Source organism: Astatotilapia calliptera, chromosome 17 (assembly GCF_964374335.1).
Source record: "Astatotilapia calliptera chromosome 17, fAstCal68.1, whole genome shotgun sequence".
Classification (NCBI taxonomy): Eukaryota; Metazoa; Chordata; class Actinopteri; order Cichliformes; family Cichlidae; genus Astatotilapia; species Astatotilapia calliptera.
This window is the reverse complement of record NC_137438.1, coordinates 33,833,826-33,905,914: the sequence shown is the minus strand read 5'-3', so window position 1 is coordinate 33,905,914 and position 72,089 is coordinate 33,833,826. Positions and strand designations below refer to the sequence as shown.

General features: G+C 40.8%; 2 protein-coding genes and 1 long non-coding RNA gene across 8 annotated transcripts; 2 read left to right on the top strand and 1 right to left on the bottom strand.

Annotated features, from left to right (window-relative positions):
* Window positions 1-13,580: 13,580 nt before the first annotated feature.
* On the bottom strand, window positions 13,581-52,314 carry gpr85 (G protein-coupled receptor 85). 6 transcript variants are annotated; one of them, XR_013902898.1, is made up of 3 exons: window positions 51,767-52,313; window positions 48,721-50,752; window positions 13,581-13,743 (listed from the first exon to the last, which is right to left on the bottom strand). XR_013902898.1 is itself a non-coding variant. In XM_080291931.1 (3 exons), the coding sequence occupies exon 3, from the start codon at window positions 50,582-50,584 to the stop codon at window positions 49,451-49,453; it is 1,134 nt and encodes a 377-aa protein (XP_080148057.1). In that variant the 5' UTR covers window positions 50,585-50,752; window positions 51,767-51,965; window positions 52,063-52,313; the 3' UTR covers window positions 47,676-49,450. The 6 variants fall into 6 exon arrangements, 4 of the variants coding, with proteins under 4 accessions (XP_080148057.1, XP_026003910.1, XP_026003912.1 ...); XR_013902899.1 differs by lacking the exon at window positions 13,581-13,743 and adding an exon at window positions 47,676-48,252; XM_080291931.1 differs by lacking the exon at window positions 13,581-13,743 and having other exon boundaries at window positions 47,676-50,752; window positions 51,767-51,965; window positions 52,063-52,313.
* Window positions 52,315-62,653: 10,339 nt separating this feature from the next.
* LOC145421519 (uncharacterized) lies at window positions 62,654-65,524 on the top strand. The gene is made up of 2 exons (XR_013902900.1): window positions 62,654-65,055; window positions 65,156-65,524. It is a non-coding gene; the product is annotated as an uncharacterized LOC145421519 (long non-coding RNA).
* Window positions 65,525-67,265: 1,741 nt separating this feature from the next.
* On the top strand, window positions 67,266-70,304 carry LOC113028099 (zinc finger MYM-type protein 1-like). Its single transcript, XM_026178089.2, has 3 exons — window positions 67,266-68,780; window positions 69,194-69,308; window positions 69,516-70,304. The coding sequence occupies exons 1-3, from the start codon at window positions 67,564-67,566 to the stop codon at window positions 70,041-70,043; spliced, it is 1,860 nt and encodes a 619-aa protein (XP_026033874.2). The 5' UTR covers window positions 67,266-67,563; the 3' UTR covers window positions 70,044-70,304.
* Window positions 70,305-72,089: the final 1,785 nt, after the last annotated feature.

The window sequence follows — 72,089 nt, the reverse complement described above, 5'->3', positions numbered from 1 at the left end:
GTTGGTGAAAATGGTCAAAAAAAGCAGCCAATGTCCTGAGATGACTCTTTCAAAGACCTCAAAACAACCTAAAAAAAAATCACAAAACATACAGCTCCTTGGAGTCAAGAAGTGTAAGTGTTAAACTGGCCTGTAGTCTAGAGCTGTAACTCGGTCACAACAAATGGCAAGTTATGAAAGAAAAAATAGGACAAAAAGTATTTTAAAATTGTATTTATTCAACTACAGTAGTTGATCTCCTGCCTTCCTAAATGTTCATAGAGTGTTGTTAAAAAAGGTAGCAATGAAACAGATGCGGAAACTATCCTTAGTGCATCTTTTTTGAAATGTGTTTGTGGCATCACAATAAGTAAGCATATATTTTTCACAAAACGAACTTATTGTTACTGTTTTACTTACACTTTGCACATCATCCAGAAGTCTTTGGAAATAGTATTAGCACGATCTATTTTTATTTCCCTTTTGTGTTGTTTCTTTCCCTCTGTCCTGATCTGCTCTATCATCCTTCATTGTTTGTACTTCCCCTCCCAGGAAAACCCATCTGTCCATACTCTTCTTTTTCACAGTCAGAAGTCCGGTGTTTGCTAATAACATATCAATCCGTCATACACTCCGGTCATGACTCACCCACAGACAGCTCGGAAAAATACACTTTTTCTCCCCCGCGGTGCTCCAGTTACCCGTAAGAAACTATCCAAGGCTGTCAAACTGTGTGCTTTCTTGTGCCGTGATAGCAAGATTCTAACTCTGTGGAGCCTGGTGCCTAGTTCCTGGCAACTATCGCTCATCATTTCAAATTTGGAGCTTCTGATAGGATTAAATGTTGTGCAAAGAAATCATGCTGCTCTGAATTGGCATTAATTATAACAGAAAGCCTTCCATATGTTGTGGGAATATGATCATTTATGTCTTTTTTCCTTTGTATGGTCTCTGTGTTTGACTTTCTAAATTGCAATAACCATTCAATATTGATATTTTACTATTAGCATGGGTCTATTTTTAAGAACATGGATACACATTTAACTTTACCAGTGAACATTATTAATGTACCCGATAGCAAGACGAAGATGAGGACAGGAAGCCACATGACATGTCTTCTGCATATGCCGAGCAGACAAATGCTAATGGTCGTCTGCTCTCCGCCACTTGTGGTGTAGCTGCTGCATAGATTCACACCAGACTCTTATGGTACTAATAGTATTATAATTACCTCGAAATGCCTCACAATGTTTACTTGCCTGTGGTTGGGCTCACACTACGGGAGTTTAGCAAAATATAGCAAAAAATTTATGCTATCCCCTGGACCCCCCCAAGCCATCAAGCTATCACAGTGCCAGGCTGCTGCTGTTGCCACCGCATTCAAGATTTATATATAGCATGTTTTTCTTTAATAAGTATGCAGACTTAGCTTATATAGTCTCGTTTGTTATGATTAACCACGTCCTATATGTTCTGTGTGTATGCAAACTGTGATAAATAGTTACCCCGAAGCAGAGAGACCAGCTGGCGGTAACAAACAACCCACAGCGCTATACTGCTGTATGTAAGATAGTAAAGTCCCAGCATGTGTAAATTAAATGACCACCTTACACTTGTTTTAGAAATCAGTAATGCCAAATTAACCTATAGTACTGTGCAAAAGTCTTGAGTCACCATTCATTTCTATATATTTTTCTTCCAAGGATCCAGACTTCCTTGTAATTATCTTAAAGTGGCCTCAATCAATAGTTCATTCTGAAGGTTTTTCTATTTTTATGCTTCTTTACCCATTTTCTGTCCAGTCCTTGTACTTGACCATTTTCAGAGGATTTCTTTTATGAAGCTTCTTTACACTGACCTATGACCATATAACGTTCAAGAATAGGAACTATAGGCACTTTGTTACCAGCAGGTTGTCACAAAGAACACATAGAAACAGGGGCGGATCTAGAGAAATTTTCTTGGGGTGGCATGAGGGTGGCAAAGAAATCAAATGCTGTGGCAAAATCAAAGCCTTTTTTTTCCCAAACACATATGCAGGTGGTTACATATGGTTATAATGATTCAAATGCAGTAAGTATACACGTTTTTCATATAAATATAGTCGATAACTTAATTATTGTCTGTAGCCCACATAATTAAACACTTTAGTTACATAAAACACGTGAGTTTTGATTTTATGTACTGTATAGCCTGTATAATAAATAAATATGTAGCCCAACAAGTATAGAATCCAGAAAATTACACAACAACGGGCGGTTCATTTACAAACACAAGTCAAACTTAAGTTTCACACTGTTTTTTGTTAGAAAACAATCACATTGTTACATGCTTAAATTACACAAAATGTCAGAAATCTGCACTGTCATGAACAAAAATTTAAACCTAATTTTTCATGATTTGTTGGATTTACCCTCTGAGGTCCAAAATACAACTGGCCATTTTTCACTCCTTTTGAGTTTACGTTTGTATTTCACCCTCAAATTGTTTCATTTTATTTTTTTCCCCTTTCCTTGTTTGGTATCATTCTTTTCAGCACAACTGAATTTAGTTGTTTGTTTTTTTTTGCTGACATACTACATTAGTATTACTGATCTGAAATCACAAAAAGAACTTAAAATCCTAGTAATATTTTTTTTACTGTAAAAAAGCCACAGACATGTTGAGTAAATTTTTATAACTTGAAATGCAAATATAAATTGCACATTTTGTAAACATATACAACTAGTTATCTAAAAATGCAGCCAATACACCTGCCGTTTTTATTTTCATTTTATACAATCATTAAAAAATATTACTAAGACTAAAATGAGAGAACAATCAGGTGTTGCAATAAGATGCCCCACAAATTATGTGTGCCAGTTTAAGTTTTAAGTTTTTCCACCAAAAGACAGAGGAGAACAGCACAGGGATAAACCTGCAGGCCTGACAACAGGAGGTGTATCTCTCCGCTGGTTTTCTACTTAGTGACAGTGTTTACATTACAAATGTGCCTTTGTGACATTCATTAGTGCTCTCACTGACACACAAAACAAAACAACGACTACACAACAGAACAACTACACAAGACAATACAACACACTAACTATACACGCCACACTAAACGTCACAAATCTCCTATATCTATTTTTTTTTCTTTTTTTTTTTCGCCTGTCCCATTTGGTTCTTTAGCCATCAGAATTGTTGTCTGAAGACCAACAAGGATACCCAATGGATTTACTTTGCCAAATGGATCATCGTGGCATTGCCGTATTGGTCCATTTGGTCGATCTTTGTTTTTATTATTTATTATATTTTATTTTCAGATGTTACAGACGGGACAGACATGAGTGAGGGATAGGAAAGGGAGAAAGAAAGAGGAAGGAAAGGAAAAACAGAAGGGGAGAGGGACAGTGAGAAAGGGGGGGAGAAAAAAAATAAAAATCTCCTGGATCACCTGTTGAGAGAAGAATAGAAAACAAGCAGAAAAAAAAAACAAAGCAACATACTAAACACAACACCATCGCATTAATCTAGCTAAGTGTAAACAGCAGTAAATACTAAATATTCAATGTTGTTGTGCAGCACGCAGGACAGATGTGCTTCGAAGTAGCAGCCAAGAAAGGTGTAATTTGGGTCTACGAGCAGTGAACACCCGTGTGCATACCAGAGGTGGGACCAAGTCATTGTTTTGAAAGTCTCAAGTAAGTCTCAAGTCTTTATCCTCAAGTCTCAAGTCAAGTCTCAAGTAATGTCAGGCAAGTCAGAGTCGAGTCTCAAGTCACTGGTGTAAAAGTCCGAGTCAAGTCACAAGTCTGAAACTTTGAATTTCAAGTCCTTTCGAGTCATTCAAAAAAACGAAAAAAAAGCATGTTGCAGTTATATGCTAAATGTAAATATTAGACCATGTAATTTTTAAATCTGTTTTTCTCAACACATGACAAAATAGTGAACTTAGAAAATATACACAAATTGTGAAATTGCACCTCTTTAAAATGCAGCTCAATTAAACCTAGCTCCAAGAATAATTTTCACGGACAGTTCTGAGATAAGCTGCATGTTATTCTTGGATGCGCTTGTAGGACCAGCTTTAAAATCGCATGACAAAAATATCATACACATTAAAAAAAAACTGCATCACCAACGTAGCCTGGACAACATTTGCTAGTTAGATGAAGTCAGCTATCTCATCGTAGCATATTTATATGCATATTTATAATTATACGGTTCTTGGAGTGAGTGCATACACTCATGAAGTTTAGTAACTTCAGGTCACTGCAACAAGCCCAGGTACAGTTTACCGACAGATGGGTGCAGGACCTTGAAATGCACCGTGTAGAACGAAAGACCATCGTACGTATCATAAGTTTACCAGTCTCACAAATCGTCGTCATAAATTTACATTCCTTAACCGTTTATTAATAGGACCTTTGAGCTCAACGGTAATTAATTAGTAGTGGAAATAATTTCTGGTACCCATCACAGAAATGTAGCAGTGACAATAATATTGTATGCTGTAATTGTACTGGGCAATTAGTGATACAAAAAACCTGTTTTATCCTGTGAATAAAAGTATATGTTTTTGTCAATGTACCATAATAACAGAAGCGAAACGCAATATTGTGTCAGGACAATTCACTATTTATGCACAATAAACAAAGGAGCATAGCGCGACAATTTCTGTTCAGCGCCAGACTTGCTTGTAACCTACATCACCAATTATGTTAAGAAAAATGACGCATTAACTACAACAGCAGACTGACCTTCGTGTAAATGCTTGGAGCAGACTAACCTGTGAGCTGGAGTGTTCTGGGACGTTATATTTGGTCTTTGAATGGCTGCAATCCAGGCCATCCGTCGCGTCTTTGTTACTTCGGAAACATGGCTCGAACAATTTCTCTTCAACGACGTAATCCGATAACAACCGATCTCTTTACCCGTCGGCTTCCCGTGGCTGTCATGCGACCGGCTATTGCAGTTAATAATACAACAGCTTCTTGACATTTTTGTGTTTCTTTTTATCGCTGTATAACTGATTTCAATTGAAAGTCTGTGTGCGCTAGTACCTCTTGCCACGAGTTCCCAGAATCCTTTGCGGTTCTACCCGTGAATGACGTCACATTTTCAATCTCTATATAATATGCATGTTAAATTTTATATTTGGGGTAAAATATCAAGTCTTTTCAAGTAAACCGGTTAAAGTCCAATTCAAGTCCCAAGTCATTGGTGTAAAAGTCCAAGTCAAGTCACAAGTCTTAGAACATTTTTTCAAGTCAAGTCTAAAGTCATAAAATTAATGACTCGAGTCTGACTCGAGTCCAAGTCATGTGACTCGAGTCCACACCTCTGGTGCATACCTGTGTGGATCCGCGCGCTTGCATTCCAAAGGTTTCTCCATGTAATGATCTGCTAGGGAGTGTGTGGGGGGGCCACAGCCCCGTCCTCCGGGGTGTGAAGCGGGTATGGAGGAGATCAAAACTCCAGACATCCAGAGGCCCCCAGAACACAAGAGACCATGGAAGACCAACAGAGGGGCAGCCGCGCCACTGTTCCAGTAAGAGCTGAGGAGAGTCCCAGATGAGGGCTCACTCAGCAGCCGCGGAGCAGAAGCCAGGGGGAGTTGCAGTGACGCGCCCATGAGCTCCGCCGGCCCCCAGCTGTGCCTGAGTGACCGAGCCCCAGGCCGAGAGGCCGGGGGCACCCCACCTCCGAAGGGGCCCAAGCGAGCCCTAGGCTCCAGGCCCCGATAAGCGGCCGCCAAGGAGTGAGCCGGTGTGTACCTGGAGGCCCACCCCCAGACACAAAGAACCACCAACGCACCGACACCTGAGGGAGTCCGCCACTGGCAGGGGAAGTGGTGGTGGGCGGAGATAGGCCTCCAAACCTTGGAGGGCCTGAGGTGTCCCCAGAGAGGTGGCGTCTGATACCCAACCTGACATATAGACACAGACATACAGGCACACACAGACACAAACATCCATCCCCCCCCCCCCCCCCCCATGCTCTCATATGCACTCACTCCACACTCAACCAACGTGGAGACAGACATAAAGAGACGCTGTACACACGATCACACTCCCCAAGCGTACTCTACAAACCGGGTCTAGGTACCCTTGCCCCTGGAGGGGGGAACTGCACCCAGACCCAGGTGGTGTTACCCTTTTCCCTGCGGTGGGGAGAGGCAGACCACCCTGACTCCGTAGCAGCAGGGAGGCCCCACACCCCAGACCGCAGTCGGACGGCCAACTCCTCCTAGCCCTCCCGCTCCAGCAGGCCGCAGAGAACGGGGGTGGGAGAAGACTCCAAACCTCACTCCACCCGCTCATTGTAGTGTTGATGCATGTGTGTTCTAAGGTGCAATTAAAACCCAGGAGGGCATGGAGCTACCTGCCAAGGAGCAGCAGGTAAGCGCATAGTCCCTCCTGCTAGCCCTCAATGTCTAAGTGTATTTAAAATTGAGAGGTGGGCAACGACGCCAGGGGTGAGGTGTACACCCTGATGGTAATTTGGACTCCGTGATTGTGCCCACCCCCAAGATCCTATATGTATGTGTAATGAGAGTGTGAATAATGTGAATGTCTAAGTTGTGGGATAAAATTGAGGCAGAGGCAGCTAGAAGGGGACAGAGGGGGGGGAGGGTAGCCTCCTCTGCACCCTGGTGACATACCCCTACTCCAAGGCCCTGCATGTGTGGGTGGTTGTGGTGGAGCGGGAAGAGGGAGGCAGCTGGAGATGGGGAGGGAAGGAAGGGAGGGGCAGGTAACCCCTCCCTGGGGCCAGCTCCCCCGCTGACCCCAGTAGGCACTCCCATACTCCGCGACCCGCCAGGGAAAGGGGGCCCAGACCCATCCAGACCGGGGCCCAGTGCAGCAGCGCCCCCCGGCCCCACAGAGCCCGGGACAGTCCACCCAACCCCACCACAGAGAAAACTGCACCCACCCCACCATCCACTCATCTTCCAGACTACATAAGACAGTAAACGCCCAGGCTGAGATCTTCCTCCACCTCTCCTGTATCTCCCCCTCCTGCAGAGAGAGTTCCTGAAGAGAGGAAAGCTCCTGCAAGATGTGACCATCTCCCCCACCAGTTGAAGAGCCCCCCAGGCGGCTCGACGCACCGGCGGCACCCTGCTCCAGGGCTGGGCCCCCATGCACCCACCCGCCCACAACCCCGGCAACACACCAACCAAGACCCAAGCCCCCAAGGCCCGGCCAGGGCCCCAGCCCAGAGACGGAGCACCCCCAGAACCCCACGCCCATCCCGGACCCACCCAGGGCCAGCCAGGCTACCAGGTCAGTAACCCACGTCCGTCAGCACAGACCCTCCCCTAGCCCCGCTGCACGCAGCCGCGAGGAAACAGTCACCTGAGAGCCAACAGAGCCCCCAACCGGACATGACCGCTACCCCGGGTTGAGCCCCCCAAGGAAGATGCCTCCGGTGAACCCCCCGACGCCCTAAGCCTGTCCCTACCCCCACACCAATCACAACAGTGAAGGCGGGACCAAACTATGACCCCCCACCCCCACTAGGTGATGGAGCTGATCAAAGGAGCCCAGAGCAATTGATCTGATGTGGTGGCAGAGGCTGTGTCAAGACTAATGTAATCTAATAGATAATTTCTATATTGGTTAGAATTAAGATTATTTTTATTTTTCCAGTTCATGAGGACTGTTTTCTTGGCTATGCATAGGGCAGTGAAAATCATATGGGCTATATTCTTTTCTGAAGTGACATTATCTAAGCTGCCCAGTAAACACACTAAGGGGGAAGTTGGAGTGTTACATTTCAGACACTTTGATAAGTCTTCACATATCTCGCGCCAAAACTTTTGCACTGGTGGACAGAACCAAAGAGCGTGGATGTAATTGTCTGGTGTATTGCCTTGAGAGTCTGAGCAGTTGTTGGAAGATGTAAAGCCCATCTTGAACATCCGATGACCTGTATAGTGCACTCTATGTAGTATTTTGTATTGTATTAATTGCAGACTGGGTTTTTTAATTAATTTAAAGGTTTTTAAGCAAATCTGAGACCAGAAGTTTTGGTCTAAGCTGACTGATAAATCTGCTTCCCACTTTGCAATAGGAAGGGATATTGATTCATCTAATTTAGAAAGTGTTCTGTATATTTTAGATAATAATTTGGGGGATTTAAGAGTAAGAAAATGTGCCGCGCTTGGTGGTGTTTGTAATTCAACTTGACTGAGGTTAAATTTTTTTTTTACTATGGATTTAATTTGTTGATATTCTAAAAATCTTGTCTTGTTGATCCCATATTGTGCAACTAGTCTGTCAAATGGAATAAATTCTGTTCCCTCTAATATATGTTCTAAGTATTTAATTCCTTTACAACTCCATTCTGGGAAATTAATCATATTATTGTTTTGTAATATGTCAGGGTTATTCCAGATAGGTGTACGTTTGCATGGGATTAATGAAGACTCCGTTATTTTTAGAAACTCCCACCATGCTGTCAGAGAAAAGCTGATGTTGATACTTTTAAAGCATTCATGTCTTTTGATGTTTGAGCTAATAAATGGTAGGTCTGAAATCTCTAGATCCTTGCATAGTGCCTGTTCAACATCTAGCCAGGGCTCAACTAAGAAGGTATGTTTTAACCATTCTGAGATGAACTGAAGCCTGTTGGCTAAGAAGTATTGGTGAAAATTAGGCAGATCTAATCCTCCTCCAATTGCGCTGAGTTCCTGTTGTGTTGAGCCTATCCATGTCTTCATTTAGTCCAAGGTTGAGGTCACCGCCAAGAATGAGTGTGCAATCAAGGTGTTCAGAGAGTGCACTAAAAAATCCGTGGAAGAATGAGGGTTCATCAACATTTGGACCGTATATACTTACAATACATAGTTTTTTGTTCAATATTGATAGTTTAATAATTAGAAATCTACCCTCTGGATCTATAACTGTATCGAGTACTGTAAAATTAACATTTTTATGTATTAAAATTGCTACTCCCCGTTGTCTAGAATTATAACAGGCTGCAAACACGTTATGAAACTCAGGTGTTTTAAGTTCGTTTAAACCTGTGACAGGTTTATGAGTTTCTTGTAATAAAACAACATCTGCCTGTAGTTTTTTAAGCTGGTTAAATATCTTTAACCTCTTTCTTCTGGTGCCAGCTCCATTTACATTCCATGTGACAAACCTCAGCATGCCCATAATTGTGTGTGTATGTCTAATGATGTACGCTGGGTGTTTCGTTTAGACAGGTGGAGAGAATGTGGAAACATCCCTTGTTTGTAAATAGAAAGAGAAAAAGAAGTGTGGTGAGAGGCTCCATAAGTCTGACTATGTGTGTGAATATTCACTAATATGAACAAGCGTGGCTTGCTTATGTGTCCTGCAAGTCTGTGCGTGCTGTTAGGCTGTTGTAAATGTGCTGCCCTTGAGCTGATGTGTTTGCGTGATCGTGGTGTGAAAATATGGAGAAATAGAGGGTGTTGTTTGTAGGTGAGTGGGGAAGTAGGTGACCACAGCAGTGAAAGACAAGAGAAAGAAAGAAACCACCTGAACTGTGAGCAACAACAACAAAAAAGAAACGAAACGGAAACATTCCAATTAAAGCAATGACGGAGGGTGACGGTGTTATATCTGCTATGACATCATATTGATATTACTAGGTTAAACCCATGTTAAAGGGGAAAGTGTGAATGAATAAGAAAAGAGTGTAGCGGGTTCTTATCTGGAGTGCAGTCAATATAACCACGGTGTGGTGCCGAGGTCGCGGTAAAGCTGTCCGTCCACGTAGAGCCGGTCCACGGCGATGACAGCACGGGAGCCTTTCTGGATGAAGCTACGTCGAACTGGGAACAGGACCTTGCGTCGTTCCAGGATCTCTTTAGGGAACTGGTCGTTCACGCTGAAGTCCGTTCCTTTCAGCTCTCTGCCGCGACTCTTCACCTGTTCCTTCTGTTTGAATTGACCGAATTTGGCCACAATTGGCCGTGGTCTCGCGGTCCGCGACCGCGCGCACCCCAAGCGATGTACTCTATCGAAGTTGATGTTCTTTACGGTGTCCTCCGGCAGCTTCAGGTGGATTTTGATGAAGCTTTTCACCGTTGCCTCTGCGTCCTCTCCGGCAGTTTCTGGAATACCAGAAAACACAAGATTATCTCTCATGCTACGGGCTTGTAGATCGATAACGGACTCTTTTATTTTTTTATTTTCAATGTTTAGCTGGGTCACGTTATCGGTGAGAGATTTGACCGACTCCCGTAGCGTGGCATTTTCAGCGGCAAGCGATTCCACCTGCTGCTGGCTGAATTCCAGGGATTCTCTCAGAGATTTAAATTCCCGGTGTAAAATCTCCACCAGGGACAGCCTCGCATCGAAACTGGACAATCGCTTGTCGATTGACTCCAGGATGTCTGCGATGTCTTTGCCGGCAGGCGATGTTGTACCGGGGGAGTCTGCCGGGCGACATCTCTTCGATGACGGCGTCTCAATTTTGGCCGGGGAAGATGCACTCTGGGCCTTCTTCATTACTAAATCTTGAAAACAGCGGTCGATGTAATCTTGGAGAGCGTCTAAACTCTCCCCGTTGTCCTCCAGGGTGTTAGAGATGATAAAACAGATGTTGTTAGTTATGACAATTGATTAGTATATTTGGTAATACTGAAGCTTGAAAAACCTTTGTTAAACTCTATGCTACCATTTGCTTTTTTTCCGCCAAAATCTCCGGCGTCTGACGTCACCTACAACATGGGTCGCTTACCTTGTCCGTCACTTCCGTCACTTACCTTTCCAAAGGAGGATCCTGGAGAGACAAATCTCCTATATCTAAAAACTCTCTCTGCCTCTTTCACACTCGCTCGCTCTGTCTAGCTGGCATTACCATCACTCTCAAAACTTTCCCCTCTTCCCAAAAAACCAAATCCCACATGTTGACTTTTTTTTAAATTGGTCGACATGGTACATTTTTCCATCGATAGGAAAGCGGTGACTTTTTTTTCTTTCTTTACTGTTTTCACGCTTTCCTTAGAAAATGCTTAAAAAACACACACACACACACACACACACACACACACACACACACAAAACATGACACAGTATTTAGAAAAAAAGCATGGCTTATATATATTATCATAACTCTGGATCTACTGGCCTGTAATTCAAATTTAAAAACTTTGCAATATTTTCAGTTTTAGCATTTATATTCACTGTTGACTGTAACTACGCTCAAAGTGTTAATGCTATCTTATTTTAATAAACAACACTGTCATATGCAAAACTAGGGTGGCAAGGGATCATTTTAGGGTGGCACTTGCCACCCCATGCCACCCTTCTAGATCCGCCCCTGCATAGAAATTAATCTATTCTGACAATAACACAGTTTGACAGACCTAAAACTCTGTCATTGTTTGGGGCTGCATTTCAGCCTGTAGGGTTGGGGATCTTGTCAAAATTGACAGAATTATGAACTCATCAGCATCTTATTTTGAGCCACAACACAATGCAATGTCATCTGGGAAATCTGATTGACAACAGCTTCATTTTTCAGCATGGCAGTGATCCCAAGCACACTGCCAATGCAGAAAGCACATACCTGGGGCCCGTTCTTCGTACCTCGCTAAGTAGGTTAGCCGGATTAGATTGTTGACGATTTCGCGTGATCCTGGATCAGTCGGTTCCCCGAAGCTCATCCGGGACTTGCTGTCATAGCAACAGAGCCGTAAGCGTAAACCTGCTCGGGAGCAGGTTTACTTTATGTAAACAGGATTAGATCGCGGCCACGCAGGTATGCCCGCGTCATTCATACGAAAGCAACAGCGATATTCCACCACTGTTTCACCATAAATAAATAACATCAATGTAACTAAAGACAATGCAGCACCTGATCCATTTATTGATTTCATACAGGTCATTTCCTAAAAAAGGGAAATGTACTATTAACATTCTATTACATGTATGTGATTATTACAGATTTAATTCATATTTCAGAGTAGCAATTGTAAATTACTTCGTGTAATCAAGATGAGAGACCACGGCTATAAAAGCGAAGGTGGATTTGGGAAGTCTGTCGCAGCCATGTCCTGTCCGTATACGCGAGCCACCCATTGCGGAAGGTGCAAGATTGATAAGGAGAGTCCTCAGAATTCAGCGTATATTGCGGGACAGACAAGATCCTTTAGCTCAGCGCGACAGTGTGCTCATAGAGAGATATCGATTTTCCCGTGAGGGTATTATTTACTTAACCAACTTGTTGACGAGGGGGTGCAGGACCACCACCTGTCTTTTTTTCCTCTGCCCTTTTCTTGGTTGCTGTTATAAACAAACAGATTATTCCAGGGTCTCTTTCCAAGAGACTAAAAGCAATATAAGTGATAAATATTACCATTCTGTAGGATATTCTTATATTTCACTTTTACCTGTTCCCATGTTCTAGTGGGTCCTGTCGTGGCTCTAATGTGAAAGAGGATAAAATATAACATATTATAATATAATGTAATATAATATTGGATAATATAGTGTAATATAATAAATCTACCCTACCGCCTACTGGTGTTGGCCAGAGGGGCCGATGGCGCGATATGGCAGCCTGGCTTCTGTCAGTCTGCCCCAGGGCAGCTGTGGCTACAACTGTAGCTGCCTCCACCAGTGTGTGAATGTGAGAGTGACTGAATAGTGGCATTGTAAAGCGCTTTGGGTGCCTTGAAAAGCGCTATATCAATCCACTCCATTATTATTGTTATTATTAAATTACTTACGAGTTTAATTTGTCAGCAACTTCCTGCCAGCCCTCGCTTCTTGCTTTTGCAGCCTTTGCAGTGTTCCCTTGCGTTCTGATTAAACTCTGAAACTCCTGAAATCCCTCACTCAAGAGTTCTTGCTCTGCTGCCGAAAAATACCGAGCCGAGCGCGCTCCGTCGACATTTTCGCCGACCAATCAGAGGGTTGCCGATCAATGTTTCTACTATCGATGCGTAGCCCCTTTTACGACACCCAGTGATGTCACATTACTGCGTCCAGCTGTACTAATCGTCAACAGCAGGTGTGTTCGGGGAACCGGATTAGCGAGCTCACGGTTAGCGCGATGATTTGATCTTGGATGTGTCATTTGATCTTGGATGTAGTAAGCGACGTACGAAGAACGGGCCCCTGGATAGAGAAACAGAATGAAACACTTTCAGTCATAGATTGGCCTCCCCAAAACCAGGACCTCAACGTTATTGAAGCCGTGTGGGATCATCTTTGACAGAATGGAATAAAAGGCAGCCAAAATCCATAGAAGAATTTTTAATGTTTTTTAAGAAGCCTGGACAACTATTCAGAAATGAGAAGGAAGCTTGTCTAAGAGGGTTCTGGCTGTGTTGAAAAAAAAAAAGGTGGTCCTACCAAATATTGATCTTCAAGCTCTTTTTTTTTTGTCTTATATACAGTATTTCCAAGTATGTTCACACATTTTTCAAAAAAAATCCCTGCACTTACTGTCCAAAACACAAATAACAGTGGCTTGAGATTTTTACACAGTACTGTAAATTATTGATTACTCGGAAGAGGAGCACTTTGGTTTACTAAAGTCTCGATGTAAGGCACAAAAAAGTCAGATTGTCACGGTTTGGCATGGCAGACCGTGGGGATGTGGGGAAGGAGGACCCAGGCGCGGTGCTCTGTGTATAAACAGTGCGTTTATTTACATTGAATAAAACAATAACAGTAAATCCCCGTGCTCTCCCGTGTCGTGTCTTCCCAAAAAGTCCGTGCTCCGTGTTCTCCACTCTCATGTGTCCACACACACCCAGTGCCTGCAGCCCTCCGATGTTCCATGCTTCTCCTGAGGGGAAAATAACAGAGGCAGCCGTCAAGACACTTAATTCCAGTAGGCATACACTCACAGACTTAACTAAGCAGAAGACTAACGTGGAGTCTCATGGAATGATCCAGCGTTGGTGGGAGCTCCAAGACTCTCCTAAGTAGCTCCCCCAACGAGCCCTGATCAGCGGCAGGTGTGTAGCTTCGGGTGTGGCCAGTCCCCTAGCAGGGCCACACCCGCCAGGCCTGAATGCGCCTGTAAACCAGTGTACATACACACCTGCACCCATACACACACACACTCACATCTACAAGCATGGAAAAGAGCAGCAGCAACACCAAAAATACATATAATATCACCAGTCCATGACTGCCCAGGCCTGACACAGATAGTGTTTTATACATTTCCTGCTTAAAGAGCAGTTTTCCTTATACTGAATCACTAGAAGCACCAAAGTGGCTCAGCTGATTAGTATGTCACAGGAAAAACAGAGAAGAGGGTTTTCAACATGTGTTCATTCACATAGGTTATGAACAGTTTGACTTCTTCATTTGCATAGCTCACCAGCCTTTGTTAATAATGACAGTAGATGGAGAGCTTTAAGTTTGACTGTAGGCTCCCGCTGCTCTGCATTACTGTTTCTTTATGTATACTCAGCAAAAGTTGGAAAAATCCTTGTCACATTTTACATCCCCTAATTCTTAGATTTACACAACTCACTTTGTGGCTGATTTACATTAAGTTGCCTTTATTACCCTAAACGCTGCATGTGTGCAATGAGCTGAAAAAGGCAAGAGGGAGGAAATGATGCCTGTGAGGTTCTGCTACGTGCCACACACTGCAGAAGGCTGCATTAAGTTGAACTTGGGGCAAGTACTTTGCTAAACCAGACTGTAGTAGGCAAGCTAACAAATTCTCTCTGAATGTGCAAACCACAACTTAACTCTGAAAGCCCAAAATACTACCATCATAACTAGGGTGTTTAGCTCTGGGAGCAACACGGGTATCGCTGGAAGTTTTCCCAGGCTACAGTATCATGCCGACATTCTGAGCATTTGTAGTGAGCAGAGCTCCAGTATTCCTGGCCTTTCTTGTCACATTGTTGAAGCTCATATATTTTCTAGCAAACAGAAAAGTTCACAGAGGGCACAGGCTGACAGCACTAATTGGTGGATACCAGTTTGTTTGTTCTGGAAACGTCCCTGACAATAGCAGTGTGCTCAAAAGTAGAGGGGGGGGGGGGGGGGAATGGAAAGTAGTAGAGAGTAGTAGGAGTGGTGGACGTGGGCTGAGACAAAAGCATGTGTCACAGTCTTTTCTGTCTGTTGAATGCGATAAGCATGTTTAGGTGGAAGACCTCAGAGGCAGTGGAATTGAGCCTTGATATAAAGAACACAGCTGTTTTCCTTCGCCGTTACATGTTGTGTTGTTTTACATTTGAATAAAAGATGCTGAAGATTAGTCTAGACATGTGATGGACTGATGCTTATATAGCTTTTTTACTCAAGCTGAGCACGTAAAGTGCTTTTGACAATAAGTCTCATTCACGCAATCACACACACATTTATACAATTCTTTTATCTGTGTCTAAGTGCTTTCTAACATTCACACACTCACACTCCAATGGATACATTGGGGCAACTCAGGGTTCAGTATCTTGCCCAAAGATCCTTTGGCAAGCACACTTGAGAACTCAGGGATCGAGCCAGTGACCTTCTGATTGGTACATGATACTGCTCCACCACCTAAACCACAGCCACCTCTTTTTTTGAAATGCAATGAAGCTTGTGCGTCATTCTGCCTTTCAGACTCTCATTCGTGCACCCTGCCTCCTCCCCATCTCTGTCTCACTCTGGTCACTCGAAGCATCATCCAAGCCTCCATCTTCTTCGCCAAACAGCTTAAATTAATTCTGTGTCTCAATAAATCATATTCAGTTCTTCAAATTGATCTCTCCTTATTGAAGTGCATATATGTGCTTAATCATTGGGAGGTATTTAACATTCTTCATTTAGCAAATTGAATAGTTTTGTTTCTGACTTCATGGTAATCTTGGCTAACCTGCTGCCTTCTCTAGGCTTATATAATATATTTAAGAGTAATGGCAGGGTTTTCATTTTTAGCAAGAAAACTGATCTCACCAAGTGTTGAAGTTCTCCTTTGAATCTGTGTGTGTAGTATTCTTTGTCCGTGCCTGCAGTGCTATGCCATCTCACTCACTTCTGGTTTTAGATTTTCTATTTGCTTTAGTGCCGGCCGCTGCCCTGGGGTTGAGGGAGAGGAAATAACTCAGTGCACTCAGGCAGAGTTCAGCAGAACAAAAACCATTTGGGTTAAAGTGACACGGTGAAATTCTGTTGGCTCTGCAGCATTACACCACCACCTAACTACAAAGCTTGCAGCTCGCAGGTTGAAGCCAGCCCCTTTTTTTCTGAAAAGAAACCAAATGAGGAAGAGAGGAAAGAGAGGGAGGGAAGAATTTCCTTAAAAGCTTTGAATCCATTTTTTTCCCTATCCCTTGGCAATGCAGTTCATAGATGGTTCATTGCTAGAAGATCTGAATAATGGGTTTGGACAGCATCTTTTGAGAAAGCACTGGAAGCCATGAGCCCACCAAACTCAATTACCAAATGTTCTGAGGATGTTTTGCATCAGTAATAATAGCATACAGCATGTTTTTCTTTTGTTTTTTAAGCATTCTTCTCTTTCATTCTATGTCTAATATGTGGGTGTGCCCATTTCTAAAAATCTACTTTGATAATATAAACAAGCTCATTGTGCACGTGCAAAGTAAATTGCTTGATCTGATGGTAGCAATAAAATATGTTCATTTCATTTACAGTCGCCTGCCACCTGTTTGATTTGTTCCCTAAGCAGAGGCCAACTCACAAAATAATTCTTGCACCATAGAGAATTCGTCTGATGTTATTCTTTTGTATTTGTATGTGTAGACATGTGCAGGTCCTTTAATGTCATGTCATTTTTGTCTGCAAGCGATATATCTTGCTGTTGTGAACTTCATTCCCCATTGTGAATCATTCTCATTAGGGAACAGCGGTGGTAGATTGATCAGATGAGCCTGAGGACAGTCTGTTTTCTATTCATGAGTAGCATTGAATACAAATGAAATTGTACTGCAAAAATGTACTGTGCTATGGAAAGTTTGATCCACCCTTTGTTTCTTTATATTTTGTCAGGAAACATAAGTGCAGCGATTAATTGAAAGACGTGCAAACATACGTACATATAAGGCACAGAGTTTGTAGAATTCTAAAATATTTGAAAGTCAATATTTGATTGAACTCTCTTAGGTAAGCTTTTTGAAGGACATTCAAAGCTCTCCTTTAGATGCTGGTAGAGCAGGCCGATATGACCAAAAATATTTATCACGATATACATTTGAAAATTTGCGATAACGATATAACTGACGATATAGATGACAAAATACTTTACAACTCTGCAACTTTATTAGTGCAAAAAAAAAAACATCAATGTATTTTCACTTAAACAAGCAGCTTTTTTTATGTGCATCAAAGTTATATAAAAATGTAACAGTGCAAATGCAAATCCTTGCTGACAGTTTAACCAAAAGGCATTTCCAGTGGAAATTGGCCGACATATTCTCAGTATAACCAAGTATAACATCCACAAAACTTAAAAAGAGGTTATACACACACAATACGGTAATATTATGTTGTAGCACAGTACGTATCACTCCGCAAGGCTCCTGCCTACGATAGCCGTAATGCTCCGACAATCCATCAAGCTGTGCGGGTTCGTGGCTTAACAAAGTCGTACTAAAACATTTGACAGATTTTCGAGTGCCATGTACCACATAAAACTGTTTCGAGGTCAGTAAACACAACCAGAATTCATACATAAGGCACACGGGATTATAGGCACACTGTCGATTTTCAGAAAAATCAAAGGATTGATTTTAAGTGTGCAATGTTTTCCAAAAAACACGGTAATAACGACAGACCGCTAACATGCTCTACCAAAAATAGCGCTTTGTTGTGTATCTGACGGACGAGAGCTAAACCAGTTCCACATCACTGAAGTTGCAGCATTTTTACAAACCAATTCTGGTTTATCTGTTTCATTCGACGATCTGCTTTCGCCGCCATGCTTTTTCCGCCATGTGCGTATGAAAACAAAGGCACTGCGTATGCGCATTTTACCCATATTCTATCGCGATATTTCATTTTTCTATCGTTGCCAAACATTATACCGGTATTACCGTGAACGGTATGATATGGCCCAGCCCTAGATGCTGGCTTCCTTTTGTTCTGTTCTCTGTCAAGGTGATCCCACACTGCTTCAGTAATGTTGAGGTTGAGCTATGTGGAATCCAGTCCATGACTGATAGTACTCCAATGTATGTTTTTTCTAAAAAGGTATAATTTTACTTCATTATCCGTTTTTAGGATGTTTTTTGGTAATTTGTTTTTTTTTTTTTTAGTTTTCTTTAGTTTTTTTGTTTATTCTATATTCATCAGTTTTTACATGATCCCAAACACCATTTGCTGTAATGCAGCACCAAACCATGACCACTGTGTTTTACCAGTGGTTGTAGACACTCACTGTTGTACCTCTTTCCTGTTCATTACTGTGCACACTGACATTTGAACTAAAAATATGGATTAATCACTTGATATGAACTGTTGCTATTTAGTCCAATTCTTATGTAATTTCACACACCTCAGCCTTTTCTCCTCGTTGTCCTTCCTTAGGAATGCCGTCTTAACAGCCACCCTTCCAATGAGGCCATTTCAAGAATTAACTAAAGAGCCCGATGTATCTCTACTGTGTCAGGTCTTTTTACTTTTTCCATGACTTTTAAATACTTTTCATCTGCTGTAGACTTGCACTTTTTTTAAGAGGACACACCGCACACCATGCTGCGATATGCCAAAGTTTAGGTTAATTGGTCTCACTTTGTTGGTGCGAAAATATGTAAAGTTACAAGGAAAGTATTGAAAATTAGTAAAAAGAAAAAGAAAATAAAAAAACTTTAAAAAGACATTAAGAAAACCTGGAGAACTATTGCTCAGGACTTTTAGATAGTATTATGGAGGTTTTGTGAATCTGAATTAAACAGTGTATATCTACAAGTTCCATCAATTTGAAATTTAGGCTTTGGTTTTGTCAGCGCTTTAACATTGGATCCATTGCCTGCATAAGTCTGTTTTTTGGCATTCATAGTCCTGGTGATGATATTAGCAAAGAAGACTGTCAATAGGGATGTCACTGTTGCACAAATCTAGCTGGCAAGCTATGTAAATATATTACAAAAAGAAACAATAAATGGCAACAAGTGTGGGCAACATTGGCACAGTTGTTAAGAACATTGCTATAGCCATATAGTCTGGTGTTCCAGAGCTACTAATGCAGCTTATGTGTCAAATGAAAATGGATGTGGCAGGACAAATGCATCACTCACTGCTGAATGCTTTGGGCAAAACATATTAGCCCCCTTCCAAACAGTAAATTAGCTAGCGTGAACATAATATAAGGCTGAATGAATTAAGTAAAATGAACACAAATCATCACAATTTGTTTCCACGGAGACATTAAAAATCGATCTTATGGACACATTGTTTTGTATTTTATCCATTTTATGTTACAAACTGAAACTGATGATCAAGTCTTGGATGCATCCCCTAAAATGTTCAAAGGTGCTTAAAATGAATTATATTAAGGCCCCCAGGACCTAGACTTGCATTTGAACCCCTCAGTTGGAGTTCAAATGGCACAGCTGGTTCAGTTATTCTCATAGTTCGCACTTCAGTACTTCTTCGTGTTTGCCTCTGCTGGTTTGTAGGATCCTACTTCAAGAAAGAGTGATATTTTTTTGGGGAAAACAAACCACTGCCTTAAGGTCTTGTAAAGAATCTTTGAGGTTATGCAGCTGAAAATTTAAAGTTACTCCTGACCTACTTTGAAGTTTTCTTACCTGTTTGCAGTGTGCTTTTTAACTGGATCTTATGGTGAATCACAGCAGTTATGGTAAATGGGACTGACAATGTTCGGAAGCATTGTTCTGGATATAATTATGTTGATGATTTATGTGTCAGACACACGAGACTCACAAAGACTCACGCAGCGGCACAAACAAACACATATATACGATACCTGAGGGAGATGTGGGCGGGGACAAAGAATTACTTTGTGACAATTTATCCGTGAATAACATTACAATCTGGCTCCACCTGTCACAGCGCAGGAACAGCGAAGCATTACCTCCCACCGGGCTCTGGGGAGAAGGACCTACAGCAGATGGATGGGCTGATACAGGAGAGATCTGGTTCATAGGATGGGTTTCTATATGCGGGCTGTGAATATAGGTCAGTAACAAATTTACAGTCTTTGATAATGTTGAGCTTTTTAACCAAGTGCTCCAAATTATGACTCCCACTCTCCAATCATGATCACTTTGTTGCCAAGGTGATGAATCTGAAAAAAAGATTGATTTTTTTTTAAAGGAGGGGGGAAAACCACTAGTGAATCATTTTCATCTCAATAGATAAAAAAGGAAAGAAATGACTTTTGATCGCATTTGTGGTGGAAAGTGCAAGAAAGACATAATGTTGTAAAATGAAATCAAATAAACAACCTTCTAGTTTCACCTTTCTTCTTCTCCATCTCTAAGTGCTTTGGGGAATGAGATATGACATGAATTGTAGTTTTTGGCAACATTTCGAAGTAGTGACACTATAAATCTCAGCCCTCAACCCTGCTGCGTGCTGCAGGAGGAGGTTGTTTTGCAGGCTACTCTGGCTGTGGCGCTGGACTTGTTTGTGCCGTGCTGTGTGATGTGCTCAACAACAGAAAAAGCAGACAGAGATGATGATGAGGAGGGGGCTGGGGTGACAGAGTGGAGGGATGAAGAGTAAGGGGGGCATGGAGGGACAGCAAAAGAGAGAGAGGGAGGCAGAGGGGACTGTGCTGCAGTGTTCTTCTGGCTGCTTTCCAAGGGCAGTGTTGCTTCCAGTGAACAAACAAAATACCGGCCTCAGCTAAAAAGAACGTTTCCCCTTCAGAGTGAGCGAGCCTTCAGAGAGGCCATGGGAGAGAAGGAGAATGAAAAAAAAAAGAGTACATGCTTGGGGAGTGTTCTCTCACTGTGCAATGACCCTCGACCTGCAAGAATCCACCAGAAGCCGAGTGTGGCATTAATAACACGTAGGTCAGGTTCTGCTCTCCTGTTTTTGAGCTCCTCTTGGGTTTCCATCCATCGCACCTTTGCACCTTTCATCCTTGCTTTGTCACACCGTCCCCCGTCCTGCTTGCACCCTTGTATCAGGCCAAGATGACCAGAAGCATGTTAGTTTATCTTGCATGACAAACAGCACAACACCTCTTTTTCATTTTATTACTTCACATTTCATTCCTCTTCCACTCTCTCGGTCTCTTTTTATATTATTCTTATCTCAGTTTGTTTCTTTATTTTATTCCCCATCCGACACAAATACAGCGCTTCGAAAATGAACTACCGCCGCCGCTGATGGACATTAATAATTTACATGGCAGCCAATGCGGCAGGAGAATGGAAATTAAACATAGGTTTGAGCTTGGAAGCTGGCAGGAAGCCAGCTGTGCACAGCCTGACTAGTGTGGTCCAGTGGAAAAATTAGCACAATAGCAACACTCATGCATAAACACACAGCTTTGCTTTGAAAAAAAAATCATCACTAACAGTAGAATATATTGCAATTTAAGCCCCACGGGTATGTGTGAGAGATGCTCACAGTGTCTGCTTTCTCCATTGGTGATTATCTTCAATGAGGTTGCTACAGTCTGGAGACAACTGTGCATAACATATTTCCAAGCTTGCGTGGAAAGCAAACAATGGCCAGCTGCATCTCTGTGCATGCATTTTGCAGGCTTATATGAGCCCATCAAAGCCACGCCCACACGTGTTTCCATCTCTCCTCATTACACATTTTTCATTCCAACCTCACATGTGCGGTGTCGGAAATCCTGCGATGAAGTCAGCTGTAGTTTTGGCACCATCAGCAAAACAAAGCCAAAACCCAAATCCCTCCAGAAGGTGAAGGAGAACTTATTTGCCACCCTTGTCTAGTTTCACTTTACCATCAGCCCGGGCTGAGAGTCAAGTCAATATTTTCGCCCCACCGCCAAAGGAAAATAAACACGCCAGTTTCAAGGTATTATCAAACACAACACGGAGGTAATTTGTCAGAATCGAATCACCAGATGGCGTTCACTGCGAACGTGTTGATCAGAGTTAAATTGAGCCCGGTAAATGTTTGTAGCAGGCTGCCACCGCAGGAAGGGCTAAATTAATCACAAGTAGGGAATTCACACCTCCCGAGTATGTCAACCACTTCCTGTCTTTAGACAAATACGCAGAAAGACAGACAGACAGCCCTGCCACCCTCCGGCTGGGTATGACACGTTATGCAAATTGACATTTCTGTGTATATAATAGACCTGATGATGAAATACTAATGGTATTTTTGAGCTGCCGTCGCTCCTTTTGACATGCTTGGAGTAGACAGTGCAGAACCTGTGACCTCCATGTGTGAAGAATGATATTTAGAAGGACAGTCTCCCCTCAGAGAATAATATGTTTATAACCTGGATAGAGAAGAATTTGCTGGAAGCTTTTCTTGAACTTGTGGCACTCCAGCACTATTAGACTTCCTTGGCATAAACTGACCAAGGGAATTCATTTTTAAGATGATATAATTCTGATCACAGATAAATTTCACCTTCACTTGGGTCGCTGGAGTAGTTCATTACTCTTGACAAGTGTCTCTCTTCTTAAAAACATTCAGCACAGGCGATTTAAGTCAGGGATATAGATCTCATACTGTTACCACAGCCACTCCTGATCTGAATATATATAACCGACGGGTATTCTCCTGACAATGCAGCTTAACAAACTCGCTAACCCTTTCCATACATCAAAGCCCGAACGTAATTACACCCTCACATCCTCTGGGATTCATGATAAGATGCTCATCATAATGTTTGGAAACCTCTTTCTATGACACACTACATTGCAATAACAACATAAAGGTGAAAAAGCACTTCAACTTTAGTTTTTCTCTCATTTTCTTCATTTCATATTCCATACTGCAGAACATTGACTCCAGACTATGGATAGAGATGCTTTCAGTATATTTTAGAAGTAGAGGTTTTTATTTCTATAGTAAGCATTCAAAGGGTGTTGTGTTTAAATGTACAACTTTTATTTTCTTTTTGTCAAACAACACTGTACTGTAATAATAATTAGATATAGTATACAAATGAGCAAAACTGCCCTTTGTCATGTTTCCTGAGTTTGGTTAACTTATTGGCCTTTTTTGGTCACTTTCTCCCCCTTTTTTGAGCAAATGGTATTTCTTGGACCGCACACAGTACATGCAAAAAATAATGCTCTGAATTTATGCTAAATGTTCAAGTTTACTTACTTATATTGAGTTGTCTGTACTTTTTTATAAGCATTCTGATTGTGATTCGGTCGTGCATGCTCGGTTTTTTTCAAGTGCAAAGTGCTTCTACAGTGCCAGAACCGAAGGCTGCTGAGACTGTTAATGTGGACATGACATGATATGACATGACAGCTGTGTTTAGATTTTGAGTTTTGGAGAAACATTATTCACATATAGACCTTAAGAAAGAGAAACGTGACAAAGTAGAGCTCTTTTACTTTATATTACTAAAAACTTATCAAATAATACAATGCACATTAAATTGTAATATAGCTTTTGTTTCAACTAGATGACCTTATGATTACATATATTTTATTACACAACTTTATATTCCAGCCAATTGATTTTTTTTACTGACTAAATAAAAGACTAAAAAGGTTATCTTTTTCTTAAAATGACTTCAAAAGTAAACTTTTGTATATACTATATTCATTAAGCATAAAGTGAAAAAGCTTTGGTTAAATTTGGATGATTGTGGCTTATAGCTCATGAAAATCAGGAATCCGGTGACTTAATAGACTTTTCATGAAATAAATGTCCAACTTCTGAAATCTATGTACATTTGTACACTCGATACTTGATTTGGGCTTCTTTACAACAAAATTACTGCATCATTGCTGTGTGGCATCAGTTTGTGGCACTATTGAGGTATTTTTGAAGCCCAAGTTTCTTTGATAGCCGCCTTCAGCCTGTCTGGATTTTTTGGATGGTTGTTTCTCAGCTTCCTCTTGGCAATACCCCACAGATTCTTTGTGGGGTTTAGGTCAGGCGAGTTGGCTGGAAAATTAATCACTGTAATAAATATACTGCATACAGCAAATGCTTTGGTAGTGGTTTTGGCACTGAGGGATGGTGCCAAGTTCTGCTGGACAAGGAACCTGGCATCTCCACCAAGGCTGTCAGTGGATACAAGTATGAAATTATCTGAAGGATAGATAGCTGCATTCATTTTTGATGATAAAAAAATACTAGAAACGGCACACCATATCATCCATAAACAAGTTTTTACTCAAATTTTACCACCATCAAGCCTTGGTTTATAGATTATGCAGAGTCCTGACACTGGACAACAAATTTAAATAGCATTTTCAGAGCTACTTTGTAGCTAACATCCTGGAGTCTGAGACAATGTTTGGGTGGCATGTGTGACATGAGTGGGCACAGGCTAGTGCAAAGGTGCAGTCGACGTCTCCCCACACAAATGTGTGTGTAAAAGCCAAATGGTCTTTCTCTCACACTCTCTTTCTTCCCTGCTTGTTTTAAGAGCGGTGATACATTTTTACATAAGGAGCTGCAACCTGACAAGTTGAAACGGCCTCAGGCTACATGTTAAAGAAGGCAGTAATTCATATATTAGATCTGAACAGGGGCATAAATAGAAAAGGGTGCAGGTGTGAATAAATAAAGCCAAATAAATGTATTTGCCTCTCATGTAAAAGTGAGAAAATAGCGGCAGGCAGTCAGTTGAAGATTATTTACAGACATTCATGTTTTTAGAATGAATTTGCTTTTTTAAACAAAAGAAACATCACAAACGACGCTCATTAATTTGTTTTGCTTGCAGTACGTGTATTCATGTTGAAGGTTGCTAAAGCAGCTAAAGTAGTGCAACGCCTATATGACTCATTCTATATGGAAAATATAGCGCCACCTGCAAGTGTTGTGTTGAGTGCGCATAAAGAGTGAATATTTCATAAGATTTAAATGGCTCTCTCGCCTCCGTTTTAATTGAGTTGCATCAGACTCAAAGCAAAGCATGCAATAGGAAAATCTATTAGAATTCAATTCCACGTTATGAGAGAGTCTATTAAAGTTAACAAGGACTCATAACCTTCATGCTTTCTTAGGCTGGATGGCTTATTGTTTAGCACTCTCAGTGATGCCAGCCCCATTCTGTCTCTCCTCAGGTCTTTGGCCTCCGTTGTCAGTTGTGTAGAAAATAACACGAGCTTGGCTTCAATTCATAATTCATTTTGGGCAAAACAGGTGTCTGGCCTCATGTGCACCCCCTCCTCGCACAATGTGGCGGCCGCTGCCTGCAGGCAGAGTCACAGCACTTCCATCATCTCTCTCACACGAGCACAAACACATGTTCCAGCACATGCATTTGCACCCAAATTGAGATGACTGCCAGCGTGCACGCTCACGGTGCGCACATATGCAGTGCACGCATGCATGACATATCTACAAAACAATATATTTATCCATTTGGCACTGGGCCAGATTTTTCTGGCAACAAAGGTCATTCCAACAGATAAACACATTTTAATTACCTGAGCTCCTGTTGCATGGGAAATAAGTGTACGCAGTTATAGTCAAAGAAAGTTATATATTCAGCTAGAATTATGCTAAGATTTGACTGGGAATAATCCCCCAGAGCATGCAGTCTGAATTTATGTCTCTTTTGGCTTCAGACTAATATATAAAAGTGTGTCATAGCATACAATACCACATGTCATGTAGCAAGTTCAACCAGACATGCTGTCAAGCATATTTTTATGAGACTGTAAATAAGAGACAGGCCGAGTACATCTCCATCTCCATCCATTATTCATTACCAGATGTTGTTTTATATTAGTTTCCAGGTATCTGCAAGGATTCTGTGGAGACCGCAACATCCTTGTGTTTTTTTGTTTTTTGAGCCATTTACTCTGTTTCTCAGTGATGGCGCACAACTGGCTTGGAGCATATTATATATAAGCTGCCAGACTCACCATCAAGAACTGACTTGTTTGAGCAATTTATGATTTTCAGCATCAGTAGCGTGACATCGGGGGCGTTTCTACAATCCTCTTGATCTGTTTGTCCTTTTGTGGAAAACAGAGATCAAAGTGAAATGTGGAGCTGTGCGCTTTTGCCACATTGCCGGGATTATGGAGTTCTGAGGAGAAGCATCCTGACAATATGAAAATGGCATGCTACCATAATGTTTTACACATTTTCTTACACTTTGAATTTAATTCAATTCAATTTTTTGCATAGTGACAATTCAAAAAATAAGTCATCTAAGGGCACTTAAAATTATATGTCAGAAATTTTTCAGTAGTTTGAGTAATGAGGATGGCTGGTGGTATGTGTATATTTGTGTGTGTGTGTGTGTGTGTGTGTGTGTGTGTGTGTGTGTGTGTGTGTGTGTGTGTGTGTGTGTGTGTGTGTGTGTGTGTGTGTGTGTGCGTGCGTGATGGGGGGCGTATGATGCCAATTGTGAACACAGAAGACCTAGAAAAACAAATCTGCTAGTGACAAAGAGTGTTATTCCAGGCAAGCTCCTCCAAATCCATTTGAACGCCCACTCAGACACCTACGGACTGGCTCATCCATAGCCAGATCAGGTCCCAGCTCAATCCATTACCTGCTGCGTGGAATGGATGGTGGCAGATTCCCTTGCTGAGGCCGCCATTATCAAAGAGAAATGGCAGAGAGAGGGAGGGAGAGATGGAGGGATAAACAAAAGCGCGGCTTGGGTATAAGTGATAACAGCAGGAGAAACCGTGGGATGGAGGGCAGAAAGCTTTATCCTCTCAGAAAATAAAAAAATATCTTATTGTTCCTTTCATGGTAAAGCTGAAGATACCATCATACCGTTAAAGTGTTGGTGACACAAAAGCTTTCTATAGCATTTATAAACCTACCGGGCACAGGGAGTACTAAGGTTGCTGAAGGCTATCCAGGCTGTCATCTGCACCAGCACAGGCCAGTTATAGTTTGCTATTAATAAGCCAGACTGTAATTTTTTATAAGGAGCCTTGGGCAATATTTCTCCAGGCTTTCTTGAGGTCTTTCAAAGTTTTTCTTTGGACATTTGCTGCTTTTTCACTCAATGTTAGTTCAGTTCTTGTACCTGACCATTTTCAGAGAATAAAAATGTTGTTTGTTACACTACTTATCGCTGACCTATGAATTTTTCCAGGATGAAAAGGGGACCCAACTCAAAGCTAAAGCAGTGTGGGATCATCTTGTCAGAGTATAGAACAGAATGCAGCAAATATCCAAAGAAGAGCTTTGAATGTCCCTCAAGAAGTCTGGAGAACTCTTCCTGAGGACTACTTAAAGAAATTATAAGAAGAGAATCCAATTTAAAGAGAGTTCAGACTGTGTTGAAGAGTAAAGGTGGTCAAATCCCAAATACTGGCTTTCAGCCCTGTTAAAATTGTACAAACTCTGTCTTTGCCTTTATACTGTATTTCCATGTATTTCTGCATGTTTTAGCATATCATTGCATCGTTTATCGTGGGAGTTACGTTCTAAAAATAGCCAGCGATAGGTGAAATCTTCAAAGTAGCCAGCTTTATTTTTTTTTACAATTATTATAGGTGTTTTAAGGCTGTAAAACCCCTCACTACACACTTTATACACTTTTGTCAGACAGGCATGAACGTTTTCACACTTTTCTCTCTTGTTTGAACAATCTCAAAGTTCAAACCCTCATAGAGATTATCCCAAAGGGGTGCATTTTGGTAGACTGTTCCTGTAAGAGATGGAAATTGACTTTTTATTGTTCTTGGAGGTGCTATGAATAATGCAAGGAGGACAATCTATGGAATGAGAGTGATGTAATCATAAATTAATAGATGCTGGAAATAAGGGGAAAATTGGAATTATAGTGGAGAATGGAAAAGAAATACAACAAGCTCAAAATCCCTTTTTGTTTAAGATAAGACGTTATGTTTTTCTTTCTTTTTGTCAAAAGTGTACACATTTATATTTTTACTGACAAGAAATACAAAGAATCATGAATTATAAATAACACACTGAACAGTTTAACCACATTGTCACTGTACATCTTGTGCACCATATTACAGTACTGAAAATCATTAGAAACAATTCTTTGTATGCTTATCCTGACCACAAGCTGCTGTGGTTTCATCATTGCTCTTTGCTCATTGAACACAGTGAACCACTTTCCCAGACATGATAAAGCAAACTCCCACACAGCTGCACTGACAGGGAGAAGCTCTCGTATTATCTGTTCCCTTGCGATGCTCCATTTTACTCTGTTTGGCCAACTGTCTCTAAAACTTCTGCTGAGCAAAGTGGATCAAGCAAAGGGAATAAGTTACCTGGATTTTGAAAAGTAGCTACCAGACCTAGGAGCGTCATATCCCCACTTGACTTGGTCGCACAGGGTCACCTGCCCATTTTTTCAGGGACTTTTTAAAGTATGATATAAATGGGCACGCTGGCTTGAATCCAACACTTTCTTTCTGCACGGCAGGAGCAGGGGAAGTCTTCTCTCTCCCTTTCTCTCTCTCTCTGCCTCTCTTATAGTCGTTCATCCTCTGTCTTTTTCTCCGAGCCCTCCAATCCCTTCCTCTTGACTGCTCACGTCGCATGGGATTATGGACACATTCACCACTGGATGTTTTTGGCGCAGAAAGACACTTGGAGTGGCTGAAGAAAAATACTCGTACTTTAACAGATTTGAATGTTTCGTCTGCATTTTTTTTTTTTGTCATAGAGCTTGATTATGGATTACCCATGAACAATTACATTGCGAGACATGATTATAACAGCAAGAAATAGAGCACAAAATCCATGTGTTGTGGGTTCAACAGACTCTAGTACTGCAATAAATAATGCAAAGGAGTGCTTGAGTAAGTAAAACAGCTAAATACTGTAACTGCTAGAATTAATGTACCGCTGGTGTTCTTCCATAGAAAGAATTAGCTTTAGACCTAGACATAGAAAGATAAAGTTGCAATGACTGTAAACGTTTTTTGTTGTTGTCTTTAAAAAAAAAAAAAAAGCTTAAATACTGCACTGTATGAAAAATTCTCTTATTTTCGATTTGAAATAACACTACAACCACATCAAGCTACCTTAATTGGCAGGTTGGCACTTTGTAGAATCTGTGGAAGGTTGGAGAAAGTTGGTAAAAAGAATAAAAAGAATAGTTTTGAGTCTGAGCTGAGGCCCCTTGCTCTCTGTTTTTTTCTCAAAGAAATGTGTTTTATAGAAAAAATCTGTCTTCAAACACTTCTTCCCAAAACTCCCAAGATAAATTTCTTTAACGGGGCTCCTCATAATACAGCGAAGGCGTTGTCAGTTTTAAATCTATTTGACAGTGTAATAAAGACATAATCTAGCATTCCCATGCAAATATACTACAACACAAAACAACACTAGTAGCATTTGATTTTGGGACAAGCTTGTGGTTTTCAAGCTTGTGCTGGTAATGTATATCTGTAATTATGTAAATGTAAGTACTTCAATAGAGTAACCACAGTAATGGATTAAAAAAAAGAAGAAGAAGATAAATGGCATTTTTGGCCTGCCAGCAAAAGAAACTGAAATTAATAGAATAATGAGGCTGGAAGGGGGTAGCAGACAGGGGTATATTAATAGTGTCCTAATTAGCCTTATGCGTTGAATGTTTCATATTAGTGTATAACTATATGAACCGAGAATACCCAAAACTCTTCATCAGCAGTCCTTAAAAAAAATTCTTGATGTGCACTTTTTTTTTTATAGGAGAGAGAGAGTTTCCTTCCCTTTCTTACCCTTTTTTTTACTCCATCTAAAAAGCTCTCCCCATAATGACGCTCGGCTTTGTCATTGATTGGCTTGGAGCACATAATTAGCTTACATCTCATCATTGCCACAATGACTTATTTACCCTGAAATAACAAGACGAAACAGAAATGTCTTATTAAGTTCAACAGCCCGGAGAGATTGAGGGCTTTTATTTATGTCTTTAATAATTTAACACAATAGTGGTACATATATGAATAAAGGGCTTACACTAGATTACATGAAGTACTAAAGATGTCTCTAGTAACTGTCTCTGGTAATTGTTTGTGTGCAGACCAACGTGGATGTGATGCAGTTCCACATGTAAGGATATTAAATACTGCAAACTCCAGACACATAAAAAATACTTCTAAATTGGTTTTTGGCTGGCGAATAAAGTTATCAGACCTGAATATGTGCTGTCAAAGGCGAAAAAGCCAAGGCCAAGCCCTGAGCTTGTACAGGCCAATTCAATTACTCCAGGCCATTGTCTAATGGAGAATGAACTAACCAGGCGAGGGGTTACTTTGGGATGACTCTGCTGACTACTGCCTCTTGTCTACATGATCTAATTTACTAAGACACACCGGTATTGATTGGCTTCTGCATGCCAAGAGAGAAAAACCTTCTTAGATGCACTTTTGCAGTTTGCCATCAGGCAGAGGGTGCATAACATTGCTAAAGGAGGCCGTGCGTAAACCTTCATAGACATGCACACGTATGAGTAGAAGCTGTTGGAGTCCAAGGTAATTTTCTTATCGCTGTAAGCCATGACAACCAAATTGGCTGGGGTTGCAGCTGCATGGGTCAACAGGCACAATCAATGGGCTCAGCAATGAGAAAAGTGAGGGGCGTGGGGATATGTGTGCATCTCTATAACTATGACTTCTCTTACCTGTGGCTGAATAAGAGGGCCAAAGGGCTATCACTGGGCACAATCGGTATTAACACCTTGCTTTCACCATATCTGTATTTTCCTTACGGTCTCTCTCTCTTGCTCCTCCTCGCCACCAGCTCAAAGCTGTGGATACAACAGTCTTATCTAGTGCTGCCTTGCTGTCAGTGAGTGCGGTCTATTTCGGGTTTTATCTCGAGCAGGGGCTGGGCCTGAGCCGTAGGTCTGAAGCCGAGCCAGTGCTCCTGGAGATAAGGCAGACAGGGACGCTGTAACCTGTGTGTCTGCGGTCAGGGTGGGAATGGATGGAGCCAGCTCCACAGTCTAACAGCTTCCTCTTTGCACTCAATGGATTGGATTAGGATCACACAGCTCTGAAGGCAAACTTACAAGTCTCTCTTAAAGGCAGAGCTGGTTTGGAAAGGCCACAAGAAGGGTTTTGTGGTGGTATAGTCTACCACAACACACTCTCGCCAGGGTTTTAATGGCATCACAGATACGGATACCAGTTTAACTGTAAGCAGAATGAAGTAAGTTGTTAATACTTAAATAACTGTGTATGCTTATGTAAAAATACCCAATGTTTCAAAGTATATATAAAAAGAAGAGTGGTGGGTTTAAAAAAATTAAACCAACCAAATGACAAACAAATAAAGAACTGCTTAGATATTTCCACTTACATGTGACTACTAAACCATAAAGTAAAACACAACAAGCTAAAATTGCACAAATCACCCAGGAGAGAAACAGGCTTAAATTGTTCCTCATTTCAGAAACAAGTACTGACTGATTTGTGTTTGGGCAATGGGTGCTACTTCCAATATTCATGTCATGTTATTATCTAATAAAACACATGTTGTTAAACCCATAACAGACTTTTAATAATGACACAACTGCCAGTGCCAATTTTGAGTATGTGTGATTATATTTTGTGCTCTCCAGTGCATCTGAAAGTGCAGAACATGACTCGTATTGCTAAGAGGTTTGCTAAGTTTAATGTGAAAAGATTGATCTTTTAGTTGTTTTGAGTAGATTCAGGGAAAGTCATTCTAAAAGCATGTCTTTACACTTGTCAGCCAACTTGGCAATGCTTTAGAGCACTTATTTGTGGAGTTATTTTGAAGCTCTTATTTAAAAGAAAAAGTAGAGCCTCATTAATATTAACAACCAATCTGATGTTTTTAAAAAGAAAAAGAAAGAAAAGCTAAAGGCCTGGGAACTTTGTGTAAGTCTTATTAATATCGAGTCCCTGAGAGGTCAAACATGCTGCAAAAAATACAAATTGAAAACTTGTGCAAAAGCACACAAAACACAATGCAAGTTCAATAAAACACATCAGAAATAGAAAAAAAAATGCAGCAAAAGCTCATAATTTTTTATCAAATTAAAAACCTCACAAAACACGCTGGAAGTGATTCTGGGGAGAAATGAAAGTGACAGAACAGCTGCCGAAGTGAGAGGCTAACAATAAACAGCTAATGGCCAACATGTATCTAGAGTATTACATGAATCATCCATTGTTTTGTGTGCCTTTTTTTGCTGTTGTTTTCATAAGTTTCAGTGCATTTGAAATCTCAAGTTGTGCCTTTACTGTGCATCTAATTACCCAGTAGTGACCCGCCAGCTTTATTGACTGCTCAATCCAAAATCTTACCATGATCACCAGAGGAGAAAGAAACAGCCATAACCTGTAAGCTTTGATGATCAGCATCAGTTTTCATCAGTAAAATTCTAACACTAGCCTTCCCATCCCAAATCACCCATCGTCTTTCTGTGTAGGGCTCCGAGCCTATGGCGCTAGAGCACCAAACAAGAATTAAGAAAGATCGAGTCAAAAGAAAAAAGTCAGGCTGCTCAGCCTGCCACAGCTTATAGATTGCACAGTACAATGCGGTGAGACTACAGATGTGAATATGTCTGTCTTAGGAGTGGTGGGCTTGAGCAGGGTGACAGAGAAAAAGACAGATGATGAGAGAAACCAGATGAGACTACTCAGAAATGCTTCCAGTGATCAGCACACTACCTCAGCCTGACAGAATCATTTTCAAAACCAATGTGTCCCAATATGGCAATGTGCACTATCAGCCGCTGCCTGTTTGAGGATCAACCCTGCCCTTCTAATAAAGCCCTCCCAGAGACTTTTAGGAATCACACATTCACTTTAAACACCGCTCTCCTTTTCTTTGATTACTCTGTCCCGTGACCAAACTGCCACAAACATAATTTAGTTCTGCTCCACACCGTGTTCGGGAAGCCAGTGTTATCACTTCTTGAGCCAACATGACATCTCCCTTTGTTCATGCTCCGTGATTGCATTATTCACAGTACCTTGGAGAATGTTTTGGAGAATTGGTAGTGTTATTTTGGTCCGGATGACTCAATTATGCATGAGGCTTTATTTTCAGTGTTTGCTCCATGGGTTCGAGTAAGGACAGGCTGTTAGAATCAGAAAGCATGTGAACTACTGACAGAACTGATGCCTCATTAAACCACTCCAGTGTTTCCAGACAGATATCAATCGGAAGCAAATAAGCTCACTTTCATACTCTTAATCACTAGATAAGTCTTACAAACACCACTGGAAACCAGCTTTACTATGCATCACAGCCAATATGGATCCAGCAGAAACCAAATCTGCACATGATGATGGAAAGAAAATGGACAGTTAAAAGTTACTCCCCCACAAATCTATTAATGGCTCACTACTCGACAGCACTCATTTAATGTTATTTTTTGTTATTTTTCCCAGAAAAGGTTTCACTTCAGTGACAATAGCAAAGTAAAGTAATTTAGCTGTGAACAGCCTGTCAATGTTGTTGTGTCTTTTACCTCTGAGTAAGACAAGCAGGGTGTTCTTTTCTTTTTTTTTTTAACTTGTGGACTCCTTTTTAGCCAATAGATTCAAAGTTACCAAAGCAGGGATTCAAAGTAGAGATTTAGGTCATAGTCAATCTGTGCATTCATATCTCATTTTCTGGAATAATGGACAAGATTTGCCAAATTAAGCCTGTTAGATCAACAAGGGTTACACAAGGTCCATTGAGGGCGATCTGCTTAATTTCAGCAGTGCCATAGGGCCATGCTAATACATACTCATATCTGGAAGCTTCCCAGTTGAGCTGTAGTCATTTCCTATTAGGCACCCTGCAACACTGCTGCGACAATAAGGTTGCACATAAATGAGGACGCCGTTGTTACCACACTGACCCCTTTATTTGATGTTTGTGATGGAAGGGACATGCTGTTGTGTGTTCCCAACAGTGCGTGCTGCCTTTGAAGATAAAAAAATATTTCAAATTTTGGCAAAGAATGCAATCAATACAATCAAATGGAATTTCAATTGTTGCCTAGCAACAACAAAAGCCAAGACCAGCACTTCCTCTTTCTGGAACTGTTATCTTAAAAACAGGGCCCCTGGTGGACAGCAAGTCATTATGTGGTAACTCAGGAAACGTTTAGCTGTCAAGGGATTAAATAAACCTCTTTCATGTCAAGCCAGGGAATTGCAATTTGGGATTTAAACTAGCAACAGTTTCGTTATAAACTGTTTTATTAACATCATCTTTTGAGGACAGTGTCTACTTGGCCAATATTTCAAAGCTTTTTGGTCATTTAAAAATGATCTCAGATGCAACATCTTTCCACTGCAGCCAACAAAGCTTTATCAGCAGGACACTGCAACATTATGCATGTATTATCCTCCATGTCAGAGAACAATGAGATCAGAGCTCTGTATGAGTATGTAATCAGATCAGTGACACGCCTTAGCCCTCAGCTGCCGAGCAAGCTGCTGATGGAGCTGATTATATTATCACTACAGTATTTTATGAGTTTCAGTGTCTTCTGTCTTTGTCAAATTTTAACTTGCCATCCCAAATTGTTTCCTCCGCTTGCTGTCGTTAACACAGATGGAAAGAGTCAAGTAGCTGTACTTCCTCAATAACAAACACAACTTGGTATGTGTCGGGTACAGCTGTTGTAGTGTAGACTGCATTTAGAAGATGAACTTTGGCTCTGAGACAAAAAAGTGAAGCCGATGCTGCTCATCTGGTATCAAAAAGACATCTGGGAAAATGGCCTTTGGTTCCCTTGCTGTACACACTTCAGTAAATGCTTTCCTGATGGGCTTACGTCCTTAATCACTCATTTCATATCTAATTAAATACAATATAAAGTTAATTTTGCAAACTATGGTCCCCAATAGAGTGGAAAAATGGCGATAAAAAACCTAAACATAACCTGCTGACTGTAGCATTTGACCATGATTGTCATGTCATACTAGCAGCCACATTTTGAAAATGTCTCTATCTAATCGAACCTCTCATCTTTCTTGTACAATTAAGATAGCAATTTGACACACATAAATGCCAAAGTAGGGCACACCTAGTAATTGTCTGTTGTCACCTTCTTCTGCTATAACACGAGTGGGCAATCCATTTTCCTGAGGAGTCAGAAGAGAAACTGGGACTGTTGTGGAGGGCCACATCAATAAACCTAACTCAGTTCTGCTTAATACTAGTTTTATCTCTATATAAACCTTTTAATGGGGCCCTCAACAACAGTCCCACTTTATCACGTGGCCCCTTGGAAACCACCTATACAATGCAACTCAGCCCACGTGCATCCAGTAGAAACCAAATCTGCAATGGAAACAAAATGAAAAGTTAAAGGTTTGAGCCCCACAAATCTATTAATCTAGCACTTCAGAAAAACACTTTCCTGATGGTTCCCTGATAGATTTATGATCTCAATCATTGGTCTTTGGTTTTAAATCTAATTGAATAAAATATAAAGTTCATTTTGCAAATTATGGTCCCCATTAAAAACAGGGAAAACTGGTGAAAACTTCTACATTTAAGACAGCAACTTGATGCACAGAAATACCAAGCTATAGTATATCTAATAACTGTTTGTCTGCAGTCACTTATTAGTGGGACCCTCCCTAACAGTGCCATTTAATCATGTGCTCTCTTTGGAAACCAGTTTTACTATGGGAAAATGAATTGCACACCCAAGGGGTGACAAGCATCCAGAGATCCACACGCACATTTTTGACTGTTTTGTTTTGCATTTGGGAACTCAGTAAAAGCTGCATGCAACGACAAATGTCAGTTTGAAAGCATGTATGCACACAACACAGAACAGAAAAGCAGCTTTCAATAAAAAATAACAGTCCATACCCTCACTAGAGCCTCCTAAAAGCCCCTATGTTCACTACAACCTGTGAATAAATTTAGACGATAAAAGAAAAGAAGAGAACCATTTAAAAACTCATCTGTATAACAATATTTTAGCACTTTGTCGTGCAATCATGCTTACATTTGTGTGTATAAATAATCCACCAATGCCGCAACAGCCAAAATCCTGACCAATTCCACCTTTCAAGCTGAGTGTTCCTCAGCTGTCGCTGTGCTCCTAGTAACTCAAATGAATGTCACATAGCCTTTTTGCTCATTGCGAGCACTGGTGTGACCCAGTGTTAATTAAAATAAATTGGACTGAGCGATCAGAATTTCTGATCTAATTTAGCCAGGGAGAGCTCTTGACCCAGGAGATGCAGTGAGGCTGCGATGCTGCTTTACAGCCACCGAGATGGCTCAGTTAACTGCCAAGAGGGAAAGCCAATAAAGGAGAGGAAATGAAACTGAGCTTGATTTCTACATAGCTGTGGCGTTGTGACAGTTCAAAGATGACAAAGGAAGATTTTGTTTCATTTACTTTCCGGGTTTTCAAAAAAACTGAAATTTTCAGTGCACAAAAAATGGAAAGCAAAGAAAAAGCAGACCTGAAAGAAACATGATGAGGATCATTTATACACATTTGAGTAATTTCCCCAGACATTGTAGTCATGGGCCTGCTTTGATCCCATCAGAAAGCTCCTGCTGTCTGAGAGTGGCAACATTTTCTTATGATCCATAACGCAATTTAAAAAAGAAATTGTAATCACATTGTTAATGCATAATTTGAGAGGTTGACAGTTTTCATATTCGAGACTTCAACCTCAGCTAGCAGCCTGGATGAAATGAAATTGAGCCCACTCACAGTCAAAGTTGCTATAGACAACAGGTAAGGTACTGTACATATTGCATAGAGAATATATTTATGTGCATCTCTGGCTGTCACTGCTATTGAGTGTTCAAAATGTATATAAAAGGTCATATTAAGGAACTTGTACAGTACTTGGCATTAATCTATATTAATCCCAAACCCTCTGTAACAAGTAAAAAACTGAGCAATAGTGAGCGGAGTCTCTCATCCTGAATGCCAACTCCACCATCTTGGACTGCAGCTGGTGAAGGCTGACCTTGCTCTACTCCCCAGCCTTGCAGGCTCTGCTTAGAGCGGTCCTTCTTTTCGCAGGGGATCTCCAAAGCAGAAGGACTACCATCACACTGCTGCCGTCCAAGATGATGGAATTGGAATCCCTTCGGCAGTGGTACGAGCTCCACTGTGGGAGGAAGATAAATGATATCAAGGTCCACCATAATAGCAACTTGCGCTAGCTGGTCACAGTGATCTTCAAAATAAAAGTTAAAGAATTGTGCACTAATACATCAATGATGTGTGGAAACAGTGAAATGTTACATTGTATTAGAATAAACATAAGTAAAAGACAACAAAAATTATAATTTCCAGCTGATTTTTTTTTTCAGAAATCCTGAATGGCCCCATGCCAGATAAATTGCTTTTGCATGTCCTCTTAGGGAATAAAATACTTGATAAAACAAGGCCTTACATATTCAAAGCCAATGTAATGTGTCACTGAATGAAAAACAAAATCAGACAGTACAGGAGTTGAGAAATCTGATGTGACCTGGTCTTTCAGAAACAAGTGCATGTATTGTGTTTGTTTCTCCTGGTGGTAAAAGATAAAGAAGAAAAATGTCTGTCGGGCTATATTCGCCCATCTGCTTTCTATTCAAATGTGTTATTTGATGTCACAGGGATGCAGTCTGTCACAGTAAGCTGTGTCACGTACCACAGTACTGTGCCACGCGTGCATAGATCTGCAACATGGTTTAAAGTGTGCATAATTACAGAGCAGCAATCTGATTGTTTAAAGATGCATTTCGTCTGTGCTAAGTGGTTGCTAAGCTAACTGATGTGCAGGAAACTGTGAGGGGTAAGCTGTTCATGTTGCAGGAGGATGGGGTCATGGCAAGGAAACCCTTTTAGGAGTTATTGCTAAAACATCACGGAAAGACTGTGGAGAAAGAGCCAGCTTAGTGGCTGCAGAGGATTTAGCTAGAGTCGAACATTTGCTGTTTGCGCTTCTCTAATGAGCTTGGGGCAAAATTGTAAAATCTTCTCACAACTAATTTTAGACTCAAGAAGCAATGAGGGAGAAATAAAGGGGTCCTTTCTTCAGGTGGTGTCCCAGGAGGTTCATAGTTCATAGCTCAGTGCCTTCAAACAAACAAACCAAAAAAACGATTTCTAATGGGAAAAAAATAAAAGCATATAAAGTTTTTCGTCCTACATCAAGAGACAAGCAAATGACCTCCTTTTGTGTTTTTTTAGTGAAAGCTCAAGATTGAGAGAGAAAGCAATTTAACTTCAAGTGGATGATTGTTTTGCTATTAAAAAAAAAGAAACACAGGGGAGGCAAATTGCTAACTGGATGTTAATCTTACATCTGAGACTTTCAACATAGAGCTTAGGGCCTGTACTTATTATAATTCTGGCTGTTTTGTAAACTTTGTTTCGAATTTCCCTTTTGTGTGTGTGTGTGTGTGTGCGTGCATGCGTGCGTGTGTGTGTGTGTGTTTTCTAACACTCTGATGTTAATAATGTCAGTGAAAGTGGATATTCCTAATATGGTCATCTCAGGCAGGGGGAGGCCCCGTCTACCTGACATTGAAGCCTTTTGTTTAAAAGCAGCAGCCAATCAGAGGAATGCTGGCTTAAAGGGATTGGAAGAATAAAAATGTAGAGTTGTGGTAAATGGTAAATGGCCTGTATTTTTATAGCGCTTTTACTAGTCCCTAAGGACCCCAAAGCGCTTTACACAACTAGTCATCCACCCATTCACACACACATTCACACACTGGTGATGGCAAGCTACATTGTAGCCACAGCCACCCTGGGGCGCACTGACAGAGGCAAGTTGATAGTTAATAATAGGTCAACTTTAGTGTTTTTATGTGTAAAATGTACGACTAAAGATTTAAGTGACTAGAAAAATAGCAAAAACAACCCCCAAGCAGATTTCATATGGATGCATGTCATATACAAAGAACAGTGTATTTAGTTCCATGCATGCATAAGCTATACATGAACAATACTACCATGAATTTCTATCCACACACGGTAGGTAAAACTACCATGATTTATTTGGGTTGCAGGTGAGTCTGTTGACTTATATGTAGTGTCTGAGACCATTTTGTCTCACAGATTGTCTGGAGGAATGGCTGCAGTGATTCAGAAAAAAAAATTCACAGCACTGACTTTTGAGGGACCATGTGCTGTGGTTGATGAGCGATAGCGCTTTACTATTTTACTCAAGGCTTACTTTTTGTTCTTTTTATTCTCCAGTCTATCTCACTGCTCTCCCAACACCACGCACAAATGCAAAATGCATCAAAAACCATTTGGTGTAAGGTGGGTAAGTAAACTCCGTCACAATTAGGCAGCGTATGACATCAACGGTAAATAATAACATACGCTGCAAAACACTGACTTATACAAATGCGAAGCGGAGTATAGTGGCCATAAAAATTGATTGCACAAAAGAACAACAGTGTAATCAGACCGTGAGAGGAAAGCTATTATATCTATGTAGCAAATATAATTCCTCAAGAGGAAAATTGAATTCTTTGAACACAGAAGACAGAAGAAAATTAGTTTTCACCACAGTGGCCATGTTGTACAGTAGAAATAAACATTTCCCAGCAAAGCTTTAGGGACAATTTGTTCCAACACAATACGTTAGAGGTTTTTGAGTACAATGAGGAACAAAACATACAAACACAACTTTTTAATTATGTTTCACCCTAAAAAATGCAGAACAGATCCTAAGACCACTGAAAAATGATGCCTGCAGATATACATAAAAGAAAGTGTACATAAATAGACTGGAGGAGCACCCAACCTACCTCTCTTGATCAAAATGTTACCAAAACACAAAATAATGAGCACATGAAAATAATGTTAACAGTCATCTGGAGCCTACAGCCAAATTAAATCCTCAGCCAGCACAACAGACGCTCTTCCTTAATGTTATGGACGTGCAGTGTGGACAATGTTTGATTTTGTTGCAGCAGGTTATCACTATAATTAGCTCTAAGAGGTGAATCATTTTTTTCCCCACACGCACTAACAGGTAACAAAAACACGCACTGAGTCAGAAAGAACTCGCCTGCAAATGATATTAAATATAAAACAAGCAAAAATGTCCATCTCAACGAGCCGTTTAATCTTGTATTCAGATCTGAGGCTGTGCCAGCAGGATGATGTAACTATTTGTTGTATAAGTCCGTGTTTCCAAGGCAACTTTAATTTAGCAGATTTTCCCTGGAAGTGATCTGCCTTATTTGCAAGAACGCTTCTCAAAAAGAAGTGACACTGCATTGCAAACATGCTAATTAGCTCTCGTCCTTTTACGGTTCCACTGCAGTGAAAAAGAAGAAGGGAAGGAAGCAGATAAAACTGTGCGGCAGAAGTGCAGGTGACACATCAATCAAACCCTGCCATCAACGCTCTTTGACAAATTAAGATGGACTCGAAAAACGCAGCCGCGTCATCATCGTCACCATCACCGCGCTGATTTCGTTCCACAAATGGAGCATAAATGCAGCGACTCTTAAAATTTGCAATCTCAGGTAAGAAATTGCTGCCTGTCACCTGTCAAAGTCTTCTCTCAGCCAATTATTACACCACTGGGTGCAGGCCCATCCATCCATTAGATGTCAACTATGTCAACACAGTGCATTAACAATTCAGTGGACAGTTCTGCTTCCCCCTGCACGACTCTCTTATGTTTTAATATCATAAACAGCAGAGAGAAGTAGGAGGCGAGAGCTTGATAGACCGAGTCTTCGTGAGCATGCTGGGCCTGACTCACGAGAATGAGATGTTTCCAAAAATAAAGAAGGGAGGGAGAGAAAGAGGGAGAGGCAGAATGTGCTGAACAGGCTGGAACAGAAGAAAACGAGTGGATTAACTCCCTCCCCCACCCTCACTGCCACCTCCTCTCCTTCCCCCCCTCCTTCTTTCCGAAAGCCCTTGGATTCATCACAAAACATGCCGAATTAGTGGGAACAAATCGCCTGTATAAACACCCCTAAACACTTTCCCCAACTGCCACGATGCAAAAAATAAAATAAGATAAAGTAATAGTAATGCTGTCACTATTTTATTAAAACCAAAAGAAGAGTTAAAAAAAAAGACCTAAATGATTGAAATTAATTAATTTGCTCCGCTCCTCTGGGGACAGATGTGCCCAAAGTGAGCAGATGTCAGCAGTTGGTTGCGTGTTGTAACTAGGCACCGTGATGTACATGTTGGCTGTTTATTGTGACAGATTGCTCGATGCAAATCTAGTGCGATGTGAATATGGTAGTCTCAGCCTCCTTGCTGCAACTCATAATACTCTGAAGCCCCTATAAGCCAGATAGCAGATTTGGAATATTTTTGTCTGTTAGGAAAATGTTTGCCATGCCTGCTAGTTTTGTCAGTTTTTATCCTTAAGCTTGGTATATCTTGAGTACAATAAAAGCAGGGGGCGGGGGGGGGCGCACTGGTGCAGAACTCAAATAACAAAACTACTCAATTTTTCTGTGACCCAAATGTTTCTTTTCCTCTCTGTGAACTGCTGTGGGTAGATCATCCACATGATTTCAGACTCTGAGTGCATGTGCATAGCGCCTGATGAATAAGATGATTATCTCACTTGCAGAGAGACACAGACAGTGAGAGAGAGATCACATGACTCGTGACTGGTCAGCCTCACCAGATCTGGAGTATTGAAGAATGCCCGCGCACATGAACACCCAAATCACACTCACTATTAAGCAGACAAAAATAACAAAAGATGGCAAAGATGATACTGATAATTTCTCATGCAGCGAACAGATTCCCCGTCAGGACTCAGACGCCACAGCAGGGTATCATGGGACCCTTTAATCTAGCATGAAAGACATGGGTAATCCTTGTTGGGGGATTACTCCCGACCAGTACTCTCTCTTTGCATATTCCAACTTTGGTGTACAAGTGCTTAAGCACTAACCCACCAATCACGATCTATCCATGGCTCCATCACTCATCCTAAGACTTAGCAGAGAAGGGGACATGTTTACACTTGACTCCCACCGCAACCAAGAGGATTTAACAGTGAAGAAACAGAACCTATGTGTAAGCCTACATAATGACCTGAACACTCTAAACAGACTGCGACAGCAGTTTTCCACAGCAAAAACAATCAGTTCACAGCATCATAACATTATGCTAAGATGTTTACATTCCAATGCACAGCTCAGTCCCATTTTGTTTATTCTGTGCAATTTACAGAAAGTATGTGCAGTTATCAAAGTGTAAAATAATATTTTTGTTCTCAGTGCGGATTAGATAACCGCACTTACAGGAAAAACATAAACATAAAATATCTTGAATGTGTTTTGCATTAGCACAGGAGCATTTGAAGTAGAATAGCAAAACAGTAACAGTGTGGTGATTGTATAAGAAGCAGAAATCCTTACAGAAGCTCTGTGCTTGCTGTAAAAGTATGTCCGTGCATTTTTTGGATGAGAAGTAAAGTAGGAAGATTTATACCACTCTCACATCTGTAGGCTAAATATGCAATTTGAGCAAACCTAGCTTAGCATAAAAGGTAACTTGCTAGTGGTAGTATAGGACAGCGGTCCCCAACCTTTTTTGCGCCACAGACCGGTTTATGCCTGACAATATTTTCACGGACCGGCGGATAAATACAGCAAAATAAAACTAGTACTGGTACCGAAAAAAATAAGATTTATTCATAACACACGTGAAAAGACCCAGGAAAACCAAGTTAACGATAAAAACGATAACAAAATAACGTTGAAAACCGATAAAAACCGTGAAAACCATACATTTCACACCTGAGCCTCAACTCTCGCGGCCCGGTACCAAACGACTCATGGACCGGTACCGGTCCGAGGCCCGGGGGTTGGGGACCACTGGTATAGGACATTGCTAGCCATGACATAAACATAACCACTTATAAAACAGTCGCTTCAAACACAGACATTATTTTATCTTGCATGGATTGATCAAATAAAATGTAACATATTAATAAAGAGCTTCTGAATATGTATTTTAAGTACATTAGCTAGTTTTAGAGGAGTAGTAAAGCTAGGTGATTTTTTTTATGTACTAATCTTTTTCTTTTTTCTTTAAAAAAAAAAAAAGATTAACTATTGCTTCAAACCAAGCATTCTCATAAAAGTACATACAAAAACACAAATCCCACATCATAAAACATGTACACAACAGCTATAGTGCATTAATGTCACTTAATTCTATCATCTGCTTCCATTAATCCTTAGGGACTAGTAAAGCACTATACAAATACAGGCCATTTACCATTTACCATTAATCTATCGATGAAAAGATAATATCAATTGCTAGCAATGACACTACATTGAGAGAAAGTAACAATAAAAAAAATCAAACTACAGTCCAGTAGTGCTTTTAAATACAGGTGTGATGCTAAGACGGAATGGAGTTCATCTGCTAAAAATTTGCCCCTAGCAAATTTCCAGAGAAATGATTCAGCCACTAAGTCTCACATTACTGGCGAAGAAAAAGAAATACTGTTTAAATATGCAGGACAGAACCTTTGAAGCTCCATCCCCAATTTAATCAGTTAATATTTAAAGCAGGAATATTCTTTATATAAGGCATTTGCATGATGGGCTGCAGAGAGGGTGGCTGCTGGAAATGAAGACATGAAGACTGAGATATAACAAGGTGAAATCTTAATCCTTTTTTTAATCATTGGTATTCAGAGGCCTGCACTGCCTGTAATAGCTTGTCAGACATTAAATGCAGCAACATTTGCAACATTTACAGAACCTCACTATCATCCCCCAGGAATCGAATGCATCATTATGTTCGGTTGTAGTAAACATTCTCTCATTTTTCAACTAACATCTTAGTCTTCATTAGCTTCATAACATCAAACAATATCATACATAAAGGGGTTTACAATATTAACCTTGAGCTTGATGTATGTTAGTTCACATTCTGTAATTGCATTTGTCCAAATTAATATACGTATTACTTACATTGCCCCCCGAATTTTGCATAGTATTCTGTCATTACGTCTAACAGCGGAAAATGAAATTCATTTGAGAAAGAATAGATTCTGAAAGGATGGAGAGCATAACCAGGTTAAATTCTGACAGCCAAAAGAAAAGAATAAAACAAAAAACAGACAACAATAGTTACATTTTAGCTAACACCTACAGATGGAGACACAGTTGTGATCCTCATGTCATCATTCATTTGACCATTACCAATCGGCCATGGCGCATTAGCCATGAAGCTGCAAGGCCAACTAAAACTACTGAAGCCCTCCACTATGAAGAATGTGAACCACATAGTATTCAGCAAAAAAACACATCCATTTGGCTTCACAGGCAGTTCAAACATACTGATAGTGGATTGAACCAAGAGTGAGGGCAAATGCAAATACCTGAAAATCTGTAGCCACAAACCTAGCACAGTGTCACAAGGTCATTTAACCACACACATTCACAAACAGGCACAAGTACACTGAGCAACAGTGGCGGTTTTTGATACGGGCGACACGGGCAGTTCCCCAGGGCGGCATCGTGGTGGGGGGTGGCATCACGGGCATCGGCAAAACAAAAAAAAATTGCTCATACTCATGTTGCCCCGACATCAGCGCATATTGGGAATGGTACAGGCACCAATCGGTTTTCTATCGCCCATTTCCTGGGAGTAAGGGCACCCTCCGTATGTGAGGTGCGCTTGCTGCTTGAGGTACAGGGAGGAGAGGGCGGGACGGCGGGGGATTCACTGGTGGCTGGAGCAGCATCTAATAACCAACTCGCAAAATAAAACAAAACAACAAACACGAAAACACCAGACATTATGATAGAGAGGGATCAATAACAATTTAAAATTTGTATTTTATATTTTGATGATTTAATGTCTCACACACAACCCGTGGAAAGGGGTTCATAATGTTGTAAATCCACGCCCATTATGTATTCATGATTTGAATCCTGGGTTGTGTGAAATCCCAGAAATACACCTTAGACAAAGTGAATCTGTGAACTATAAGGTGTAGGTCTATTAGGTTATATTGTGGCGATCCTCGAGTTGGGGGATTTGTGTTCATACTGGAGTCCAAAATTAAAACCAATGGAAAATGGACAAGAAAAGTTCAAAGCCATCAGGTGCTCAGTTTAGAAAAAATAGAAGAGAAGAGGAGGAGAAACGAGCAAAAGATACAGGTAAGCAGATGTGTCATTGGATTATGGGAGGTCATGTATCCTGAAACAATCAGAATCAGAATACTTTATTAATCCCTAAGGAAATAATGTGGATTACAGTTGCTCCAAGAAGAAATGGTAAATTGTTCATTTGACCTGTTCTCATTGTATGACGAATTATGATGGCTGTTTGGTAGCCGTTTGCATACAATGCATACTATCCCTCTCTTCATGTGTGTGTACGTGTTTCTCTGGTGAATTTCGACAACAGTTTTATGTTAATGTACAATCTTTAATATGTTTTATGTGTGTGCGTGTGTGTGTGGGGGGGGTGCCAGAGGGAGTGTTCGCCCAGGGTGCCAAACAGGCTAGGACCGCCACTGCTGAGCAAAATAATAATAATTTGACCAAACATCCCACGCAATACTCTGTAAATGGCATTTCATAAAACAAAATGAATTCCCTTGAGAAATTATGCAAAGCGTATTGAACCACTGTATCCTGTAGCTCCGTTCTCAAGCGGTCACACAATCAAACAAATAAGAAGAAGAAGGGTGATGCCAAGACAGAAAGCAATTCTTCCTTTTTTCCTGAGTAGCCTGTCAGATGATTGAGTCATCCACTCCATTCCATTCGAGGCAGCTTTCCATATTTGAGTGCTTCTCGGCATGGACACTTGCTGCACTTTAATTAAGGTTTGCTATGCATTATACAAACAGAAAATGCTTAAGAGTGCAGAAAGGCTCACATTAGTTGAGCTTTTTTCCCCCTCATTCAAAAAAAGTCTTTGCCAGTCAACAGATGGTATTTATTAAAATCATAGACAGCAAAAGAGGTCTATTGTGAGATTTATTTATTTTTTCTTTTAGTGCCCATTGGCAGTCCATTAAACAACTGAAACTGTGTGCGAAAATCCACTGAGATACAAGGAGAGAGGCATGGAATTAGGAATGTTTGTATTATTCATTGGCAGCCAAAATCCAATGCAGACGTCTTCTGATCATTAAATGAAAAGTATCTCCAGCAAAGTACTGTAATTGCCTCACAAAAATTATCTGCCTCCCCATCCCCCTCTTTCATGATCTAAACACAAGTGCACAGAACCAATTCCAGTCACATGGTAACGGCTTTGATTATGAACAATATGTTTCTTGATGTTTCTCGGGAGAGATGGTAGCTCAGAGGGAAAAGAGTTCAATGTGTGAGCTTGTCTGCCAGAATGAACCGCTTTCAAGCCAGCCACCTCTGCCTGTCATCTTCCCTCAGACACAGAGAGAAGCTGTCTGTCATCTTCCCTCAGACATAGGGAGAAGCAGAATTACTGGGGCACTCAAATGCACATGCCAAAAATTGGGCCAGTGCTCAGTAGTGACACTATTTGTGATTTGCATATGAATATGCTGAATGAAAAAAAAAATGGAAAAAAAACTAGACCAGTATTCCCTTTAATTTCACAATATCTGACTTGGCCCCTCTGGGGCCTAAGTGAAATGATCAATGTCCAAAATTAAACAGTAATTGCCAGCCCCATAATGAAAATGGACCCCTAATAGATATTTTTCATCAGCGGAACCTGCAGTGCAGGATGCAATTACCTGGAGTGTTTACAAGCCATTTCAGCACCATTTTTTGCATTTCCAGGCATCAAGGCTAAGGTCATTATTTAACGGAATGAGTTTTAGGTGGAAAAATATCCACATTGATGTCTGAATCACACAAAATTGTATTATTCAGTTCATCAGTGTAGATGGAGACATTGCCAGCACATTGAAATTATAACCTTTGCAAGAGAAATACCACTCAATTTGAGAATAAATATATCTTTGCCTTGTTGTCTTTATTAGGTTTGGTTTGAAACTGTAATGTTAATTAGCTTTTTTTTTTTTAATAGTTTCCATTTGACTCTAGGAAAATATGATGATTATGAATACTTATTTAGAAGTGGCAAATTTCTTGCACATGCATATAAATTCAAAAGAAAATGTTAATTTGCTCCATGTTCAGTGCTGCTGCAAATCAATGTGACCTTAAAACTGAGAGAAAGGGTCAAACTGCTATGTCATTTGTGACTGGAAGGCTCAGTATAAGGGCATTCATTATCCCAGAGTGGTTTGCCATTACTCCATATGGGAGTTGCATATATTACATATGAAATTCAGTGGTATTCCTCTTTAACACAGAGTGAGGAAAAAACTGCAAGGGTATGCGCCCAGAGTTACATCCATGGAGATTATCCCCATTAAATGTCAAAGACACTTCATATTCAGTGACAAGTTTTAGCATACAGCATATTCTCTTTTGGCAAGCTGTTCCAAGGACTCAAATGACAGAAAAGATTGGGTTTGAAGAGGCAAACTTTAAAAAAATTTTCATGTGTTTTGCTTAGAAAAAGCATGACTATATACACATATAAAAACCTTTGTAGAAATAACCACAAATAATGTCTTAAATACAAATATGCACATGAGCAGTGGCTTTAAAATGCTAACCAGTCAGACGCCTGATGGTATAAGATGAGAAATTACATTTTAGAGAAAGAAATGTACATTTTCTTTATTTTTCTTTATTTTATTTTTTTTACTTCAGAATCTCTAAATCTGACCAGTCAACATTTCGCAACCCAATGACAGGGATAAATGCAAATTTTGCAAAATGGAAACTTTTTATTTTCAAAAAGCAACAGATTACACAGTTAACTTTCAGCAAATGCAATCCTAACTGAAACTGTACTCACATTCGGGACTTCAAAATGAAAAGACTCACATACTTACACACAATCTATCTATAATATACAAAAAGAATACATAATAAATATTAAAATGGCCACAAGAGAAAAAAGTAAGTCACTGAAAACAATCAGTAGAGAGCAAATGTAGGGAAAGTAGAAACAAGACGGTGTGCCTTAAATGTCTCTCTTTTTTTTTTTTTTTTTACATTTTTTACAAATTGTGCAAGATTTCATACTAAGGCTCTGGTCTTGAAGTGACTGTTGTCTGATCCACACACACACACACACACACACAGAAACACACACAGAATCACACACTCTCCCTGTGCTCTGAGCACTCTGTGGGGTGTAGCAAACCATTGCAGAATAAAAATGGGCTGCTCAGTGTATGGCCTGTGATGCACATGGGAGTGGACCAGCTTTTAAAAATGAACATGCACTTCACGCTAATGTGAAAAATAGGAAGAAGAAAAGAAAAAACTCCCCTTGCACCTAAAGGGGGAAAAAAAGAAAAAAAGAAGAAGAAGAAGAAAACTTTTCAGGAGTGATTGAAAAATAAACCCCAGAAACATGACGATATCATAACCATTAAGGCAAGAACACCCGGAGTGGCATCAGCAATACTGTAACAATGTGATAGTGTTTAGGTACATGAATATGATGAAACATTTAACTACTTCTTCAATGTCTTTTTTAAGCACAAGGTTGTTTTCAAAAGCAACTTTTTTTTAAAATTCCAAACATCACTTCATCTTTTTTTTCCTCTGTTTTTTTTTTTGGGTTTTTTTTGGGTTTTTTTTGTAAAATGTGTTAGGAAAATAACAATGCCAGACACTAGGGACATATGGATAAAACTACAAGAAATCCTTTCTAGATTTTAAGTTGCAACTTCAAAACCACACATTGTAAATCCCCCATCATTAAGCCCCCTGCCCGGTAAATGAAAGAGATATCACTTACATTAAAACCATTTTATCCTCTTGTGATGGTGTAATCCAACAGTTTTTGCTCTACTTACAGCGGTTGTGTAGTCTGTTGCAAATTAAAGCATTCATTGTTTAGTTTGGAGGGAGAGGGGGGGAGAAGGAAAAAACAACAAAAAAGTTGTCCTTGCAATGCAACTGTCGACCCCCCCCAAAAAAGCATCTTTACATCTTCTTTTTAGTGCAACTCTTAAAATGTAAAACATTTCCAGTGATTCCTTGAGAGGTATCATTTCTTTGTTTTGTGTTATTATTTTTTTTCTTTTTCTTTTCATACTTACGTATTTCACACCTCACAGAATAACGTGTCTTCAAAATATCCCAAGCAAGACGTCTTGTTTTCACTGTTTTGTCAAATCGCTCTCTCTTTTTTTTTCTTTCAACTTTTTGCATCTCTGCATTGGCATGGCCTTCCACAATGTCTGTTTACTAGAACATAAACACAGGAGGTGATCCATTCCCCCTGCGTTATTCCCATTCCCTTCAGCCTCCGTGTGTGATACGATTTAGATTCAATCGCCCCAGCACAGCCACGTGATTGGCAGTCCACCTTCAACCTCTGTAAAGAAGGGCCAGGAGAAGGAGGAACAGGAGGAAACTGGAGGATGAAGAGAAGGGAGATAGAAAGAGAGAGTACGCTGTACAATGGGAGCAAACCCAGATCAAGATCAATCAGGGCAATAGAGACATAGATGAGAAAAAAACCCTCATATAACACAGTAGGGTTCCCTTGGTAACCTGGATTTTCTGCAGTAGAGGAGTGTGGTGCTGAAGCAACGCCGAAGCTCTCTGTTAGAGAAGATGCAGATGAAAGGATTGACCCCAGCCTGGGCAAAGCTCATCCACACGGCTGCTGTCAGGTAGCCTCCAGGGACAACGGGGCCCCTTGCAAACACCCGCCAGTAGCAGGCAACCAGGTAGGGCCCCCACAGTGCCAGGAAGAAAAACGTCATGATGTAGAACATCCTACTAATCCTCTTCTCGGTTTTGAATTCATCCAATACCAGTAGACGCCTGCGGCCCGCTGCATTGCTGTTCTGCCGGATGCCCAGCAAAGTAGGTGGGGTGGGGCCTCTTCCAAATCCAGCCAGCCAATTAGCTGCCGCTTGCCCGCTGGCACCTGGGCCGTGGAAGGTCCAGTTCTGGCTGACGGCAGGCACGAACTGGACGGGCTTCATCTTTCGACGGTCGTGGACGAAAAAGATGAGCTTGAGGTAAACCAGTTGTGTGGCCAGGAGGATGAGCGCCAGCAGAAGCATGAAGCCCAGCGAATCATTTGCCCTGAAGGAACGGTGCTGGAATGTGCACTGGTCCTCCTCCCGGATAAAAGAGTACGTCCCTACATCTAGCACCGGAGGGAACGCCATAGCCACAGACAACGTCCACACCATGCAGATGACAGCCAAACACGTCCAGAAAGTCAGCCTCTTGGTGTAGAAACGGTGGTGCGCGATGGCCAGGTAACGGGTGACACTGACACAGAACAGCATGAAAGCCGTGTGGAAACAGGAGAGCACACCCAGGAAGGCGATCACTTTGCAGGTCAACGTGCCGTAGGTCCAGGCAGACCCATTCTTGACTGAGGTGAAGACAAAAGGGAAGCAGATGGCGGAGCGCAGGATGTCAGAGGCGCACAGGTCCAACAGGAAATAGTAGGGCGCTCGGTGCAGGCTCTTGTCTTTGACCAGCAGGATGGAGATCAGGAGGTTTCCGACCACACCGACTCCAATGATAAAACCCAGAGAGGTCAGTTTGAGGAACGTGGTGAGAGGAGAGACATTCTGCAAGATGTTGTGGTCCCCTGCATGGCTATAGTTCGCCATAGATGGAGGAGGGATCATAAAGATAGCGGAATAGCTTCAGCCAAGTATCATGATCTAGAGGTGGCAGGGGGAGGCGTTAGATCCATTTGGCGGTGTGCTTTGAAGAGGTTTCCAGGCGTATAGGCAACCTCTCCTCTAAGGCATCCTTTGTTCCTTTGTCTCATCACACCTAAAAAAAAAAAATCCCTGAAAAATACGTTCATCCCATCAACATTCAGTCCCATACAAGAGTTAAATTACACCTGTACCATTTATACTCCCATGAACATAATTTTCCTTTGCCCTGACGATTATTTAATGATTTACTTTTTAGCATTTTGAGTGGCTCAGTGCAGAACTCTGCCTCAGCCTGAATACTTTGTCTACTGAGAATCACACAGACAGTAAGCGAGCTCGATCCGACTAAAGCATCAATGCGTTAGACTAACAGAATATTCTTTCACGTCGCTTCCTGAACAAAAGCAGCACAAAGCCAAGAAAGCACAGTTGAGGTTTCATTAACAAACGACTGAGTTTTCTTCTTTTTTTCTGTCGTCTGTCGGAAATAAACGAGTGGCAAACACACACACACACGCAAACAGATCTAGGCTTGGATTTTTTTTTTCTTTTTTTACATTTTCAGCGCACTGTGAAACATTAAGACAAATGCAGTCCAAAAATAAGCTCTTCTTGATCACACCCTACAGAAGAGAGGAAGGCTCCCTGGATCGGTGGATGCCTCGAATAAACTCACCCCAACCCTTTATGCGTTGTGGTAAATCGACTGGTAAAGGGTGCATACAGTACGCGATAAAGCGCCCCCCCCTCCCTTTTTTTTTCTTTCTTGTCTGACTAAAGGTTAACTGGATTAACGGGTCTAACGTTAATAAGCGGTGTTCTCATTAGGGCTTCTATGGAGCCAGCCTCCATTTTTTCCCCCAGATCATCCTTTATGTTACTAATTACAAAGAGTTAAGCGAACATAACGCGTAACACCCGCTCTGTGAGCCACATCGGCGTAATTCTTTTTGCAATGCGCGGATGCGATAATCAGTAGGGCTGGGTTGAAAAAAGGATGGGTAAAATGGCACTAACAAAGCCCGTTGGTAAAAAAAAAATATTATGGCGAGCTCAATTCCATATGTATATATATATTTGGTGGGGGAAAAATTGCATAACATATGCTCCATTTCGTTAATAAGTACGCTTGTGTCTACTTACGCATTTAAATGTGTCCTCCGTGAGTCGAGTGGTCTCTCTCTTTTTAAATGCGCGTTTGAATCCGATAGAATTTAGTTAAACACGGAGCAGAATTAAATAATCGCCTTTGCGTCCCAGTCGGCCGGATGAAGCACAACGGTGTAGCGGATCCGCATGTCCATTATACTAGAATAATTTCCAAGTCTCCGCTATGGTTTGGCTGGAATCGCATCCACCACACAAGACAAGGCCAAAAGAGAAAAAAAAGATGAGAGAACGAGAGAGACAGTCGACCATAAGCTCAACCAAAACCCTACCTGTTGACAATCCAATTTCGTGTCCCTCCTGATCGCTATTTACATTGCACAAATCGTGCTTTTCGCCGTTTTAAAAAGCCTGCTTTGTTGCCTGCCCCCTTTTTTTCTGCCTCCACCGTGAATATCCTACAGTAAACGGAACCCACTGCGCATGCGCCCTGCATCCCCTATTTGTGATCCAAGACGCGTCTTGTCTCTTGTTGCAGCAGCGGCGGCGGCAGTTAACAGCGTCTCTCTCTCACGGTAACATCTGCTCAGCGGTGCCTGCTGCTGCTGCTGGCCGGTAACGCGTTACAGCCACAGCTACCCCCCCTCCTCTCCTCTCCCCTCCCCCGCCAGGCGGGTTCCCCTGGTAACGCGCAGAGTAACGGATCGTCAAGTGTCTACTAAACTAGATTCTTTTTTTAAGGATTAATTCACATCAGCTTCTTTAGAATAAAACGTGTTTTTTACGTAAAAAAATAATAAAATGCACCAGGGTTTTTTTTTCTTTTTTGTTTTTAATTCTTATTATTTTAATTTCAACCCAATTTGACCCTTTTCTGGATTCAGACCACAGCATTGCTTGATCCTGTTTGCAGACACAGTGCAGCTTTGCAGTGGTCGTCATCCTCACTGAGGGAGCATGATAAATTCATAGGATATTTGATTTCTCAACCATGTATGGGGACATGTGATGCCATGAGAAGTCTTACAACTGAATATTGTGCACAGCTGGAGACTTACATACTTGCATGCTTCATACAAAAATCCTTGGTGTTGGAATCATGAATGAATAATTACCATAACATAAAGGAAGCATGTTGCTATTGGTAACTGATACAAACTCTGTACAATAGGGATATCTGTGGAGTGGGGGGAGTTTTTAACCCTTTATGGAGCAGTCACATTTCCTTTAAACCACACATCACACGTGTGGTAACTTATCCACCATTACTACATGGACATATTTACATTAAGCTACAGGCAAAGTTTACTTCTTGCCTTTAAAAGAAATTAATGACATTTGCTAAAGGGCATTCATTTTTATAAGGTCCCATTTCACTGCATAATAAACTAATTTAATAACCTAATAATTTAAACTGTTGGCTGTATACGGTGGTAAAGCTAGTTTACATCACTAGTTTATTCCAAAATGAATTTAATATATATACACACATAATGCTATATATTATTATAAGAGGTGTCATGGTGGTTAGCATTGTCACAACAAGAAGGTCCTGGGTAGAAAATGGACTGATGGTGTGACATACTACATAAACAATCAGCCTCATTTTATTTATAGTGTACATATCTTCATATATGAAAATTAAGGGGCAGTTTTCAACAGCATGCCACAGTTTTTCTTCATGATAAAGAAATCTGTCAGCATGACTCTTTGGACTTCCATTGTTACTGTTGACCCACTAAAATTTCTATAGTACATTTAATTACTTGGTGTCACATGGAAGGTCATTTGTGAGTTTTCTACAAGTAGGAAAAGCTGTAAAACTTCTAAAAATACAAATATAAGTCCAAAATCTATGAAGATTGAAGCCTTTGCTGGGCCAACTCTGCTCCCCTGGGCCTTGTATTTAACATCCCTGCACTAAACTTTCAACACACTTCAAATATATGTTACAGCATGGAGTGACAGGCACGCCAGAGCAGTAATACAGGCTGCAGACGACAGATTGCAATGTTTACTCTCCGATCTGCTAACCGGTTCATTTAGTGGAGGATCTGTTCAACCTGAATGCAATGAAGCACCGTCTCCACACACGAACATAAGTTGTTAAGTGTCGCGTTTATTCTACATGTTTAATTAGCAACAGTGACAAAACTGCAAAACACACTCCAATCATGTGACACTGCGCTTCCAACAGTGACAGTCACTATAAGCGCAACGCGTCAGGAAATCGCCTCGACAGATGGAAAATATGCGCGAAAATGTACATAGTGTGGGCATCTTAGGGAGCCTGCTACAGCTGCAGAAGTCTGTTCATAGGGAAGGCAACAGTGTTTTTGCTCATTAATAATAATCATGTCAGCAGTGCAACGAGCAACAGTTCCTGTTTGCTTCCTGGATGTTACGCTCCACCTTCTTCAACTCCGCGTGGTCCTCGTTGAACTTTCCGCATTAATCCCAGTAAGGCACGTTTCTTATCAGTCTTTAAGACACAAAGCCTGTGCCACAAAAGTCCACGAGTGATCACGCAAAATTGGTATTATAATGTGGTGGTTGGTAGCAGGTAGCAGCTGGAGAATCCCGTCTCGTCAGCGTCACAGCTGTCCGTTCCGCCTCCGCGCGTACCAGCCGAGGCAGGCACAGAAACCCACCACCGTGAGGATGGTGCACAGCAGCAGGGCCAGACCGTCCCCGGCATCGTAAGCCTCTGCCGGGGGGATCAGGGAGAAAAACAACAGCCCGACCATCAACGCGGCGCTTGGAAGTTCAAGTTTGGGAGCCATGTTTCGCTTTTTCCGCGGTTGCAGTTTACTTTCCGGAAGCGGGAATGCCTGCGTCAAAGTCAGATGACAGATTCGGAGCGGCCGGACTTCCTGGTGCGCTCAGCCAATTGCAGAACTGCTTAAACTTAGGCTGATGTTCCCTCCCCACTCCCTCATACCCGCGGAGATTCATGCATTTGCACAAAAACATGATTCCAAAACTCGTTTTTTCTTTCTTCCTCTCTCTGTCAGAGAGGCAAACAGATCCCGAATTCTAAAACTCTCATAGTTATGCTGTAATTAGTGAATTTGCGACATTGTTCTCCTTATTAGTGATGATTAGGCTAACAGGTTGTCAGAAACAAAGTACCTTAGATCAATCTGAGGCTTGTTATTCTTCTTGAAGACAAGACACAAGCACATTGGATATCCATGCATGCTGATCATGGGAAAAACAAAACAATCCCACTGGAATCACATACAGAGAATTTAAACTTTCCTCATCCGTTTTCACTTTTTCACTCTGGGCTTCAAAAAATATTCCACACTTATCTCCAAGTCCAGCCTGGCTGCTTGATTTGCCTCACTACTCCCCCGATCTCCCTGAACATGTGAAATTGCTTCATATCGGCCGTGTTGCGGTGACTAAACAAGCCAGCATCTCAGCTCATGCTACAAATTGTTTGGCTTGTAAGAACCGTTGGAGGGGGGTGGGGGGTTACAGGGTCCATAACCGTCTGTGTGTGCTCTCCCGAGGCACTCTGCCTGTAATTTAATTAGCGCACAGGAGCCAAAGTAAAATATTGACCTTGTAAGGCTGCCATACCTCTGTACCTGCTGGTATCTGAGTGAAGAGATGAATGGGCACAAGTTCCCCTCGGTGCACTCTTCTTGCTTTCACATTGCACGCTCTCTCACCTGCTCCTGCTGTCTGTTTGGCAGTCTGTTTCGCACACACGCATACAAACTTTGTGAGTCCTGTCTGATCTCTGCCGCTGCCTTCAGCAGACCACACGGCAATTAAAAGTTACAGATTCACATCTGAATCTGCTGTTCGTTTGCTCATTCCTCTAACACATATGATCTATGTTGAGTAGACGCAGTTCTTTCCCCTGGATTCCACTGATAATTGATCGATAGGAGGGTTACAAAATATCCAGAAATGAGTGTTCAACTAACGAGCTACAACAAAATCTCCCTTGTATGGTTTGCATTGCAACGCACTGGTCAGAAACAGGAGGCCCTTAAAGTCTTTTTTTGTTTTCTTTTGTACAGCACTTTGTGATCAATATCTTGAAAGGTGCTATACAAATGAAGTTTCACTTACTTAAATATTGTAATAGTTAAAAAGCATGGATAAGATAGATGTCTCGATCTAGTTCAGTGCACACAGTCACAATCATTTATAATCTGTTGACTTGACAGTTGTCCAGATCACGATAGCCAAACCTTTCAGCAATCACACCCTGTGTAAGCCACAGGATGTGATTGCTGAAAAGTTTGGCCTTGTGCAGAGTGCTGTACCTAAGCATATTAATCAAAATGTGACTGGAAGGGAAAAGTGTGGCAGGAAAAGGTGCACACGCATCAGGGATTTGGCGCAGCCTTGAGAAAAGTTGATTCAAAAACTTGGGGGAGCTTCACAAAGTAGGGAAGACATGCATCTATGGGAAAGGGGTTACAGCTGTCGCATTCCTAATCAAACCACCCCGAACCAGCGACGACATCAGAAAGTAAATGACATAAAAGTAAACACTGCAATTTGAAAATCTGGAGGAAGAGAGGAGAGACACAGAATCCAAGGGTTTTGAGGTCCAGTGTGAAGTTCCTGCAGTCTATGCTGATTTAGGTCACCTTGTCATCTGCTGGTGTTGGTGGCGGTTTGTCCACTGTGGTTTATCAAGTCCAGACTTCAGCTTTCTACCAGGAGATTGCAGAGCACTTCGTACTGCTATTGGCTCACGCGCTTTATGGAGATGTTAATTTCCGTTTCCAGCTGGGCTTCCTTCCCACATTACCAACACTACCACCTCATCATCTTATCTTATTGATTGGCCAGCCAACTTGTCTGATGTTAATCCCACTGGAAATCTATAAGCTGCTGTAAAGAGGAAGAAACACTCAACCCAAAAATGTGGATGGGCTAAAAGCTGCTGTGCTACAAGCTAATCACCTCCATACCACACTCCACTGATGATGAACATGATTTCCAGAAGTTAGACATCTCTGTGTTGTAAATCCTTCTTCACTGATCTCGGAACTTTGCATGTAATAACTATAGAATGTATAAATTTTGAATACAGTCAGAAAAAACTTTTATAACAATGCTGTTGATTTTGTGTCTTGTATCAACATAGGCTGGGCAATGCAGTGCTGGTCAGCTTTCGTGGTGCTGATTGCAACACATTTTAATCCTGCAACTTTAGTTATTGAACTTCTTGTTATTCTTGGTCTTACTATTGCTAGTATTGGTCTTAGACTACGTCCACATGTACACGGATATTTTTGAAAACGCAGCTTTTTCTATGTGTTTGGGCCTTTCGTCCACACAGAACACGGCTTTTTTGATCACTAATAAACTGAGATTTTCAAAAACTCAGTTTTTGCATTTACGTGTGGACGAGGTAAAGGAGATTTAGTCACGCAATGTCAAAGGTGTGTGCCTGTTTTGAGGTCATGCTGTGCTGATGTTACTGTTTGCATGAGGGGAATTTCTACAATGGCGGACATAGACAAAATACTTGTGCTGTTAATCTTACTATCTGCAGTTTTTACATGCTCACGTATACACACACAGTTACTGTCCCTCCATTTAGAAAGAAAGAGGCGTCCGACTGAACTTTGGATGTGACTTCTACATTCAGCGCAGACACTAACAACCCAAATCCCGATGCAAATGTCGACATCGGTTTTGAATAAATGTAATTTTTTCAAATTAAATTTATGCATGCTGTATGCATTTTGTCCATTCCTAGGTTGTGAGTCTACACCAGCCATATCTCACAGCGCTATGACTTATGATTATGAATCATTTACACTAATGCAAAATTTTAATTTTTTTTAATTGAATAAACTCTGGCCAAGGGAGCCAGTGAGACAAAATCCAAAATACTGTCTTTAGTTATTAACACTTGAAATGATGAAGGCACTTGAAAAGTAACACAAAATTAGTTGCCTTTCCCAAAAAACACAAAAAACTTTTGAGAAGTACTTCAGGTTTTGTGAGTGTACAAAACCCTGTTTATGCTTTCAAAATCCAAAATACGGTCTTTTATTATTAACATTTGAAAATGATGAAGTAAACAGTAGGGGTGCAACGATACACAAAATTCACGGTTCGGTTCGGTTCGATACTTTGGTGTCACGGTTCGATATTTTTTCGATACAAAAAAAATGTTCATGCCTTTTTAATTTGTCATTTATTAAAATTATAAATATATATTTTAACTCAAAAGTACAGTTTTTAAATTTAACCCTAACCCTTGTGCGCGTTTTTTATTTTGACAGCAAATGCGCACCTGCGGACCACTTATGTGCAGCCCTGGTTATTTAGCTCGTCATATTGAAGCCACAGAAATTCTTTTGTCCATGAAACCATAAAGCTGCACTTTCTTTTTGCCTTATAGTCTGATTTGTCATAACTTCTCCGTTTTGTGGTAAGCTTTTCTTTGGCTGTCACTTCTTCACCCTGACCTGTCTTATTTGGCTCAGCAGAACTGAAATATAAATCCTGCTGCTTTTACACACGCACTCACATAAGCTCAGCGATTCTCTGCGCGATCAACCTCTCACATGTTTAAGCTTGCTGCGGGAGATTTCACTTGTCATGTTTGCATAGTAAGTTAACGATTAATAAGACGATGTCAGAGGAATTGGTGCACAAATTATCATCACTCACAGATCAGTGCTGTCGCTCTCTATACACAGTTCGCAAGATTGCAAAGTGAAAGCAAAAAAACAAGCGCAAATTCAAACGCGATTTCAATATGTCACATATTGACAGTGGCTCACCGATGCCAATGACATAATTACCCAGCTACATTTCTGAAAGAATGCAAAAGCATTGACATATATTTTTCCTTCCTACAATAGCCCGACGGGCAGAGTAGCCCGTCTGAAAAAAATCGCTAGCCCCAGGACGTCGGGCTAGCGATATTGCAAGCCCTGTATCTGATTGAGGAATCACTCATCTTTGGAAAAGAGAGTTTATTACAGAGAAATGTCTCTTTCCAAAATAAAAGCTATACTATCCGCTTCTTCTGGGCTATATTCTCAGCAGCATAAGGAGAATCATGTGCTAACAGCTGTCTAAATGACTCGGCTAAAGTTAGTAGCATGCTTGTTGTTTTTGTCTTTGCACTAGGATGATGTCGGCGTAAATGTGCAGTCATATTCGTTGTGTTCCCACTAGTGCTTTCAGGTTAATCTCGTTGAAATGACCTTAACGCCACAACACGGCAAATCTCCGTTAACGAGCTACCGCCGATCGCCCCGTGCATGGGGCTAGACGGCCAACACGTTAACGAGCTAACTGCGCTAACACACTAGTTCCCACCCATGTAATTGAGCATTGCATGGCACATCCAACATACTGTTTTACTTTAGTCCATGACTCGCTTATCTTCAGGGTCATACGTCACATGAAAACCAAAATAATTCCAAACGCCAGATCTGAATGAGGGTGGGGGAGGTCCATGTTGCAACTTCTGTCTTGCTAGCTTGCCCTGCGCTCTTCCTTCTGACTATGCTGTCTGTGTTGAGCGCTCAGTGGGTCTGCGCTCGACAGTGCAGCCTAGGCGGAGTAGTCGAACGCAGATTCACTGAGCGCTCAACACAGACAGCATCGTCAGAAGGAAAGTTGATAAAATAAATTACAAATGTTGTATTGTTCGATACATATGCGTACCGAACCGAAAGCACTGTATCGAACGGTTCAATATCGATACGAATATCGTTGCACCCCTAGTAAACAGGCTTCTAGACTTCTGATTGGCCAACATTTCTACACGGTTAGGATGTGGCATGTTCTTGACAGCATTTGACTTTGTTTTTTGCATTTACATGTGGACAGAGATATTTTTTCAAAACTTGACATGTGGACAGGATTTTTTTTTTTAACAAAAACTGGAAAACTCAGTTTTCAAAAATTCCAGTGTACGTCTGGATGTAGCCTTAAAGTGATGATTGTCACAACAGCTTGTGCTGCTTAAAAAGCTGAAGAGAATTGATTTTTATCAATTCATTAATTGATTGATTACTTTTTATTTTCTAATACACTTTGATATTTTATATTTATAACATTTAGGCTACTTATTTATAACCCCTTTGTCTGTTTTGGTTATGGCGAGACATTCTAGCTCTGAGGACATGTCTGCTATAACACAAGAAATCAGGCTCACTGTAGTTTATAGTGTTCAGGCTTTATTGTCTTATTTTCATTGAAACTTGTAAACTATCTGAAAGTTCAAGGATTTAGAAACGACAACCCTCAAAAATATGATGGATTTGAACAACTCAGAGGTTTTTAAAGGAGATGAACTTGCAGCTATTGTTCACTTGTTTAAAATGTGGTCGCGCGTCTATTTCACATAATAAAAACTCCAGGTGCAAGAAAAAAAAAAGACAGGAAAGTGTCAGAAATCAACTGATGTCAAAACTGAAGGTTTGTAGGACAGCAGGACACGGGACTCTAGATGCATTAGTGGAAACTGGATCAAGTGTTCTCTTTTAGGAAAGAAAACAAGGCCATGGTTTTAGGTGAGCCCAGCACAGCAGCAGTTCAATTATCTCTGACAAAACAGCAATATTTAATGTTGTGGGAATAATCACGATAATAATCACAACAAGCAGTTTATGCCTGCTTGACCATGAGTTTATTCTTAGGAGAGAAAAGCTAGTTAACACAGGTTACAAATATTAGAAATTAGTCCCTCTAGAATTTTGTTTGAATTTTTCAAAAATTGATATATAAGCAGCTCTCGCTCAGTGCTGCTTTTACAAGCTAAGCTTGTGTGTATCTTTACAGACTTTGTTATTAGCAACCTTTCACAAAAGCACAGTTTATTCCAATTTCTTTAGTCAAATCTACTAAAAATGCCAAAGCTAGCACAGTTCAAAAGACATAAAATTATATTTTTGCACCTACAAGGTGATTTCCAAGGAGCTATTAGCTAAAAAAAAACTCATGCATATTCCTAGAGTATTTAAAAGTAGAATGGGAGGGAGAGCCTTCAGTTTTCAGGCCCCTCTTCTGTGGAACCAGCTTCCAGACAGACACTATCTCTACTTTCAAGATTAGGCTTAAAACTTTCCTTTTTGCTAAAGCATATAGTTAGGGCTGGACCAGGTGACCCTGAATCCTCCCTTAGTTATGCTGCAATAGACGTAGGCTGCCGGGGATTCCCATGATGCATTGAGTTTTTCCTTTCCAGTCACCTTTCTCACTCACTATGTGTTAATAGTCTAGCATTGAATCATACCTGTTATTAATCTCTGTCTCTCTTCCACAGCATGTTTTTCATCCTGTTTTCCTTCTCTCACCCCAATCGGTCGCAGCAGATGGCCGCCCCTCCCTGAGCCTGGTTCTGCCAGAGGTTTCTTCCTGTTAAAAGGGAGTTTTTCCTTCCCACTGTCGCCAAAGTGCTTGCTCATAGGGGGTCATATGATTGTTGGGTTTTTCTCTGTATGTATTATTGTACGATCTACTGTGCAATATAAAGCGCCTTGAGGTGACTGTTGTTGTGATTTGGTGCTATATAAATGAAATTGAATTGAACTGAATTGATATTCCAGCATGGTGTGCAGTGTGCCCTTTAAAAAAAAAACAGTAGAAAGTCGATAATATGTATGAGAAGGTAACGAATAATAGATATTATAATCCTTATATACACCAGCATCATTTCCAGTGGCGGCTCCTGAAAAAAATCTCAGGGGGGGCAATTTTTATGATATCGACTAAAATGACCCATTTAATGAGTACATCAAACAACACAATTTTAATTTAAATTTAAAATGAACAACCATATTCTGGCCATTTGTATAGATTTGTAAAAATGAACAACCATATTCTGGCCATTTGTATAGATTTGTAAAAATGAACATGAACAGATTTTTTTTTTTTTTTTTTGAATGAATGAAAAATAACTATTGAAAACAACAACTGTAAACTGATTGGGGGGGTGGGCTAAATGCGTCCCCGCATTGCTAGCTCAAAAGCACCACAAAACTTAATACAATCGATGATTTTAGATAAAATATGACGGTTTTTATCTACCTCTTCGTTGTGCCTTCTTAAAGCAATCCGATGTCCATCATCTAGCTGCGCCGCTATGCTAGTTTTCCCTAGCACAGCTAGCTTTACACTGTTGTCCATATGAACTCGTGAGCTTTCATGTTTCTTGATTCGTTCGGAGAGGTGCTTTAAGTCGGTTTGTCCAGATTGTGTCCACGTCAAATCACACTTGTCACTTTTGAACAGTATGCACGGGAAACAAAAAAGTGCATTAGCTGTTCCACAGCCTGTCAGCCACGACTTGCGCTGGAACCAACTCCGACAAAAAGTCCTGTTGTATGCTTTTGACTTCTCCTTCGTTGCCTGGGTTAGTTGAATTTCGGGCTTGTCAGGTCCCAACTCTTTAACTTGCAGTTTTTCTGCCATTGTCCTTCTGGCAAAAGGGTAGGTTAGAAGCGATCTAACCGAATTTGGGGGAGGCTGTGCCTCAACCGTTAACAATACCGCTGCCATCGTCTCTCTCTGACCTTATAGCTCACTTAGGCTACTGACTGAGGTAAAATTCTAGAACAGCAAATCTTCGCGCGTTTTCTGCAGGGGCGCAATTTTAAGCGCCCCCAAACCATTTAATTCAGCGACGCTGATAGGTCAAATATTTATTATTTTCCCCTGGCAACCATTTAATGATAGGCTATTTCGCTGCATATCAAGGGCGCTTTGACGAGCGCCCCAGAAGAAGAAAAACACCGTTTGTTGGTTGAACTTTAATGAGTCAGCTGGTGAAAATGTTAAAATACGCCTGGCTGTATATGGGCACACACATAGTAAAACTATCATTGATGAATTTTTTAAAAATATATATTTTTACTCCTCCACATTTGGGGGGGCGGAGCCCGAGCGCCCCCTATGGGCCAGCCGCCACTGATCATTTCCTAAATGTTGCCAATACAAGCGAAGGCAGTTGAATTCTAATCATAGTTAAAAGATGATAAAAGACATTTTATGAAAGTTTGACCTTATTTGAAAAAGAGGTCAAAAGTAATGTGATATTTAAAATCCAAATATTCATTGTATCATTCCATATGATTATATGTTGCCAATGGCAGTAAGAAACATAGTTTTTAATTCTTTATATCTTAAAATCAATCTATTAATCTCGAAGGAGAGGTCAAATGGTCACATATGACATATTTTAAATCTTTATACGGCCTTTCATTAACATCTGTAATAAATCTGTAATGTTGCATATTTATGTTTTCTTTCAACATTATTTAATCAAGAATTTTCGCTCTGCCAGTATTTCCTCTTTGTCATGTTCCAGTTTAACTGATCACCTCAGTTATGTCTTGTGTTTTTACTTTGTCCGCTGTGCTGAAAAGGACAGCTTTTAGAGTCCTTGGGTTTAGCAAAGCGTCATCCATTCTCAATTACTTTCCACAACAATGAAGACGGAGTTCCACCTTTACCAAACAGCACAAAAACATCTCACCCTGATGATTAATTATGTTCTGAAATGGGTTTTCTCAGAAAACACTGAAAAGCTGACCCTTTAAAGCTTCTGAAGTGGTTCAGTGCATCATCCATAATGAATTGTACTGTGAGGGACATGACAAATGGATTTTCCTGTGTCTTTTGTGGTAGTGTTCGACATGTTGAAATGTGTAAGAGGGCTTGAATCAACACCCAAAAAAGAAAGAAAGGGCAGCTTGGTTCTGCATAACATAGTGTTGAACCAAAATGACTCATGCACTGCTAGGGACGTGGGATGAGCTGAAACACATCGCAGACCTGCAAAAAGAAGAATGACGCAGTGTAATTATCTATTCATATTGGAGGCTGAGAGGGAGTCTGAGGGTGGATGTTTGGCAATCACGCATCTCAGTGTTACGCTGACAGTTGTATAATGCTTGAAAGGATAATCAATTCATCCTAGCATTGTTGCTTTGTTTTAGCAGTTACTCCAAACTAGCTGGAGATAATTCATCTCAGTGAATATTAAGACATCTTTAGAGTAATGCTATCACGTAATACGCAGTTATTTTCCTTCTCGAGTGATATTGGAGAACTGCCAAAAGCACATTAAAAACTCAAAAAGAAAAATGTTGTAAGAAATTCTGTTGTATTTGGATCATATTTAACTTGAATCTGTCACTGTTAAGCGAATGAAAGTAAAGTATTAGGTGCCAAACGAGCTCTGAATGAAGAAGGGAACAAAGCAATGCCCTCAACCAGGGAAAAGTAACTTAAAATGCTTTTAAAAGCAATCTGCCTCTTCTCATATATGTAAATGTGTCACAGTTGGACCAATATTAAACAAAGATATCCCAAATAACTGCAAAGTGCAGTTTTTAAATTTGCCTGGCTCTGTGTGAAAAAGTAATTGCCTCCATTTTTTTTGTCAGATCATTTCATAAAAGGAAGATCATACCACGAATCAAACATAGTGGTGGCAGTGTGATGGTCTGGGGCTGCTGTTTTGCATTTTTTTTATTGAGTCAGGTTATCTTTTTCTACTAATATACCGGTATTTGTTTGATGATCTGAAACATGTATGACAAATCTGAAAAAAAAAAAAAAAGAAAGAAATGAGGAAGGGAGCAAATATTTTTCACAGCACCACAGGTATATAGGAAAGAAATGGTGAGTGACTGCTGTGGCTGATTCATCAATAAAATTTGAACTCTCTTCTTTAAGTTTTAATGTAATTTATAATTTCTAAATAAACTTAAGAGTAGGTCTCCAGGTTTCTAGAAAAACATTTCAAAGCTCTTTCAAAGTTACTGCATTTTGTCATTTGTGAAGGTGATGCCAGACTGCTTCAATAACACTTAGCTCTAGGTCTGTCACGGCCAGCGGGGGAGACCGTGTGGAGAGTGTGCGTGGTGGACCCAGGCGCAAACACAGGCGAGGAGACGGGAGTGAACTTAAACTGAAAGCGAGCCTTTATTTGGGCTGATGCAGAAGGGAGTAGACAAAACATAACAGGGACAGAGACTGCAACTAACCAAAAACCTAAACTGGAAAAACACTAACCTTACTGAAAGGAATAACTATGATCACTGTGAACAGAATGCTGTGCAGATGCATGGAAACTGAACCAAGTGGCGTGACGAAACAGACATGAACATGACCAGCGCAACCTTTGTAACTCAGTTTTAAAACTAATCACATCTATGAGTGCTATCTGGGGATTGCACATACATCTGGCCCTAAATTGCTGTCTAAATACAAACGCCCAGTCCTCTCTCTACCCAGACAGCTCCTCCAGCTCTTCCAGGGGATGCTGAAGTGTCCCCAAGCCAGTTGAAAGACATCTCTTCAGCATGTCACAGGTCAGTATCATGGTCCTGGTACTATCTGCCCTGCTACACTTTTCTTTCTTCCTTTTTCCTAACCCTTTTTCTGACTCTGGCTCTCTTTTATTTTTCTCAGCCAGATGAATCCCTGGAGGTTGTTCCCCTGATCAGCCTTGGGCTGGGCCTTCAGCTGCACACCTGTTTCCTTGCTTCTTGTCAAGTGCTGTGTGAATTTATGGACTGATTATTCCACTCATTCACTGCCAGATGATAGAGCTACGTTTGGACCTGCCCACCTGGACAGGACATGTGCTTTGAATTTTGGATTCTGTTTTTGGATTTCCTTCTAAAGGACAGAGACTGATTCCCACAGATACTTACCTGCCTGCTCACTCTCCACTGCACACCCACACACTCTCACATACATTCTGAGTAGTATCACCAAGAAAAGTTTCTTTTTTTTAATCTCAACTTGTTTGCAATAAACATCCTTAACCTTTGCTCACCTCTCGGTCCGGTTTGAGTCCATTAAACTCAGTAAATCATGACAGTCTGCCCCAAGGTCTCCTCCCAGTAGATTTCTTTTATTCTGACTTCAAAATGTACCATCTCTTTATACCACAGTTGAAATTTCACTTAGTTCCTGGTCTAGTGTTTAGATTATTTTAGCATGGCATGTTTTTAAAATACAATCAAAGTAAGCACAAGTAAGCAATTACATATTACCGTAGATCATCAAAAGACTTGGCCTATTCAATGGTTTTCATAACAGTGGTTGTTTCTCAGTATTTTTCCCACAGTTTCTTAAGGAAATGAGCAGAATCGGAACTGGTCTCAGAAGGCTATAGCAGAGGGCAGGGATGTATGTCTTAAGCCTAATAGTAAGAGATGTTACAGCTGAAAAATACAATATACACAGAAAATATTGCTGGCTAGTAATCATTGTTATTTATTACTCAACATCTGAAAATAAGAAACCTCACTGTAATTTACAAAATGATAAAACTAGCAGACAGTGCTGTTTGCATTTTTCACGTATCTGGCGATCAATCTTATGTAATGTGCTTTCTTATTTTTTGTATTAGATTTAAAGGCTAGTGGTTCTGAGAACTATTCATTTTATTAGTATCTGTGTTACTGATGACCATCTCTGGAACAAAGTAGATGCGTGTGGAATAGATGAAGAACAGTGCCGCGCTGATTTATTCAAGGTGAACCAGTTTTCCTTGGGATGCACACCAATGTGTTGCCTGTGTCAAATATGGCTGACAGCTGGGTACATCACAGTTATTCATAGCACGTGTGAGCGTGTGTGTATATGTATGCAAGATTGATAACTCATCACATTTCCTGTCATAGTCTAAATGTCACCTCTGCAGCTTGCAGTGATGAATGCAATCCTGTGGCTGGTTCATCATTTGCTGTGTTCATTTCCATGTAAATGTTTGTCATAGTATTCACACACATACACAGAAGGAACAGTTTAAAGATCGAGAGGTTGAGAATCATCATACAACACTGGTCACTGACATGGCTGTTCAGAACAACAACATTTTGGATACATGCACAGTGATGTCAAAATGAAAGGTTTTTAGAGGACTTTATGCGGTCCCGGGAAAAAGTAATTACACCACACGACTCGGTAGCTTGTAGAATCACCTTTAACAGAAATAACTAAAAGTAATCATTTTCTGGATGACTTTGTCAGTCTTTCAAATATAATATGGCATGCTCTCCTTTACGGTGGGGCTACAGTTCATTGAGGTTTGCTGGTTTTCCCGCCACAGCATTTCAGCAGGGTTGAGGTCTGGACTTTGGGCCATTGCAATTCCTTAAATCTTTTTCTTTTTTGTGCTTTAGATATGCTTAGGGTTATTGTCTTCTTGTAGTTTGAATCGAGCTTTAGCTGAGGTTTTCTGTTTTGTTTAGATTATGCTAAGTAAACCTAACCCATGCTGTCATGTTCTTTTTCAAAATGAACAGATTTGTGGCGACTAGACATAGTAAAGAGACCTCTGGTAAATGCTTAATGTCTTTACTGTAGCCTGTCTCGTATAGCTGATAACTACTTTTCTCTTCTGATCCAAATTGGCAGAGTAAAGTGATGCACATTCCTTTATCGAGGAGGCAAACACAGTGTAGCTACTTCTATCGGTGTGCTCTCACAGAGGACATAGAATACATACTGCTAACTACTGCTAGCACACACGCAGAGCAGAGGGGGCAGTTCCAGCATTGGGCATGCACAGTGGCGGCTGGCCCATAGGGGGCGCTCGGGCTCCGCCCCCCCAAATGTGGAGGAGTAAAAATATATATTTTTAAAAAATTCATCAATGATAGTTTTACTATGTGTGTGCCCATATACAGCCAGGCGTATTTTAACATTTTCACCAGCTGACTCATTAAAGTTCAACCAACAAACGGTGTTTTTCTTCTTCTGGGGCGCTCGTCAAAGCGCCCTTGATATGCAGCGAAATAGCCTATCATTAAATGGTTGCCAGGGGAAAATAATAAATATTTGACCTATCAGCGTCGCTGAATTAAATGGTTTGGGGGCGCTTAAAATTGCGCCCCTGCAGAAAACGTGAAAGCTCACGAGTTCATATGGACAACAGTGTAAAGCTAGCTGTGCTAGGGAAAACTAGCATAGCGGCGCAGCTAGATGATGGACATCGGATTGCTTTAAGAAGGCACAACGAAGAGGTAGATAAAAACCGTCATATTTTATCTAAAATCATCGATTGTATTAAGTTTTGTGGTGCTTTTGAGCTAGCAATGCGGGGACATGATGAAAGTGATTCCTCAGACAATCCAGGGATTTTTAGAGGTTTAGTCGACTTGATGGCATCAATTGATCACGACTTGAGGCAACACCTTGAAAATGCTACTGTATTTAAAGGCACCTCGAAAACAGTCCAGAACGAGATCCTGGATTGCATGTTGGCAGTTCTGAGAGAAAGGATCGTGGAAGAAGTAAAGGCAGCGAAGTTTTTAGCCATTCAAGCTGATGAAACCACTGACATTTCTACACACTGTCAGTTAGTCATGGTGCTAAGATACATTGACCAACGAAACCGTATTCAAGAGCGTTTTTTTGAATTCATCAAGCTACCCAATGCTTGTGCAGATGCAATAGCCAGTGCCTTATCGGAGAGGCTGCGCTTCATCCTCCCCCAGGGACAAGAGAGAAAGTTGATCGCCCAGGCCTACGATGGGGCCGCTGTAATGAGGGGTACCACTGGAGGAGTGCAGCGTAAGATACAGGACATTTATGCTAACGCTCACTACGTACATTGTTATGCCCATCAGTTAAACCTGGTAATGCAACAAGCAACCTCCCACATCCCTCAAATCAGTCACTTTTTTTCCGACATAGCAGGATTCGCTTCTTTTTTTACTAAATCGAGCAAGAGGACTGCAGTGCTTGACGAGGTGGTGGCGCACCGACTTCCAAGTGCATCGGCAACCCGTTGGAACTTCAACAGTCGTGCTGTGAATACAGTGTATGAACATAAAGACGATCTGGTGAGGTGTTTTCAGACCATCCGTAACAGTGAAGGATTTGATGCCCCTACAAAGAGAGATGCCGGTGGTTTCGTGAGAATGCTGGAAGACGAAGCTTTCTGTTTTTTCCTGGCCTTGTTTCACAAGATAATGCCACATGTAGACATGCTGTATAACCACCTACAGAAGAGAAACATCGATTCTGTCACCATCGCAGGGATCACCCAGACATTCATCAGCCGCATGCAGGCTATCAGGTAGGCATAAAAGCATAAATATGTAACCTAGAATAAATGTTAATTATCTATGCATAGATTCTATCAAATTCTCTGCATATATTCTGTGTTCTGTGACTTAAATGTTTAATGGAATTCAGATAATTTTGATTTATATCAGCCTTTGAAGTAATTTTATGAAAAATATTTGATTAAGTATATTTGATGAAGTATATTCCCAGTAATGATTTGATGTAGCCTATACCATAGGCTATTTCCTGAAATTATGGCCAGGGCCTTTATTTACTTGCACTGGTTTTCCCCCAGCCATTAAACCAGGTCCGGTTATTAATTAAATCCGGTAATTCCCGGTAATTAGAACACAACCTTTGTTTGGTTAATATATCCCTATTCAGTTTTCAGAAGCCATTAATGAAACTTATGTATTGGATCAGGGAGGCACTTCCTAATCTGGTTGTGGATGAGGAGTACAGGGGACCTGTTCAAGACCCACCCACAAAGAGACGGAGAACATTGGGGGAAGACAGGCAACACCATTTGGCACTGGAGGTAAGCACTAGCTGCTTGGTCTGATTTAAATCGGATCATCAGATAAAATCTAATGACGATGCTGTCAGATGTCATTTGATATAGTGGTCATGACTGTTTTGTTTTGTTATGGACAGATTTTTTTTTTCAGAATAATGATTAACATGAGACATGTGCCAAAGTCTTACCACTGAATCTAACTCTTACCAATTATATATTATTGGATAGGTGTGCGACACCATTATGAGCCATGCCAAGGAGAGGTTTTCTTTCACCAAGCACCTTGTCAGCGCCACTCTGTTGCAAGGAGACTTGTTCCAACAACACAGCAAAAATTTTCCAGATGCAGCACTACAAACCACAGTGGAAGCCTATCCCTCATTGGACAAAGCCAGACTTAAAACAGAACTGTCCCTGATCTACGACAACGAGGAGTTTCAGAGTTGTAGTGGTGCGCTGGCGCTCTATCAGGTTCTGATGGAAAACAACCTTCAAGACACATTCACCGAAACTGTAAGTCTTCTTAACATCCTCATCACCACACCAATGACAACATCAGAATCGGAGAGGTGTTTCTCTACTTTAAAGAGGATAAAAACTTTCCTGAGAAACAATATGGCTCAGGATCGGCTCAACGCTCTGGCTATGCTGTCCATAGAGAAAAAACTCACACAAGAACTTCCTGATTTCAACACCAGGGTCATCGAGAAATTTGCCACTCAGAAAGACAGACGAGCAAAGTTCTTGTACAAATAAGAACCCTTAACCATATTTACTCTCTTTCTCCATCCCTCTCTCTTTCTCTCTTTAGCCCACCCCCCCAATCAGTTTACAGTTGTTGTTTTCAATAGTTATTTTTCATTCATTCAAAAAAAAAAAAAAAAATCTGTTCATGTTCATTTTTACAAATCTATACAAATGGCCAGAATATGGTTGTTCATTTTTACAAATCTATACAAATGGCCAGAATATGGTTGTTCATTTTAAATTTAAATTAAAATTGTGTTGTTTGATGTACTCATTAAATGGGTCATTTTAGTCGATATCATAAAAATTGCCCCCCCTGAGATTTTTTTCAGGAGCCGCCACTGGGCATGCATCACACATATACATTATCCATCAAGCTACCTTCCTAAAGAATAAGACTGCCTTTAACTATAGGCGTTTTCCTGGCAACCCTTCCACACAAGTCACACTTATTCAGTCTTTTTCTAACTGTGTGTGTAATTTAACTGAGACCTGTATTGTCTGAGGTGTATCACATTTTATCTATTTATTTTACATGACTAAGTTACTAAATCAATAGTTCAGTATTTTGTACAGTACAATCATTTGCTTTCTTGCCAAGGTCTGAATGAAAAGACCAAAATCATGCTCAATATGTACAAATATGGAACTTGAACTGGCAAACAGCTCAGCTCACACTGCAACCAGATAACTCCCTGGAGTATCTATCTTTTGGCTGGCGAACTTGTGATACCCTGAAGAAGTAACTGCAGCTGGCCAAAAATATTTTCACTGCACAACATCATCAACTACATTAGGACCAAAATAGTCATAAAAAGATGGTTATCTATAGTTCTTTGCCTTCTTCTTAACAGTACATACACCACCAAATAGTGGGAAGTGCAGCAGCAAGAAACCAGAGCAGGCATCAATTACAACACAAGTGACATGGATAAGTCAATAAATGCATAAAAGAAATACCAGCATCATCCCAAGGCTTGTATATGCACAGTGGACAGATCCACTTTGTTAGCAGCTTGTTCGGGTGAGGGTTGTAGGTGTCTGGAACCTATCCAGCTGTAATAGGGCAGAAGGCGGGTTACACCCTGGACAGCTCACCGGTCATTCTCATTTACTAATTAGTTGTGTAGAAGTACTTTAACTATGCTGACCGCTACTGTGGGCAGAGTTAGCTGATGTTCCATGCAGTTAAGCTTGACTTTGTTATCTTTGTGAACTGGTGCTATGTTATATTTTGAAAGACCTTTAGAATTGGTAGCAGATGATTTTTGCATTAATATCTCAATAACTTCTCAATAACGTCAGGCTTGCTGTTTGCCCACCTTTATCTTCAGACCTTTATCTTCAGACTTCTTGTAGTCTGAAGATTAGACTACAAGATTGTATTTCTGCTCTAGGAATAGCTTTGCTGATTTGCTGACTTTAAATTACCAACTGCATCTGTTTGAACCCTTTGACTTCTTACCCTTGTCTAACATTGGACTCTCTTTCTTTTTGCTTGGTGCACTTTGCAACATTGCCTCGATTCCATTTAAGCTGCCTGGGGAAAGCTACTGATGCCTGCTGGGGGGAAAAATGCTATCTTCTTCCTTTTGTGTTTCAAGCCTTCATTCTTTTGTAGCCTGTAGCAGTCAGAATTGTGCTGTGAAAGTGAGGCTTTAAGGAAACCCATCAAAAAGCAGCAATGGTGTCGTTATTTTCCAGCCATTTAATTGTGCAAACATTTACTCCATAATGACTCCTTAAAGCAAAAAACTTGGTCTACTTTAATAAACACGACTTGTTACAGAAAAAAGAGGCAACTCACAGGCAAGAAGACAAAGACAGAAAAAGTATATCATCATTATTAGTACGATTTTTCACACAATGCAGAGTAAGCGAGTGGTATTTCCTTGCTAATTAGCAAGTTTACACTCATTTCTTGTGACTGACTGTTGATTGCCTCCAAAAAAGTCCATGAAAATTGTTGGAGATAGAAGGTGTGATCGTGCATACGAAAAAAAAAGTTACGTTTCTTCAATGAGATATGAAAGTGAAAGGAAGTCACATTGATTG

Excerpts from the sequence above, each read along its gene's own strand:
- gpr85 (XM_026148125.2), bottom strand. The coding sequence starts at position 50,584 with ATGATCCCTCCTCCATCTATGGCGAACTATAGCCATGCAGGGGACCAC.
- LOC113028099 (XM_026178089.2), top strand. The coding sequence starts at position 67,564 with ATGGTTTGGGGGCGCTTAAAATTGCGCCCCTGCAGAAAACGTGAAAGC. Across the intron at positions 68,781-69,193 it reads AGCCGCATGCAGGCTATCAG|GGAGGCACTTCCTAATCTGG; the intron begins GTAGGCATAAAA and ends GTATTGGATCAG. Across the intron at positions 69,309-69,515 it reads AACACCATTTGGCACTGGAG|GTGTGCGACACCATTATGAG; the intron begins GTAAGCACTAGC and ends ATTATTGGATAG.